Here is a 72,089-nt window from a genome sequence, read left to right as displayed (position 1 = left end):
TTGTGGTTGAGATGATTATGAGCATAAAAGAAATGGGTACAACATGTAAAACCAATCATAGCTTCAAGCTTCAATTTCTAGCATAATCAAAGAAATAAAATAAAAATTTTAAATATAACAGTTAGTTCTATGTTTATGCTAGAATTCATATTTAAGCGTTTTAAGTTTAAACTAGATATTGATTCCACATTTATCATATTTTCCACGTAAACTGTCCTCAAAAACATTGTTGACATTTAAATCCATTATTTATTAGATTTAATAAATGGTTTATTGATTATGTATGACACGATGACATATCACGCTTGTCGCAATAAGCGCCAGCTTTAAGCGTTAAATACCGACAGCAGAATAGTTCATGTCAGACGACGGACACATACATTTCACATGATTATTGCTTGTTGTGTTTCCAAGTATTTAACATGACATTTCAAAGTTGATTTAACAATAAAATTGAAGGTTTTTAAATGGTTTGATAACGTATCAGATATTGTCTCCCTTCGGAGAGCTGAAAGAAGAACGAATTTTCAGTGTAATTAACAAATATTTTAATTTTTAATATAAAAGTTTTTGTCAAATACTAGTTAAAAACAGTAAAGAAAATCTATCTTTTGAAGTCTATCTGTACACAGACTGTGATATCTCAGTGGATTTAATAAGGCACTGAACATCTAATTACGCACAAGAACTATTTTATTTTCGCTTCTTGCGACTTAACTCCTCCGCTATCGATCACGTACTGGTTTGCACCCGTGTGCAAACCCCAAAACTTTACTCCCTCCGCTGTGGCGTGCATTTCGCGGAACCGTCCGTTATACCGCTTACCGCCTTGTATATAAAGGACCCTTTTTTGTCCCGTTTATCCGCAGGTACCGAACGACACACCACAACAGAGAGAAAAAAAAACACAAACAAAAAGAAAAAAAAAACTTCTTCCGATGAAACGGAACATCCTCCCCGCCCGAATATTATTAGGGATCCTGCATGGGAAGAGGCGCTAACTTGTGTATCGGACGTTTAAATACACCGTACTTCGTCTTCACATCTACCACTCGTATCAACCCGTCATCGCCTGGATACACTTTAGAAATTCGTCCTAATTTCCAAAACTGCGGGGGCATGTTGTCTTCCTTCATTAATACCAATGCTCCTTCTTTGATATTATCCTTCACTTTGGTCCACTTATGCCTGGTCTGCAACTCACTCAGATACTCCTTCTGCCATCGTCTCCAAAAATGTTGCCGAAGTTGCTGAAGCCTCTGCCACTTGTCTAAACGGTTCTCTGGCAGGTCCAAATATGACGGTTCCGCAACTCCAATCAATGGACGATCGATCGTAAAATGTGCAGGTGTAAGGCAGTCCAGATCATGTGGATCGTTTGAAAGGGCGTATAATGGTCGCGAGTTTAACATAGCTTCAATTTGACACAGAAGCGTGTAGAAGTCGGTTATAGTTAACGAAGCAGACTTATAAACTCTTTTCAATACGCTTTTGACACTTTTTACGCCAGCTTCCCAAATCCCTCCAAAATGAGGAGCATTAGGTGGGATCATTTTCCACGTAACTTCTTTCTCTTGGCAGAACTGGAAAATGTCTTGTTTCGATGTTTCATCCTTGAACATTTCATATAACTCACGAAGCTCATGTTTTGCTCCAACATAATTAGTAGCATTATCACTGTAGATTTCTTCAGGTATTCCTCGTCTGGATACAAATCGTCTCAAGGCAGCAAGAAAAGCGCCAGTTGAAAGATTCTCTACAGCCTCCAAATGAATCGCCTTTGTGACCATACACACAAATAGACATACGTATCCTTTCGTAGCAGTAACACGTCGGATACCTGATTTCAACATAATTGGCCCAGCGAAATCCAAACCTACACGTTGAAAGGTAGGAGCAGCTGTTACTCGACAGGTAGGTAGATCACCCATTTGTTGATCCATAGTACTTGGACTACTTCTGAAGCAAACAATGCATTCGTGCAGCACCTTTCGAACCGTTGATCTAGCATTCACAATCCAGAATTGCTGACGCAAAATAGAAATCACTCCAGACGGGCCGATGTGTAGATTTTCACGATGAATTGCTGCAATCAAACGCTTAGTTATGATGCTACGATGTGGCAGTAACAGCTGATGTTTATTGTCATACGACAGATCTGACTTGCGTATACGACCTCCAACTCTCAGCAGCTCACCATCCAAGAAGAGATTCAGATTCTGGTATCGTTGCACAGGTTTACCTTGCTTTATTGCCGACACTACATCCGATAACTCATGATGCTGAATAGCTCTTACAATCCAACGCGTTGATTCTCGCAACTCAGCAATTGTAGGCTTTGGGTCATTAATGCGTTCACCCTTACGTCGTTTGGCATTTTGTTTGAATCGTACAACATATGCTACTATTCTTTGTGTCTTTCGAAAAGATTCAAATTTTACCAGGATCGGAAGAATATCAAGCGGTACTGTGACGCTGCAGGTAACCACCTTGCGTAGATCAGGAATCTCTTCATCGCGTAGATCCTCCATGGATTCTGATGGCAAAAAATCACTTCTCAGGAATTCAGGACCATTCCACCACATGTCATTTTCCATCAGAAGTGACGCCGTTTGACCCCTCGAAATTACATCGGCTGGATTATGATTTGTACGTACGTAACGCCAGATGAAGACAGAATTTTCATTGATTTCCGCTACACGGTTCCGAACGAAGACGTTAAGGTGATCCAAAGGTTTCTTCAACCATGCCAAAACTACCTGGCTATCTGACCACATGTTGACACTTTCAAAATGCGAACCATTCAATACCTCGAGTACCATTTTTACCAATCGACAAAGTAACACTGCAGCCAGCAACTCCATTCTCGGGATAGTTACGCCTGATAATGGTGCGACTCGAGATTTACCGACAACTAAACGTAACTGGGCGGTCCCGTTCTCATTCAATGATCGTATATATACACAAGCGCCATAAGCATTTAACGAGGCGTCCGCAAACCCATGTATTTCATTCGAGACTGCATCTGTACTCACTACATGTCGAGGAATTCGAACCTGATTGTCGATTGGCAAGGCCTTCAAAAAGTTGTTCCATTCTACCATCAGTGGCTCATCGATATGATCATCCCAGTTTAGTTTTGCTATCCACAGCCTTTGCATCAGCATTTTTGCTATAACAACCACTGGGGATATGAGACCAAGCGGATCAAATATTCTGGCTATAGTCGAAAGAACCTCTCGCTTCGTAGGAGTTTTATCAATATTTGGAGCCTTTGCTAAAAACATGAACTCATCAGCATTCGGGTTCCACATCAAACCTAACGTTTTTATAAACTCGTTAGCCTCACAGTCATCGAATTTTGTCAATACATCGCAGTCTTCCTTGGGAATAGATTCCAAGAGTCTTTTATCGTTCGCTGTCCATTTATGAAGCTTCATACCTGCGGTTTTGAATATCTCGATGAGTTGAGTTTGAGCTTCAAGAACAGTTCTGATATCATTAGCCCCGAACAAACCATCGTCAACGTAAAAATTTTCCTCGATTATGCGACTTGCCAAAGGAAAACGTTCTCTCTCATCGCTGGCAAGTTGTAGCAGTGTTCGCGTCGCAAGGAATGGTGCTGCTGCAGTTCCGTAAGTAACTGTAGTTAACTCCAATACGCGCAGCGGTTCATTTGATGTTGCTCTCCAGAATATTCTTTGTAGTGGGCTGTCGCAGGGATCCACCTTTATTTGTCGAAACATTTTGGCTATGTCGGCGCTTACCACATAGCGAGGCATTCGAAAACGAAGCATGATGGAAAGTAAGTCGTGCTGTACCTTTGGTCCTGTCATCATAACATTATTTAATGACCTTCCGTTGACCTTCGCTGAAGCATCAAATACCACACGGCATTTTGTGGTGCTTTTTGTCGGGTTGAGGACAGCATGATGTGGGAGATACCACTTCCTTGATGATGGATCGTCCTTACTTTCGTCTACCACTCTGCAGTGACCTAAATCTTCGTATTCACTCATAAATGCTTGATATTGCGATCGCAACTGTGGATTTTTCAACAACTTGGCTTCTAACGCAAAAAATTTTTGTAACGCTACGCGTCGCGAACTGCTCAATTGTTGTACCGATTCCTTCAGGGGCAATTTCACAACATATCTGCCTGTTGATTCGCGATAGTGTGTTTCGAGAAAATGGGTTTCGCACATTTCGTCCTCAGATTTCACAGAACGCTCACTTGTAACGTCTTCTATTTCCCAAAACCTTTGCATTATTGATCCTAAACGATCATTTCTCGATACGTTGGTAAACATTTCACTTTCCTTGTATAAATCAGCAACACGTCCTCCTATTACCCATCCAAGACGGGTTTCGGTGATCATCGGTAGTGTGTTCGCTCTTTTCACGGACCCTGATATTGTTAATTCCGAGAGACAATCCATTCCCAGCAAAATGTCCACACTGCCTGGATCGTTAAAGGTTGGATCGGCCAACAACGCACTATCAGGCAAGTTCCACGAACTAATATCGAATTTAACAGATGACATTTTACCAGTAATTTCGCGATACACAAAACACGTGATACCCATAGAAAAATCGGTGCATCGGGATTTCACAGTAAAGGAACACTTTTGCCTTACAGGCGAATCAATGTTTCCAATTCCTTTTATTGGCACGTTCACATTCACCAAATTTACGCCTAATTTCACCGCAAGCGCTTCCGTAACACAACTGATCTGCGATCCACTATCCAACAGCGCACGGCACAACAACAACTCCTTGTTCGCTGATTCCGCGTAAAGCAGAACAGTTTGCAATAGAACAATACTCCCCGAGTTATCGGCATTATCAGCATGCTGGCTTGCGCTCACTCTTTCGGGTTCACTTGAAACTTGTTCTGACTTCACCGAGTTATTGTCATAATGTAAAATTGTGTTGTGCGCTCCTTCGCACTTACTACACTTCACACGCGATTTGCAACGGTTTCGCCAATGTCCTGGTTTCAAGCAAATCAAACAAAGCCGTTTTGATTTTACGTATTGCGCACGTTGTTTTCCATCTAACAAAACGATTTCCGGACATTTGTTCGTTCCATGTAGTCCCTTGCACAAATCACAAACCTTTTCACTAGACACATTTTCAACGAACGAAGTTGAAGCCGCTTTTCGTTTCATAGGTGAATTTTCGTTGTAATTTTGCCTTTTTTCAACGAAACGACCCTTTTGTCCAACTGCAACATTTGCTTGGCACCTTTCTAACACCGACACTCTTTCTTTTAGGAAGCACAAGGTTTTTTCGTAATTCGGTAGTTCACCTTTAGGGATGCTAGCTTCCCATAACTTCTTGGTCTCGATATCCAACGAATTAGATATTAGATATATCACCATCGTACAAGAAAGCCCGGCAAAATCTTCACCTAAATACTTCAGGTTTTCCACGTGGCTCTCCACTGATTCCACTAAATTACGCAGACCGACATAGTTCTCTTCGCTTAATTTCTTTAAACTAAACAGTCCACTAATATGTAGGTCCACCATACGACGCTTATTCTCATAGCGATCGGATAAGAGTTGCCACGCGCGTTCGTAGTTACCGTCATTTATTGTCTTTTGATCAATTACCTTGGCCGCCTCACCGCTCAAGGCCTTTTCAAGGTGATAAAGTTTTATACGCGGATTGTCACCACTTTTGTCCACAATGTCTCTAAAAATTGTCTTGAATCGCTCCCATTCCTCATACTTGCCACTAAACGTAGGTATGGGGCGAGGCAATGGGGCATGCACAATCACTGGTAGGGCATTGGGACCTGGAACCATTGCTTGAGATGATGCTGATTTTGCCACAAAGGCTTCAGATGCACTCTCTAATTCCAACATCACCTCCTCATGCAATTTACTAGTTTCCTTATACTTGGCGTCATGCACTGCACTATCACCAACAACAAGCTTAATAATTTCAGCATAATGCTTGTTATGCTCTTCCAATGCACTATCTGCCTTTTTCCCGTACACTTTGCACTGTACCGCGGTCAGCGCCTTTCCCTCATTCTTCGCCTGCAAAATATTGTCCATTACACGACCTAACTCCTCACATGCAAGATCACGCATGTGAATGTTTGGCTTCGCTGCAATAATTGCATCCACCCAGCCCGGTTCTCCGACCGATTTCACGGCTGGTGTGCGTGGCGTTCGAGGTGTGCGAGTCATGATGAAGCGATCTCTATTGATATTCAGCTACCTAATATTATCCGGTTCGAAGGACCATGTGATATCTCAGTGGATTTAATAAGGCACTGAACATCTAATTACGCACAAGAACTATTTTATTTTCGCTTCTTGCGACTTAACTCCTCCGCTATCGATCACGTACTGGTTTGCACCCGTGTGCAAACCCCAAAACTTTACTCCCTCCGCTGTGGCGTGCATTTCGCGGTACTTAACTAGATTCACTCAAAATAACCACCATAAGCATCGATCACAGTTTCAATCTTGTTTCGGAACCTTGAAAAAGCTAATGATATCAGTCTCCTTTGAAAAGTGCCTCAATAATGTGCAAATTTTATTCAAAATTTGAGCATTTGTAACATTGGATAATAATTTTTCAACTGCGCTCCGTACAGAATATTCCATCCGGTTAAGGTTTGGGGAATTTGAAGCCCAAACATTCAAACTGATAAAGTCTTAGACACTTTTAGACAATCATTTTTGACTATTTACAAACTTATTGCAAGGTCGGTGTGACAATTCGGAGAGGCAGTTAATCAGACCCAGCAGAATATATTAAATATTTCAATTAAATATAGCCTCTCTGTGCTAAATTCATTACGAAAACTAATGAAAATGAATTCCATAACTTCTACCACTTATTATACTAGCCCCAATTCGTGTTGCTAAAAGCTAAACGTTTTGAATTGTTCCCCATAAATCCTGACAAGTGCGACAAATCTTACACACACACACATACACAAAGAGTGTCTCATAAAAAAAGTAGAAAAGATACACAAAATCCGGTCCTTCGTTAACGACTGTGCTGAACCCACACGCTGAACCATTCAAACGATGGGTCATGAACCAACAAAAAAAATGATGATGTCCTGCAAAAAGCACACACACACATCACTGCTTCCTTCTCCGTGAATAAAGCGTAGGGACGGAAAAAAGGGAAAGTGTCCCGAAATAAAAGTACAGCTTTTGAGCAAACTTTTCCACCGTAAGAGTAAATTATTTGCATGTTAACAGAATGTTATCAGGCCACGTTTTTCCCAGGGATCTGGGGGGAAACCCGGCCAACCATCGCACACGAATAGCAAATGACGTGCGCTACGAGCAAGACAAATGGTTCCGGGTTAGTGAGCAACGTCGTCCACTTTACCACGACCGTCCTGCTGCCCCTCCAATCCTCCTGCTCGTTCTCCGCCGGCCATTCCTATCATTTGCCGAAGAGTACGCCAGCAGGGCAAAAAGTTTTTCGTCCTCCGATGCCCGGAAAAAGGACAAATTGACGCGAACGAACGAACATTCCGGGGCCGGGTTTGGTCGGTCGGTTCGGTTGGGTTGGTTAAGTTCGTGCAGCGTGTAGCGTATTCTGATTCTAAGGCCTAGTTTTTCCCTTGATTCTCGTTCGTTCTATGCCAATCCCCCTCCCCTTTGTTGGTGGATGGTTTTGGTTGCTTCTTATCAAAAGCCCCACTTTGGGTCGTTTTTCTTGCTCCCGGTCGCTTTTGGTACACATTTCTTCTCGGATACTTTTTGCCTGGGTGCCTTATAGTCACCCTTAGCGCAAAAAAAAAACCCGTACGATGGCATGTGATGACCGAAATTAATTGCGCGCTGAAAACTTCTCCGTGGTCGCAAATTTTCCTCAAGCGTGTATTTTCTTTCCCTTTACGCTTTTTTTTTTTTGCTTGGTCCGGACTAACTTCGACGGAAAAAAAATGTTAACCATCCGGACGATGAGTAGAGGCGTGTGAGCTGATCTTTTCCTTTTTCACTTAAGCGACTTTCACACCACAATGGTATCAGTGCGTGTGTGTGTGTTTGTGTGCGTATATTTTGTCTGGATTGGTGCCGAGTTTAAAGATTCAACTTTTCGGACACAAAAAATTAGCATAAATTTTTCGAAGCAGGTAGGAAAGGAAATCTTCCCATTAGCGCGAAAGAAGGTTCCAATATTACAACGGAACCAAAAAGCACTGAAAAAGCGACACAAAAGAATCGGGTCGCGTTTTTTTTTGTTATGTTCACCTTAACAATGGCGTTATTAAATTTTATTCAATGGAACTGGCTTTTTCACTTGCGCCGGATCAAAGGGATGTACCGATGAGAGTACCGAGTCAGGAGGCACAGGCTAGCTTGCGGCCACTCGAATTCCGACTCGACTGTGCTTTTGCTGTTTGCGAAAGTTTGTACGCTGATTACGGCTTCGGTCGATGCTGTCCCATTTTTAGGTATGGGCGATTTGGCTTTTGCCTGCCGGTCATGGAACGGAAGATAATCTGTGCTCTGGTTGTATTACTTTCCGCTGTTGCTAGCTGCTAACAGAAACAAATTCTTCGGCGGTGGTAGTTTTTTGGTGTCAGCCGAAAGATTCACCCTGGTGAAGCACTTCTATTGATGCAGAGAATTATTGAGACTGAAACGTAATGTAATTATTTGGACAACGGTTATTCACCGTGCTTCGATTACAATGGCTTTGAAGTATGGCCGGCTAATTAGAGCATCGCTGTTTATCAGTGAAAGCGACAAACGAAATAAAGTGTTTAGAGCTTATTAAATTGCACCTTCAATCAGTACGGAAATTTAAAACCATTTCTTTTTATCTCGTGCTTGTACTATTGGTTTTTAATTTTTATTTGATTTATATTTCTTTATTGTAATTACTTTTATAAGAAAAAACAATTAACAAACACATTAATAACAAAAAGTTGCAGCATATTTTGATGAATTGTGTTATGTTGAACTGTTTTAAATTTAACAATTTAGCTTTAGTTTTATTTGTAAAGAATTTCCTTATCATGATTAGAATTCAGTGAAGAATCATGTAAATGACTTTGAAAGGAAAAAATCATAAAACACACCAATAACACATAAAACATATTCATAATTTAAACACAATCGTCCACATGCACGAAACATACCAAAACGAACATTTTAATGGAACCATTATAAATGAACGATTGCACAAGTTTTCCACAGAAATTACCCCTTCGGTTCCGTTCCGCAAAAAAGGCACGCGTGACACACAAATATGATTGATAAAACTTTGACCATCTATCACGTTGCCCAATGGGAAACCATTTTGCTTCCTATGTATTTCCCATTGCCTGCTATCGTTAGCCCATTTGCCAGCCCTCACCATTACATATCGCCTGTGTACCATTGTTTAACTTGTCCCTTATCCACGTTCCATTTTATTCATTCATTTTCGTCACATCATTTATGGCTAGTTTTGTGCGAGAATACGGGAGGTGTTTTGCTATAAAAAAAGAAACTTTTACACCCTGTTGCATGATAGCTGCGAGCTGCTGCGGGTGATAATAATTTCCCGCCATTCCCCAGCCAACCTAAGGCGTGCTGATAAATTGTGCGCGCGCGAGAAAACTTTTCCACTCGCACGGGCAATCGTTTGGCCAAAGTGTGTCGTTCGTTGGCTGAGCGTCTCTTTGGCAAACAAGCAAAAGTGCGTCTTGTGAGAAAGATGAAACAAAAAACAACAACAAAAAACCATACAATATAATGCAAAAAGGCACGTGCCACCATCATGAAAGCTGGCCTGATGTTGCTGATGCAAGTAAAGATTTTCATTACTTTCAAGGACTGCCATAAAATGTCGTTGGTGATTGTTTTGGTTGGGGAAGAAGTAAAACAGTTACTGCACTAGTTATCTAGGATGGCTTCATCTTGTTTTTTTCGCTCGTCTTTTCTTTACAAGCAGTTATCTCTTTTGTTTCTCTCGTTTTTTTAATGCTTTTGTAACATATTTTCCCTGTCATTACTCATTCCATCTTAAATGGTCCCGAAGGAAAGAAGAAACGACATGAAGCGACGAAAACGATCCGTGAAAATCTCAGCTTTTAAATCCTCTTCCTCCAAAAACGCACACAATGAAAGAGAACGGAAAAAGGTGAGGACGATGGAAAACGGTCGCGGTGGTCCATTAAAGGCAAACTTTCTTCACTCTGCACGGGACAGTGTAAGTGATGGAAAAGTCGTCATTGTTAGTGAAGATGCAGTGAAACGTAGAAAAAGGGAAAAAGTAGCAACTACAAAAAGAGGAATAAACCACATCGTTCTCGGATCCGTTCCCACAACGTGCAGACCCTTTTCCACCGGCAGGGCCAAAATTATCGGTTTGCATTGCAGAGCGTCTTTCGGTGGCCATGTTGAGCCGAATGTCTTCATGTACATCACAACAGTGCGAACGTAACCGGCGTACCAGCGACGGCAGGTCCGGCACGTCGCTGTAAATTTGTCACTTCAGTGTGGATTCGAAAAGGATGGTGCGGCACCGTAGCACATTCAGAATGTGGCTGTGATTCTTCGAAGACTGTTTCCGCTCGTCGGGTAACGATTTGTGACTGGTTGCGAGTCGCTAAGATGTCGCGGCCAGGCACGGCAGTGTTGCTTCATTCTCCCTTCCCGTCTCTCGCACCCTTTCCTCTTATCCCACCACCTAATGCTTCGATGAATCTTGAAGTACAATGCGCCTCCATTGCGAATGGAGGCGCGCAAACATACTCTCTGATCTTTCGGTTTTGGTACAAAAAAAATCCCCCGGACTTAGGACGAGCGTGCCAAGCTTCATCCGTATGGATAAACGTGATACAGCACGGTAGACGAAGATGCGATGGGATGGTATGCGGACGCCCTGTTACTGGGGGCCGTGTGAATAACCCAACGGCATACGGCGACGAACCCGGTCGTTTGCGATGGTGTCGTAATGTAATAAAATTAAGTAAATTTATGCAAATTGTATTTTGTGTAGCGTTTTCAAGCAACACCAACCATTACTCGGACCCATCTGGCTGTTAGGAAGAGAACGAGACAAGAGTGGAGAGGAATAAACCATTGCCAGTAGCAGCGTTGTAAATGGTGTCGCATTTGTGTATGTGTTATTTTTTTTCGTTTTCTCTCTTGTTAAATTGTGCGTCCTTTCGTTATCTGTTGGCTTTTTTTGTGTTGGATCTCTACGGTGTGAATGTAAAACCATTCCACAACCGTATAGATTTAAAGGATTTCGATACGGAGCTTATCGCACTGATCGCTGTGTATGAGTGTGAATGTACAGGATCCCACATGAGACTATCATTCCCATGTGTAGCAAGGGTATCCTGCCTCATTCTCTCTTTTTCTCCGTGTTCGCGTGTGTGTGTGTATGCCGGTGGCAGATAAATGGATTTCCCATTTTACGGGTTGTTCCAGCAATAGCGATGGCAGCATCAAACTCCCAACAGCTGAAGGACCTTCTGATCTTCTCGGTACGATACATTTACCACACGATTATCCTCCCGGATCGTTGAACTTCCGTACAGCTTTCTGGGAGTTTTTTTGTTGTATGTACGGCTCGGTACAAAATGCCACCATAATCCGGTCGCGAAGTATGCTCCTTACGTATGGAAGTAGAGTCTTTCCCTTGCTCAGGTTTTGCAGCCTTTTGTGCGAAATAAAATATGCATTCCATGTGTCTGCTTGTACGAGGAGTGTGTTTTTTACTTTGTTCATTTCATGTTTTTTTTTTTGCTGTTAGTGTAAACTGATCGCTAGTGCTGTTTTGCTGATTGCTGGCCATTTATCGGTCAAGTTGAATGGACTCGGCCCCCTGTATCGGTGGTTTCCAGTAGGAGACTCTTTGCTGGTACCTATTTGGTAAGTAATAGCCCAGTGCTGTGTTTAAGTGTTTATGGACCAATCGTCTGAATGAAATTGAACGTCTAAAGAACATTGTCGATTGAATATTTGATATCGAAACGGTACATAGTTTTGTTTTCGCTATTTTTGAAAAAGCTTGAAATATCTTTATAATGTAAATTTTATATTTCTTGGAAAAATAAACACAAAAATATAAAAAAAATTAACTTGCTTGAATGATTATGTGTAATATTGTTGAAATATGTAGTTTCGACAGAAACTTTCTTTCTCTCTTTTTCTCTCTCTATTGCTCAACAAATCTTCTAACAAATTGATTAATCACTGTAAAGCGAATGCTGTAAATTTCTGGCAAGCCAGATTCGACTAGTAATCACAAACATTTGAGCAAATCATTCTGCCAATTCATTGAGTGGTATCGACCCAAAAAACCCAGCGACAAATATGAAGAACAACCAATTAGCAACGGTAACAGTAAGGCACTCCACAACCGTTCAAAGGAAAATGAAACGCTCCATAGAAAATCATCATGAAAAGGCAAAAAGCTCAGCACGAAAAGAAAAAAAAAACAAACTGATACGTAGACACAATTATGTGTCGTACGCGTGACTGTTGGAAAAGAGTCGTAGCCATCAAAAAGATCGGCAGCTAATCGGTCTTCCTTTCTTGCTTCAAGCGGCTATCGTTTTATCGTGCACCGCGCGATGAAAGTGTCACAGTTCGCACAACGGGGTGGAAAAACTAGTTCAAACGTTATTGAATCGAGTGTTTCCACAAAACCGGGTTTCCTTCACCATTCAGGCCCTGGTGCACATCATCGCCGTCTCGGTAATCAGCATCCCGGCATTGATCAGGGCGTCGTTTCTCTTCATCATCGGTATTTGCTCATCCGTAATGCCTGGTAGCCTTATGGCTGGCATGAAGGCACACAAAGCTAACGATTTGCTTTGAATGTCTACCATGGGGTGGAGTGCCCGAAGCGATGGTGGGAGGCGGGTTGGGGAAGCAAGGGGAGCATTTTCTTTGCGTTGCGATTTACATAGGTACAAAAACACAACCACTCAAAAACCGAACTTCGCACTGTTACCCATCCCCATCTTCGGAGGGGTTTGCGATGGTGTGAAAACAGTGAAAATTGCCAGCCACTCCAAACGAACCTACCACTCAATTTCCCGCTCGCTTCGGGCGTTCCTTTTTTTCCGCCATCTGCGCCGACAACATCCTCCTTTCCCGCTCGGAAGTGGTCTTGTTGTAATAGACTGAAGGCGGCATTTTCCAAATCATAAATTATGAAAATATCACGACATTTTCATTTCACCCCTTAGGAAAAGCCTGGCCAAATGAAGGTGGTTTGCGAAAGCAACGGGAGAAGGGCAAGTGAAAATCGAAGGAAAATATGAGCCTCGAGTTTTCCTTCTCTTTCTGTGTTGTTCTTCTTCCCGGTGTAGCATGGTAACGGTGACGCAAACGACGAACGTTGATGCTGATAATGAAAGACTTCGACCGTATAAAGTGGCCACTTCTTGCAAAAAGCGCACGGAAAGCGTACGTAACGACGGTAAAACGTAAAATTATGGACGATCACAATCCATCCCTTTTGTCCATCGTCCAACTGCCGCTAGGAAAAGGACACAGACACACACACACACTGAAAGAGGGAAAATCTACTGAAACGAAAAATGGCGCTACAACATGGTTGAAAAAAAAAACGAACGCCTTCCCACAAGAAGGATAGTCCCTTCGATGGAGGGAAAATTGGTGGAAAAGAAAAAAAAGATAGAAAAGTAGGTCGTCTAGAGTAGCTACAGGGAAAGTGGACAGTTTGCTATCCGCGCTTTTGGAGTAATCATAAACTTTAAATGACATTTGGAGGAAATTTTTCCAAGATTCATGATTCGTGTAAAAATGAAAAGAAACCCTCGATCGAATCCATTAAGATACTCACAAGAACACACACACACACACATTGTAAGCGGTAAGACGGGAAAGGAACGAATTTCCACGATCAGACATTTATTGGACATCGGAGCGTAAGGTGGAGGTGCATTATTTTTATTTTTCTACCCCATCTAAAGACACCGACAGTTCCCCAATGTTGCGGCTGGGGTGTAAAATTCAATTGCAAAGTTTGAGTTTTGATCAACCAAAAAAAAACAAAATGAAACGGAAAAAGGGCTGAAGGGAAAACCGATTTTCCACCAATCGTGAAAATCATATTTTGTGAAACATGTTATACCATCTTCCCAGTCCATTTGCTAAGTGGAAATGGATAAATGGACCTTGTGAAAGGGAAAGCTAAGAAAAACGACCGACAACCGTTAACCATTGAACTAAAGGTTCGTTGTGTACGTTGTAAACGTGAAAAAAGGAAAACTTTAAGACGAATTTTTCTTTTTTTTATTTTGTGTTAAATGCGAGAAAATCAACAAGAAAAAGCGGGTTGAACAAAAGTAAAAAAACGGAAGTCTAATAATAATTAATTAATGCTACAAAGGAATGCCGTTCTGCAGCTGCTTGACGCTTGGGACAATTGCTTTTTTGTTTGCTTTCCGTATTTTCGCTTCTGTAACGGGGGACAGAACACACCAAATCAGCTGTCATCAGTTTGAGATGGGTTTTTGGTGTTTCATCGCGTAGAGATTGATTGCCCACAACAGCAGGACAACAGTTGTTCGCTTGAATTGTAATAAACCACCAGCGTCGGTGCGTTTCTGTGCCGTAGTTTTCCCAAAAATCATCTAAAAGAACGTCACTTCATAGAAAGTGGTTCATGTTGTAAAACTTTTAAGTGAAACCCTTTTTTTCCGGGTTCTAACATGAACACCAGTTTGCTGTACATAGAGAGATGAAAAGGATCTTAACTCATCAAAATTTTAAACCCGGTTCGATTTGAACCAATATTTTAGTTCCGCAAAAAGTTTCCAAATACACATCAAACAACAAACGTCAAAGCTGTTAAAATTGAAGCATTCAAATAGAAATTTAAAATAAAACGAAGGAGAAAAAATCAGTCCTCACACCGCAACCATGTACGAAGTAAAAAAAAATATTTCCCAACTAAGAAAAAAAGGTTCCCAAGGATTGAAACATAAAAAAGAGAAAGTTGAAAAGGATGTATTGTGAAAAACAAAAAAAATAGGACGGCTACCTGATTTTGTGACTACCTTCATTCCACAATCATTCCCAATCTCGATGTTCCTTGGCTTGGCCTCTTCGTCGCTGATCCTGTGTAAACAAATATTTTCAAATATTTTATGCGTGCCGGTTTCTTCCTCCTACTTCGCTTTTTCGCTCTTCTCTGCCAAACCCATCCACCCTTGGAATCATGGAAAATACGGTCCAAAAAAAAAGACATGAAAATCGGAAACTTCCTCCTTGAAACTTTGTGCCCATAAACAACGCAAGGTGGAAGAATGAGGCTGCCGAGATGGGAAAATATTTACGGAATTGATTTTCCTCGTAATTTGTGATATATTCCTATTCCTATCCCAAAAACCCCTACTAGCGACCCCCGCTAGTATCTGGGCCACTGCAACAGTGGGTGTTTCTACTTTGGATCACACGATTTCCTTTGACCGGTACCCGCATAAGTCCGCTGCTTTTGGGGGGGAGATTTCCATCGAGGGTTGTGGCCCAAGTCTTCCTTAGAAGCATTCCACACTGGTTCGAAAATTCTCCAACTCCATTCGATCTACACACCCACCGTCTCTGATCGAAGAAAAGGCTAGCGGGAAAGTTTCCTTTCGATGGGAATGCGATGGGTTTCGTCGGATTGCAGATTGCCAAAAGTTTGTGGCACCCCGGGCCGGTAGGAAGTGAATTCCTTCGCTTTTCCGGGAAGTGAAACAAGCGCTCAGGAAAAATACTGAGGGAAAGCTAAAGGGGCGTCTGTTCAAGCATCAATTTTTCATCGTCATCTAAGGAGAGACAAAGCAAATGTGCTCGTGTGCGAATCTAGACGAAAGTCCACAACGCATCGATACTCTAATTTCGTTAACAGTGTTGTCCAAATCAAGTCACCAGGCCAGTTTGGATCATGTCGAGGCGCAACAATCACAACGAAATGTAATAACCCGCTACACGAAGATAAATTGCAGCTACTTCTCACCAAGCACGTGGAAAAAAGCCTGATTCCTTTTACTCACCCAAGGACTTTCCCTGGAAGTGAGTCTCTTCCAACAGAAAATTCACTTCGTGAAATTTTCCACCAAACGCGTCGAGTAGTAGTGGATGTTCTGTTTCCCGCGATTTCTCATCGAAACTAAACGTAAAAAAAAGAGAAGCACACGCAACTTTCACCCTTGGCAAATGAAGATTTATGGTGAACTTTATTGCATCTTTGCGCCACCCGACGAGGAAGGGGATGACGAAAAAGATCGTTTTTTTATTCTGTTTCTTTACGTTTGCATTTACGTGCCAAAATTGTCACATACTTTCCCGGACACCAAGCGGGGTGCAAATTTAAATTTTCTTACCTTTTTGATTTATTTTTGCTTCTGTGGGGAAAATTTCAGTATGCTTTAAAATATGTTTTACCAGCGCGTGAATCGTTTGTAAGCAAAATCTGCGCCATTGGAAAGGAAAAGGAAAACCAACCCGTTCTCTCCTTTTCGTATGATTCATGGCGATATTTTCATATCAATTTTTCCTCGCAGTCAAATAAATGGTTCCAAATTTGCCTTCATTGCTTGCTGTCCTCAATCAACGACACTTCATTCACACCACACTGGCTGACTGTATGTGCACGTGGCTAAATTATACGACACGCTGCTTACGGGAAGGCCTGTAACCCTCTTGCTCTCTTGAGCGCAAATTAACGGCAAGTACCATCATCAGTGCGATTGATACACCAAGGCATCGTCCTTCAAGGATGTTGTGCCCCTCGTCACAGTGAGGTATACATTAATTTTTCGTCTTAGCGTTGTGTTAGGATTTGGAATTGTTCGCCTTTGAACTCACTATTTGTCCCGATTGGTGTCATTTTTGTTCGAGTTTTTTACAGAGCGTTTGTTCTCTCGCTCTCTCTTTCTCTCTCTCTCTCTCTTTCTCTTTGTTTCACCTGTCACGTAACTGTATAGAACTCAGCGGTGAAAAACTGAAGTGTCCACTTCAAAATTGTGAAACCCCTTCGTGCAAAAGCATTGGAAAGCGTGTTTGGTTAACCGATAAGAGGCGGTATGTTTGCGGTACGCCATTTGCATACGCCAAAATGAATACAAAGGAACATTGAAGAAATGACATCTGAAGAACACTGTAATCCAACAATGTAAATGAATTTGGTTGATGCAATTCTTGTCGAAGGAATTTCTGAACAGTGAAGCATTTTATGAAATTATAATGAATTTTCAAAATAAATTCTGTTCGCTTTACTGGAAATTTATCCAAAAAATTATACAAACTTGAAGACAAATTATAAATAAGTTTATTTTTAATATATCTATTGCCAACATTTCCTGCACTGACGAAAATATAAGCAAGAATAGTAAGTAAATTTCACGCGTAAACCATCCTGAAACAAAACTTACTCAACAAATAACACATCAGCACAGGATCCCCATAGTTCCAGAAACATCAATTTGAACGATCCCCAAAAGTACATTAGACAAATTTTGTTTGACAAATTAGACACCTTGCCCAAAAACCGTTAGGTATCGCATTGAGCAAAGGAGCAGGGTGAAAACTGGTAAACTCAACTAAGACACGTCCTAAAACACATCCCGATCGACAACGTATCGAGACAACGTCCGAATGAGCGAGTCAGTGTATGTGGCTTCCATTATCGCTAATAAACTATTTTCCTAATGGAATCGATCGAAAACTCCCTACACCCCCGGTTTTGTAGCAAAGGCACGAACCGCGCGTTAAGGCGTCTCGACTACAGGCCGAGGTATGTCGATCCCGGGGCGACCTAATAAATTTTCCTCCAAAATAAATTACACTTTATGACGAGTGGTTCCGGCGCACCGGCAAAAGCGCGGCTACCAGCAACCGGAGCCGTAGCACAATTTTCCCGTGGACGTATGAAAACGCGGGCGACGTTTCATGTCCAACGGAACCAATAACTCTGGCACGTGTGTAGGCGACTAACGTTGTGGGATCGTTCGTGTTTATGTGTACGGGTTTGCCCTCGACCCCTTCGCGCAGTTCCATCGCAAAACCCTTTTCCAAGGCAGTTCCCTCATTTCTCGACTTATCTCCTTATACCTTAGCGAAGTCGTTGTCCGTGTTGCTGTTGTGCAAGCGGCCATAAGGGTGTGAATATTTTATAAACCCCACAACCGAGATGCCTGGCCCTGTTTCTGAATGCTTCGTCTTGAGTGCAAAAGTTCTTGAGGCGTGCTCTGGCTCAAGTTTCATCAGTGCGAACATTCTCGGAGCAGGTTCTGAAGATGCTGGGCCGGGAAGTCTTTGCCCATCCAAACCGAAACATGGAAACGGGAGCGCCCATCAAAGATGTATACAATTTATGTATGAATATCCACAACTCCTGCAGCCAAGTATGTAAGTTGCCAGTATGTTTTTTTGTGGGGACCAGCACCTGACAACGATTAGCACCCCGAGGATCATTCGGCACGCTTCGTCCACAAATCGACCGCCTTTGCACGTATCTCCCAGCAGGGGTTACACTGTGTACCCTCTACCCGGGTGAATAGGTCATCAAGTGGTAGAGGGTAAACGCTATAAATAGAATTAAAATTTTACAACCTTCATAATTCAATGGTTCGGGGTTTTGTGGAGATCATCGGTCCCATCGCGGTTCCGGTCACGGACTTACCCTTTACGGTTAGGGGGTTCAACGGAAACTATCCCCACACCCATAAAACACACACACACATACAAAAGTTGACCTCCTCCAAAATGGCCACACAGTTTGAGCATATTTATGGGCTGGAGATATATTTGTGACAGTTTAATACCGACATACCAGCCAGCTAGGCATCCACCAATCGAATGAAAGCCGCTTGGCCCTTACCCGTTCGTGATGGATGTGTCAGGCTGGCTGTCCTATGGTGACAATTTTCACATCTCACTTGTACACCTTGTTCCCTTTCCCACTACTTAAACTTGCTGCTGCTGCTGCTGCTGCTGCTAATGTGACAATGAACGTCCGGTACAGCACCTCAACGAGAGGCACCTCCAAAACGGTACAGAACTCCCGATACATGAACACTGTCAGAGATATGGTATATGCCCTTTTGTGTCCTGTATTAATAAATCGTACCCCTACCGTTCGTCTAACCCTCCCCCTCGGTTTAACCCCTGTAGGGTGGAAGGTCTTTCGAGTTCAAATGTCCAGCAGGCCGCTACCAAAGCCACACCGAACTCGAAATCGGCACAGAAAGAATCTACTATTTGTGGCAAACATACCACCCGAGAGATGAGACGACCGAGATTGCCTGTTTTTGGTGTCGGTGACCCCTTCGCTACTAACGATCATCATCCCTAGCAGCATCCGTATCACGGCACCAAACACTAACCAGAAGTACGAAGTTTGGTAACTCCTGCATAGCTTTCTCTCTCTCTCACTCTATCTCTGTCCTTTTCCCTGTTTCTGGTGGAACTGGAGTGGCCCACTTTGGCAAAGAGCAATTATTAAATAATGAAAACAGATTCCGACTAGCCAACGGTGGCTTGGCACTGGGCTTTTTCCTCTTTCTCGTATCTCCTTCCACCTCTGTACCGGGAGATACTGACATCCCAACCAACGAACTCAGGTCCCAAAACCGCTTTACCCGAATAGTTTTGGAAAAGGTCCCAGCACTTGATGAATAAACAAAATTTCGTTTAATCTGAAAACTAGTGGTGGTGATGTTGGTTTTTTTGTTTTGTTTTTCATTCTTTCCTGTCTGCTTCTAAGGGGAAGGGGAGGTGGGGGGGAGAGATAGGACAACATCCAAAGTCGGTCAGCTGGTTGAGTTTTTATGTTTGGCGAGAGCTTCAGCAGTGCGGCAAAGGAAAAGCTTTAATCGATTCGTGTTGGTTTTGTTAGTGGCCAGCTCTCGGGAGTGCGATTTCGTGGAAAAGTGGACACATTTTGGTTTGGCAAACTGAAGGATATACACACATTCCACATCCACACAAAAAGGCAGGAAACAACCATTTCGTTCCTACGCTTTCGTTGTCACGAGCACGAGCACGAGATGATGATGATGATGATGGTGATGATCGTACCCACTCACTTGGAAATGGGTTCTTGGGTTAATTAATTCGAGCTTTATTAGTTGACCGTGACCGGAAGAGGAGGGGTGGGTGTAGAGAAAAACACTGGAAGCTGTTTGACTTTTACCACATCCAAAGGGTAGAGGGAGAGCTACGCAAAGACATATCCACTTAGGCGAAAGTTTACGTTGCATAAGATCGGTTTAGAGCGCGAAATGAAAGGCACAGATCATCGTGCCGTGGGCGGCTATAAGATTGTGATTTCCAAAAACGGAGCATTATGGAGTGGTTAAAAGAAAATTTTAATTAATTTTCTTCTGCCTGAAACACGCTTTATTACAGAATTGCAAAAAAAAATCCCATCGCCGCACCCCGTTCATAAATTTGAAAATCTTAATCAAAATTCTAGTTGAAAAACATTTTCTTCCTGCATCATTATCCACTGTTGGAGATTAAATATTCGTAGCCACGCCATATCCCAAGATGAGTTTCCTTATTCCCTGAAGGAATTCTTCAATCCACAAAAAACATAAAATACGCACACATACACACACAAATCTTCTAAATCATTTCCCATTTATGTGCATTCTGGCAGCAGTGTGACGGTAAAATTTGTGCATTTTGCAGTTCACAGCTTCACGGTCCATAAAGGATTTGGTCGTGTGTTTTTTTTTTGTTTTCGTTACGATTTTCCCGCTTTTGCTCCAACGAAAGCCAAAAGGGTGTGCTATTCGCTTCTCTTCTTCATATTTCAACCCAGCGATCTCTCTCTCCCACTCCCTTCTGTGTTGACACATTCACACACCCACCTTAGGGGTTGGATGATAACGATTTGCAAGTTGCAAATAAAAATTGTCGCTTAATTAAAATTATCTTACCAGAAGGCAAATACCGCGTACTGGGCACCTCCATCACTTCGTCCGGGTTAGATCGTTGCAGGTTTTTTTTTTTGCTGGCTTCTTTTCTAGAGACGCTCTAGAGTCGTGTTTGTAAAGAGCGCAGTGGATGGTAGCAAAGTAAAAAAATAAAACTACTAATGCAATCCTCCATTTCTCGCCCATGAAGGATGTGTGTATGCAAACGAGCAGCAGCATTAATGTGACCGCCATTGCATAGCGTAAACGGGTCGGGACGGTTTTGGATAAGGAGCTGTTGAAGGTGTGCGCGTCCGCCTGTACGAGGATTTTTTTTTACACAAAAACCGGGCTTTTCCCCCTCCACACCCTAAAGCTAGTCCACCACCCGAGGGGGGAGAGGTCCCTTAATTTCCTACTGCTGGAAGGAACTAAAGAAACAAAAAAAGCCACCCCATCCGTTCCACCGGAACTGGGACGAAAAACGGAACTTGAAAGTGGAACAGCGGCAAACTAGGAGATCAGGACGGGAGGAGGTGCTGAATCCCTTTTGCCTTTGGTTCTGCCGATGCATGGAAATGCAAGAAACATCAGGCAAACCGGGCAACTGCATCATTGCGAGCCCATTCGAGCAGTGAGCGTCGACGTTTGCCTGTAACGAGGCGCGCTAAAGTGATGATGAGTGGAATGCGATTCGCAAAAGGATTATGTACACACTCGAACACACTTCGAAACACTCACTCACATACACACACACACACCTGTTCACATTCGTCCTTGTGCAGGGTGCATATCCTTTGAGGTTGGCAGAGTTCAGACGCTTTTGCCAGTTGGATGAGCAGCGGGCGCTGGGTGCTGTTAGGTGCTAGAACAAAAGCACGACCCGCGACTCAACGTGCAAACAAACCACCACCACACTTCGCATATACGTTTGCGGGGCACGATTATGCGAGTTGCAACGGTAGTAGTAGTGCCACCACCGTTTGCCCGTACCATTGCATTGAACGTACAAAAGAAATGTAAATACGCCATCATGCCCCAAAGAGTCGAACTGGATGCTGGCGGCAGCAGCAGCAGCAACAGCATCAGAGTGAACGGATTTTCCGGCCATTTTTTTTGTATGTGTGTGCCTGGGTGCTGTTTTCATGACGTACGGAATATGGGATACAGGGCGGAAGTAGCAGCATTTCCCCACCCCTGGAACTCACATCGCTCCATCTGCAGTACGCGAATGGTTGGTGAAATCTACTTAATAGCATTTCACTTCATGATATTTAATGAGGCAAATTTGCAATCCAAGAGGAACTTGGCTAGAGCCTAGCTGGCAGACGGTGTGAAGTGTGAATGAGGGTGATGACGTGATCGTACCAATGTTTGCGACAGGGAGCGGGTTTTTTTTTCGTGCTCGGGAGAATAGAACGTAAACGAAGGGGGAAGGCGGGGAGTTATTTAGTAATTATTTAGATTTTTAACAGCTTCACAATGTACGGGGTGTGAAGTAATTTAATATTAACGAAGCGCGAAGCATGCCGGCAGCACTCCACCGTACGCAAACTATGTGGCAACGGTTTTGATGCGATACATTGTACACTGCCGAGCATTTTGCTGCTTTTTTCGTACATATTACGGTAGCCGTTGATCAACGGGGTAAAGTTTTGAATGGTACAATCAAGGATCTGACGAGCAAATATGTGACTGGATGGATCGTATTTAAACATTCATGTGTTGAGGAGTATTTATGTACTGGTTCTCTGTATATGATTTTATCAAGTTTACTGAACATGTACTGAAGATATGAATAAGCTGATAGTAAAAAAAAAATGTGTAGAAAAGAGTTACATATAATATTGAAACAAAAAATGAATCAAAAGCGAACAATGAAATAAAATATTACAATGTAAACAACTTAACAACATAACAACGTACTTACTACTTGGAAGGGTCTCTCAGTAGCATTTTGCTAGTGTAGTCTATGATAGTTTGGTTGTCAGTAGTATATTTAAACTCTTATTTGTAATACGTTCTAATTCCAAAAACATATTCTTTAATAATTCATCTTTACTAATCTACTAGGTATTGCATATTTGCAAGGCGCAAACACTACTCACTAATATGAAGTAAGCAATAGGACTGAGTTTATTAGCATTAATTTAAAAAAATATGATAATGCTGTTTATTTTGAACTTATTTTTTGCATAAATTGAACAGATTCACTTTCTTTTGTTTAAGGGATTTTGACGCCAATAATTTTTATTACATTTTGTAGCTTTGTTTAATTTGCATCAATTATCGATGTTTGTGGAATATAATTGATATAAAAGTAAGAATAACACGAATCGTTACCAAACAAAGTAAGCAAAGAGAAAGGATAATGATATGGTTAATGAAAAAGGCATTTATCAGTTATGTTAAGGTTCCAAATTTATACTGATACACAGTTCAATTTTAAAATGATTTCAAAAATAATCATTCTACAGATATTTCATTCATGAAAGTTGAATAAATAGGTACGAAAGGTTCAACAAAAATGTATTTAAATTTTAAGCGTATTTTACTTACTTTCAAATCCACTCAATGAACAGTTCTCCCTTTGAAAAAAGAATCAATTATTTAAGCATTCAACCAATGTTTCTGTTTTTTTGCAATTTTCTTTCCATTTCCTCACTTAATTTCCTCTCGTTTGCGTCGTGCCGCGAAGGGATGGTCTAGCTTCTTGACGTCAAACATTCTGCGCTAGAAACACATGTCGTTAACAACTGTATATTGGTGCAGGCCGAAAAAAAAATCTCAAATCAAAACCAAACGATAGTGCTTGAAAGTCCTGGTAAGAATCCTGTAGCCTTCCATTTTTTGTTTTGTTGCTGTTCCATCTTCCCACCTTAACAAACAACTCAACTTCTGCTGACATTTCGCTGACAAACTACACACGGTACACGCACGATTCGATTATCGGTACCATGCCTCCCGGTCCGAAACAGATTGCCCGGTTTCGCGCGTATAATGCACAGTTCCGGGACACAGTTTTGTCCCAGTTTGTTTGTTTATTTTCGCTCCGAGTTTTTGCACCTTTTGCAGCTTGTTTCGAACCGTCCACCGAGCACGGTCCAGCTCGGTTGACGTTGCGTTGCGCCGAGAGCAGCGGCATTTGCGGTGGAAGTTTTTCGCGAAAAACTCTCCACACCCCCAAAAACACGGCCACAAGGTTTTGCACCATACGGACACGAAACGGTGACCGAACCGCATGTTTGTCAATCGATGGAATTAAGAATTTATAAGCGAACGTGATGGGAATCTAATTTCGGTGCTTCCAACACTACCCGTAACGGGTCGATCGTTCGATTGTGGACGTTTGCTGACGGTTGCTTAAAACATGGGCCTGGTTTTGTCGAATCCTGGTGCGACTGCTTGACTGCTGGAAGCGATCCAAAAGTGAACAACCGTCCGTCCTATCATGTTCCAAACGAGTCGATGGATGGATGGATGGATGAGATCCATGGATGAAACGCTTGAACCACAAAACTCCAGAAATCCTGATCCACAGTCCTGCGTCCTACAGAAGGGAACTTTATGTACCGATTAATAAGCCCCCTTGCGGGTGGATGGATCCTATGGATAGCACCCGAAGGAGGCAAGGAAAATGATGGCGTAATAATTAAAATTGATTCCCAGCCAATCGCTCAGCGGAAGCACCGGCCCAGGCACCTTCTCGTTGGCCTGCTGTGAGTTGTTAGCTTTTGCCAAACATGTCACTGATGTATTTTTGTGCACTTTCCTATCTTGTACGAAACATCCCAAAAAATTAGTAAAACACCACATTGCACAAAAGCAATGTTAGATTTGGCACCGAATACGATAAATGCTTTTAAATTTCCATTTTAATTCCAACCGGTTGTTATTCTTGGACGACTGTTTTGTCACTCTTATGCCTGTATGTGGGGCTCTCTTTTTTATCTTGATTGAAGATAACTCACCACCGCACAACGCAAACACACCGATAACGATCCATTTTCGCACACATGATCCAGAAGTGTGAACATGTTTAAACATTAGTGCCGCAGTTTGCCGAGATGAATTTCGTTGCGTAACAAACCCCGGTCGGTTGGAAACATATTTGTTAACGCTGCGCCGGGGAGCTAGCTGAGCCACATACCTGCAGCCCAGGCTACAGGAAATGCTCCACAAACTGGTTCGCTTTGTAAGGGACCGCTTCAGCTTTTCCCCCTGGTTTTTGTGAGGTTTTGATTACTGTTTTTTCGCTACTGGACGCGATACACAGCCATCACCATCATTCCGTGGTCGAGCGAGAGGAAACAGCTGTGTTAAATGGTAATATATTTTCGTTTGCTGCCGCTGTCAAGCGGCGCGATCTCAGTTTGACAACCGACCATTGGCAGTGATGTGGCCGCGCTACCACGTGGCCCTGTACGTGTGTGTGTTTGCACCCACGTATATGACGGTGCAATTATGGACCGGAATCCGGATTGTCGGAACGGGATTTCGTGGTGGGAAACACACGCAACCAAACACAAACGTCGGCGGCGTGTTTCGCCTCGGTGCCATAAATTCGTAATTCATTTAAGGATATCCCATTCACTCATTAACGCGATGCCAAATTAACGTCGACGAAATGAAATGTTACGTTCGGCGCTTTGCGTGCCACACCGCCACCTTTTCCCTGGCCGTTCAATACAGCCGGATGTGGGGTATGGAGAATTGTGCGTAATTTTACCTACGCACCAACGTTGCGTTGGGTGATAGGAAAGGGGCGAGATTTTCATCTCCTTTTCCGGAATTCTTTCCACGGAGTTCGGGGAAGAAAAAATCACACGAAACAACATTCAGTCCGTGTGTGTGTGGTTGGGGAGGGAGAAAAAGTTTTTCCAAACTCTAAAAAGCTGTCTCTGTACGTCCTTCGAAGGACACGCGTAGGAAATACGGGGAAATTATTGCCTTCCTTCTAGTTCGTGCCAAGTTTTCCTGTACATCTTTGAGCTAACATGAGATTTGGTAAAACTTTTAATCTAAGTCAGGAATGTACAACATCTTGGCAGAAGCAGCAGTCGATCTAATACATCGGAAAATGAAGATCTATTTGGATGTAGTACGACCGGTTTTATGGCATCCGGATTTCTAAAAAACTAAATTAAATATAAATAATACAAAATAAAACTTATGCTACTCAAATTACATTAAAACTTATAGTAGTAATGAGCATGCATTGAAATCTTTCGCTTGTAGATAAAGTCAACGAAAGCTTTAAACGTCAGCTATTCTAGTGCCATAAAAAAGAAAATTAACAAAAATTAGAGAATAAAAAGAAAGAATGATAATCGAATTTTTGTTCTTCGTTGTTACCATTTAGCAGTTGCTTCCTCTAAATAGAGTAATTTTACATTACTATTTTTTACAACATTATTATATTACAACAAATTTATGCTCTGCAACAGTAATATTTCTGCAATTGTAATATTTTTTGTGATGAAACCTGTTTTATTAGAAATTGTTTACAAAGGTATGATAAATAATTTGCAATTGTATTTTAACAATCTTAGTTCAGCTAAACATAACCAAATAATATAATATGTTATTCGCAATGCATGCTTATGTTCTGAAACCTCTTTGTGTTTGACACACCTGCCGTACAAGTGAAAACCAACGTGCCGTATCTTGCTGATCGAGAGGCGATAAAGTGTACTGATAAGCTGTGAACGTACGAACAACTTTCTCCTGTGTGTGTCACAGGAGTTTTTTCTACCATACGGAAAGAGGAAGAATGTGTGTTGTCGTATCAGTTTGATTTGATTTCAACCGTGTCTAATTTGTGGTATAATAAAAAAGGCAAAGTTATCGTTTGTTATCGAGTGTCAAATCTGGGTTGATGTAAAGATCCTTACTGGGAGATTGTTATTCAAAATGGTTGATACCGACGAAAAGTTAGCTTGGCACAATGTGCTCTGGTTACTTTGCAATGATGGTATTATAAAGCATTTATTGTAAAGTATTTTAAACACACATTTGCCATACGTGTGTTTACAGTGAAAGAGCTTAACAGCTTGTTAAACAATCTTTAAACACTCTTGTTTGCTTGAAACCATTCGATCAACAGCTTCTGTCCAAGTAGCAATTGTTACAAAGTTTAGCAAATTCTCAAAATCCCCCATATCGAAAGGAAACAATTAAATGCTCTTAAATATGGCAACAAAATCCAGCATCCTGGGGAAGCCCAGCGCCAAACCCGGGTCGATAATTAGTGCATTTACTTTGCGAAAACTCAAAAACCGATTAACGCCTCGCCTGCTGGCCTCGCTGGTCTACTCGAGGCAAGAGGCACCATCGTCAGCGTCTGGTCCATCAGCTCTCGGTGGGATCGATGACCAGATCCTGCGTCTCTACTGCGACCTCCGTACCCCCCCTGTGCCATTCGTTCGCCACCGACTGGTCACTGACGGAACAGGAATACCAGCCGCTTGTTTGCATGAGTGAAAGGTTAGATAGACATCAAACCGAGCATGCGCCTACGAGGAAGGGAATCGCCTGTTCCCCTCGACGAACTCGAGAAGTGTCAAAGCGTGTGCGTTCGGGTTTTTTTTTTTCAGAGTCGCCAGGGCACCGAGGAGTCGCCCCGTTCGACTGCAATTCCCATCCTGCCATGCGTTCTTCCGCGCTCTCTGCAACACATGCACACACTGAAGCGTCTAACGTTTGACGTTTGATAGATATTCGTACGAAGGCTGTACTACTGGTGTTAGTAGTAAAAGAGCGACTATACGGTGTACTCTGTATTTTGTACGAAGCGGTTGTAAGTGATGCATGCTACTATACTGCTCACAGGAAACGCGAACCGGTGGACCACGTGGAAACTGAAACGAGAAGGCAACAAAAAAACGACTCTCCAATTGAATAACCGACGAGACTACCTCACTTTTTGTGTAGTTTGTGCTTATCATCATCATTCTAGCTGGTGCGATGCGGACCAAGAAACACCGGAAGAATCCAATCGAGTCAGCAAGTTTAACTTGCATCCCGATGAAGACATGGAAGGAAACCGGCCAGTGTGTGTGGAGTGCCACATGGTGCTCCCCATTTTATGCGCTGGTCGTTTCTGCGTGGTTGTGATCAATCTCGTGTCTCGCACCGCGGAATGATAGGGAATGGCAGCGCAATGTTTCGCTTGCACTGGCGGGAATGGCGCGCTTGTATTCCGTCTCGCTTGCGATACGCGACTTGAGTACGCACTTCGTGCCGGATGTATGGCGATGTGTTGTGGTTGTGTTTGTGGAGGTTCTGTGCGTTCCACGGGGATTCGGGCAGTCAGCATCGTCGTCGTATTTGTCGTGTGGTACACATCGTTCATCATCGGTTTGGAGGCCACCAATAATACCCGCTGTAACTGGAGCCGTACCGTATGGTGGTCGAAACAGTAAACTCCACTGCACGTCGACGCCAACCGTTATCAGTTGTTCCGTTGACGTTTGTGCGGTAAGCCACGATCGTGCTTCCTCCGGGTTCTGGCCAGTGTACACGTGAAATCGTATACCTCCGTTCGTGATCGATAGTGACATCCCGTTGGGGATGTGTGCTGTGGGAAAACGCGTTTTCTGCCACTGGCAAAGTGCACCCTGGGAAGAGATTTTATCAAATCGCGATACAAGATGTCGTCGTAGTGATTTCGGGAACAATGTGTGAAAACCCGTTGCGGATGGGTTTAACAGTGTACGATCCAAGCCCAAGTGATCCATTACGGCTATGCTTTCCGCTACTGGCCAAGAAGGACGCAACATATGCTAGCGGATTCGCGATGCACAACCAACATCAAAGTGCAGCGGCCAGCTGCAGCAGAATAGATCAAATGACGGCCATTGTGAAGAAGCGCTTGTGTACGTGAGCCGCATGTGTGTATGTGTGGTTGAGCGTGTGTGTGCCTTAAGGAAATGGGGACACTTGATGTGTGGAATGTTCTGTTGGTGGATGCCTGTTAGGTGCAACACAGCTGGAAGCACTGCATGGAGCTGCATTTTGCGCTGCTATAGCAAAGACGCATGGACAATCTGTCGGCCCTTTGGCAGTACACGGACACATGGAAGATGTTATGTGGGTGGCAATTGTACAGCAACGTTCTTTGTGTAGGTTTTGTTAATTTTTTTCGTAAGTGATGCGTGCCATAGCACCGCAAAGTTTCCTCCCCGGGGCCCATCGGAAGTATCAGTAAGTTCCACAGAGCATAGAGCTCTCACAAACACCCGGTCAGCTGAGCCAAACTAATGTACGTTTTGCATACGAACCAAAGAAATGTGTCGAAAAACACTTTCCAGTCTAATCCTTCTTAGAAGCCGTGGTTTGGTTTTTGCATACTCCTTCACAAGGGAAAACAAAAGCCGTGGTTTTGTCTGTTGGTTTATAGAAATTTAAATAAACATAATTCCGAACTGTCTGCAATCTCCGTACGTCGAATCTTGAGAACATGTTCGGAAATAAAAAAAAACACCCACTTTATGAGCTTTGTGGTTATTTTGCAATAACAATTCAGCTCGGAAGCCGATTTTATGCGCTGTCGCTTGAAGATTTCCATTTTAAGTCTTTTTTTACCCCCCCCCCCCCCCCCCCCCCCTACCCAAGAACTCGGCTTGGAGTGACATTTTGCAGCACATGGTGTGAGTGTGGACATAAAGAAAAATGAATAAATAAAATAAATATCACCTTAATAGGATGTTCCATTTGTTTTGTTTTATGAGCTTTCCTCTCATCATATGTCTTTCCGTTTTGCCGTACGTCTATAAGAGGAACCCGGAACTTGGTACCGATCTCTTATCGGTACGGCACGAAACCATTATCAATATATCATTCTCTATCGTCCCGGGCACAGTTTCATACAGCAGAAAGCCAACTCTCAATCGTTTAGAACATCGGAAAATTGGTCCACAAACGATAGGCAAAATGGAAGGAACATAACATCCCCAAACCAAACGCACGCACTCACGCATGACAAATAAATGCGTATGGCTTCCGGAGAAGGACAAATGAGGCAAAACAACCGAAACAAACTAAACAAAAAAATCCGCACCTTCCAACATTTAGAGTGTGCGCTAAGGATGTGTGGCCCCAAACTACCTCCCCCATTCCCCACCACCATCCGGGCCCGAAGAACTCTGCTGACGATGGTTGATTCGATGATTCGTTTCAATGATTCACGAGCGGTTTTACGACCGTGACTCGTACCGGGTTCCGCTCAAATTACTTTATCATCATAATCCGGCTTCTAATGGGTTGCCTTTTGTTTAAGCATTCCTTTAGCATACACCGACCCTGTACCCCGCATTTTCCCGAACGCCGGCAATCGTTTTAGTTCTTTTGGAGTGCCACTTCACGCCTTCCAGACACTTAAAAGGTTTATTTTAATGCGATGAATGCGTTGTTAGGCCGCGGTACGGTGGCCCCAGTGAAAACAAAAAGTATGTGTGTTTTTGTTTTTGGTTGGTTGGTATTCGTGGCTCAAACTGGCGGAGACGGATCATCATCCGATACCAGCAGCATGAAATGTGAGCTACACCCTCACCACAACACCAACCGTGGCAGTATGTGAACGTACACAACTGTAATTTGATGATGATAAAGCGAAACTGTTTATTAAGCAATATTCCGTCAACAGTGTTTTCTTTTCACACTTAAATAGACCAGATGTGTGTGTGTGTGAGTGTGCTTTCAAAGGCAAATCCTAAGAATCATGTTTTAATTCTCATTTTTTTTCTTTCTTGTTTAATTTTCACTTGCAGACTTTTAACGTGCCAGACACGCGCACTCCTTTTACACCCGAAGAGCAAGAGGGTATGTACGGTTTACATCGGAAGAATTCATTTTCAGTTTGATAATTTAACCCACGCAAGCATCCACTTACTTCGCTTCCTTTCCCATCCGCACCCGGCGAATCCACTTAAGACTAATGAGTATCCAACCCGAACTACCCCCCTTGGGGTAGGAGGATGGATGCGAAGGTGGGGGGAGATGATTTAAATTCCGTCGTGCATGTCTGCAGTTGATGGTCAGCAGACGCGATAAATTTTCTTGCCTTTTCTTGGAGCTTGGAACCTTCGCTTACGGTCATTTAAAAGTCGGCTAAATGACTTAGTGGACAGGGGCGTTACATGGATACGTCTCAACGATCGGAACTCCCTTGCGGTAAGAAACTCCTGAAGCATGAAACTTGGATCTGCCATTTTGTGTGGCACGGACGATGTTGCATTCAGGCGTGTAGCTGTACATGGAAGCGGAACACCCATGGTTGGCTCGAATTTTGACCAATAATCAAGGGATTGCGTGTGGAACTATAATATTGAAGTTGACGTTACGCTCCCTATGTGGAGTTGAGGATATAAAAAGGACACTCACATCGCATTAACGTTTCTGGGCGGAGCATTTTTTTGCTAGTTAACAACTCCCTTAAAACCCAACAACCTGAATAACCAACTCCACACGAGCTCCAATGAAAATGCTTCAGGTATTTGTTGTGCAACTAACCGCCTAGCTCTGTTGCTAAGTAACAACATTTTATTGGTGTTGCGCCGTGTCTGGTCCTTTTGCATAAAACTATACACAAGCACGCCAATCTCCATGACAAAACTGACGAACAAACAATTACCATCATTCGTGATCGGGGCGTGATGATATTTGGTTCGTGCGGAACTCTACACCCGTTCAAGTCACTTCGCCTTCGTGGGCAAAACACATAAGGAGACACAAATGGAAATTAGTCTCATTTGAAAACGCATGTTCCCTCCCGATGGTGGCAGATCGTTTGATGTGCTCTTCCGAGCGTACGAGAACCGAAAAAAAAGGATAACATAGGTGACGAGTTCGCATAATCGGGTCGGTCCCGATCTTTAAACGCTGTCAAATGGCAGCTGGAAGCATATGGAAGCGACTTTTGAATGGAGTCGAAATGGATTTCTTTTCTTACGTCTGTGTGACCCGTTCCCCACCACTCCCCATCCAGCCATTGCTTCCTAAATCGATGATAACCTTACGGGGTGACACAACACAACTACTCGTTAGTCGTTTGCTTTTTTTTGCCATTCTTTTTAAGCTCTTGTCCCATTGAGGCGTACGTCGATGAGATAGTCCGTCACAAAACAGGGGCGCGCATAGGCACGCGGTACACACGTACCACCGTATGGTGTGTGTTTTTCCTTCTGTCTTTCTTCCCTTCTTCCCTTAACAAAAACCCGAGTCTTCCGCCTTCTAATCGGGTATCCTCCCGGTCTTCCCGGACTGGGGTTGGCCCCAGTCACCGAAGGAAGTTACCGGCATTTACATGCAAATGAATGTAAAGTCATGCTTATCGCTCTACAAACAGTTGAGCGGCCCATACCGGTCCCGTGGAAGCTGCCATTTGACCTCTTCACCGGTTTCCATACGTTCTCCGGGGTTGTTTTTTCTTCTTCTTTCGTGTATGTGTTTCGTTCGTTTGCTTTAGCTTTTTTTTCCCCCCCACTTCTCTCATCTACATTGCCCTCGCATGCTCCTTCACTTTCATTCTACCCGTGCGCTGTGGAATTCCTGCACGGCTGTAGCATAGTTATACATATACATTGGGCTCTGAACAAACAAAACCTAGTTTCGATGGCCGCGAGTCAAATTACGGGTGCAAGAGGCACGGAAGTTAAAAAAAAAGGCAAAAAAGACGACAAAACACAAATGTTGTCGCTATCAAATTTTAGAACCATTGAACGAAACCCAAGCACTAGCAGTGGAAAGAGAACGAAAAAAAACACAAAGAATAACGAGACTATTCCAAAAGTTTGCTAATGCGCCAGGAAAAACATGCATGCAATCGGATGCTTTTGGGGGTTTGGATTTTGTTTTTTTGGAGGTTAGTTGATGGAGAACGAAGGGTTATGGGTGACGAGGGGTGGACAGAGTGGAGGGGGTAACCAAATGAATATTAAACGTGTGTCGAGCGTTCATTTGGGACCTGAAGAACCTAAACGAAATAAAACGACTTTTGCGCTTGGGGATACAGGAAGCGCGCAGAAGCGAAAAAAAAATAAACAAAAATTAAACAAACATAAGAATCAAAAGCTTTAACCCTTCGAGTGGATGCCGAGAAGTTGAAGGTACACTTTATAACCCTCCGAACCACAAGACGCAATGGTCAGAAAGTTAAGTGAAAAGTGACATGGAAAAGGGTGAAGTGAGGTGAATTCACTTTAATAATCAATTTCCAGAAGTTGGTTTTGATGTCATTTTTGCTTTCCTTTCAAAAGCAACACGTTTTCGCTTAAGATGGTTAGCAAAAGGGATTAGTTAAGGGAACCGTAATAGTGACGAAACATCTTCTAAAGTGTTTTTAAACATTGCTTCACTGCAACGTACAAATTGTACACTTTGTTTGCACACCCGTCCCATCGAAATACGAAGTTCGTTCTTCGGCTTCATTTATGCATTAATTTTCTCATTATGCACTCAGTAATTTAATTACCTTTTCCCTCCGTACCGTGCGGTACGTACCATGCGACCGTGATTGACGCACTTCCGTTTCATTTCGATTCATAACGAACGTTTAATTTCCTCTCTGTGGCCCCTCTGGTAGAAGTGTCGTGCAGTGGGTTTTTGTGATGCATCTCGGTGTTGTGCAGTTGCATCGGAGTTTATTAAAATATAAACGCCTCAAAGCTCATAGCTGTGTGGTGCCGTATGTGTTCCAAAGTGATGCAATATTCAGGTGAAGGTATTTAATATTCTGTGAAAAATGTTTCGGAAAATGGGTTTTAAAAATATGTGTGCAACAAATAGTTTTCTTTTGCATAGCACAATGTATGGTGCAAAAGGAGTTGCATTTTTTTTAAATTCATTAAAAAAAATTTGCATTTGTTTTAAATAAACATTCTTTTAATTTTCTTGTAGTATATAAAAAAATCAATTTAACAATTAATCTATTTTCTGTCATTTTTATTCTACTCGCAAAAAAATAAGTCTAAAATGATTTTAAATGTTTTCAAAGTTTAAATAAACAAGCTCAACACTTAACTATTGTGAGTAACATTTAACAAAATAGAAAAATAAGTTAAAATAAAATTTCTTTACAAACTACTCATGCTTCGCAAATCCAATGTCAGCGTGGGTTAGGGTTTTGAAGGACAATTTTCCGGCATTGCTCAGTTTGAATAGAAAATGTTCCTTCCATCGAAAGAAACGCCTCCCGTACCTGTCCGTACAGTTTGGCTTCCTCTTGCGTTTTTTTTTAATTCCTCTTAGCGTTCGTCCATTTTTCATTCTTTTTTTTGTTTGTTTGCTCTAACTGCAACACCACCGGTAGGACGAACGGTTCGAGAGGACGGAACCAGTTTGCCCTAATTAAAAAGTAAGCATCGAGTGCAAAGGACCCGAAGGCGTTTGTTTGTTTGTGTGTGTATGTGTGGTGGGTGGGTTTTTCCTTTTTTTCCCACCAACTCGCACCCTTAGCCAAATCGTCCCACTCCGTTGCAAAGCCGGTAAAAAGAGTAATAATGAAAAGCGCTTCGATCGTGGAATGCATCCAAAGCGACGTGGAAAACTGTCATGACAAAGGCAGTGCCTAACTGGGAGAGAAGGAGGAAAATGAGTGTAACCGTCAGTAAGGATGTTGACGATGGCGACGAAGACGACAGTAACAATGGATGTGGCACGGGTTAAAAGAGGAAAATAATAAAAACCTCGTTTTTTCCATCCCATCTAAGCCTGAGCTCAGGAAAAACAACTGCCATTCAGGGTGGAACACTGCGCCTCCTCTTCCTCTCTCTTCCTTCTTCCCCTCTTCCCCGCCCCACCAACACAAAACTCTGTAAAGGCACGACACCAACGGATAAAATGCAAGAACCCGCAACAAACAGCAAACAAGCGTTGGGAGAAGTGCAGAAAAAAAACAGAAAGTCAACTCCATCTTCCTGGTACATCCACTACCGGAGCTTAGGGGCGAGCCTCAAAATTACACTCACTACTTTGAACTTCATTAAAATTGAATCCCAGCAATTACGGTCCGAATTAAAAGCGGCTCCAAAAAAACCCATCACGTCGAGCTGAATTCGCGTCGAAAGAGAGGAAGCGAAAAGAAAGAAACATACCCAAAATCCCTCGCTGCTGAAATCGAGCTTCCTTCGATGTGGCCACTACCACCAGAGCAAACCGCGTTTTGCAGTTGATGTTTTGAATTTCCCCATTTCGCACTTGGAATTTTTGATCTTTTCTCGATGGCGTTAAATTGAAGCCTGGTGGATACGGACGCAACGCGGTAAAGGTGTGTATGTGTGTGTGTGTGTGTTTTTTGTTTCGATTTTTCCCTTTTTTCGAAGGGCTCGAAACCGACCCCGGTGGTGGGTTTTTGAGTGTTCAAATTTCAGTGGCCTTTTTCACCGTTTGCCACTAATTGGGAAACAGTTTTCGATGTACTTTGGTCGGATGCATTTGCAAACGGATTCTTTACTACCGGTTGGTACTATTGGGCCAACCAAATCTAGTTTTGCTCATTTTGCTGGAGGTTTGAGCAATATAATTGCAAGGATGCAAATTGTAAGCATATGTTGCTGCAAAGAGAATATTATGATGAAGTCCAACATTTATGTTTAGTTTTAAGCGAGATCGACAAAAAAATTGAGAATTTTTTCCTCTAAAAAGTAATAAATATCCTTTAAGAAACAATTTATAAATAAAAAAGTTACAACTGTGAAGAGAATTTGAAGAGATTTCCAAGTAGTAACGAGTTTGTGAAAGCTTAACAACGCTTAAAGACTTCATAATAGAATCTCTAACTTTACATTGCTTCTAAAAGTCCTTATTTAAACTTGATAAGATCTTCAGCAAGCACCTCAGCTTCATTTAGCGCTACACAATCACCAACATCAACATCCACTCCCGTCATTCGCCCAAAAATGAAAGCATCTGGATCATGTACTAGGGTTTTGCAACAAATAACATAAAATGGCACATCATCAAGGCACGACGTGCCCCGGCGACAAAACACACCGATAATCTTTCCACAACTCATCAGTCACACCGAAAGGCTAGGGTTTCTCGGGAAAAAAGGGCAGCACGAGCAACGAGCAAAAAAAAAGGCCCTGGACATCCACAAGCGGACGGAAACGTTGATGTCGAAAAACGCACACCGAAGCACAATATTTGCTTGGCCGTTGTCTGTACTTCTTCTTCAATATTGTCTAGCTCATCCCGAATCCGTTTGATGCCGCAGCATCTTTCCCACAGCACTTCGGTGAAGGGGAGATGGCGGGAATTTAATTAACCCGAACATTGTTTGAATACTGACGCCTTGTCAATTATTTACAGTATCGATCCGTTGAAATACGGGACCCGTGTGGCCACAGTTTGACGCAAGGGGTGATAAAATTAGACGACCACGGTGACGATACGGCCAGGACGTGTACCGTTGGGCAGGTGCTGTGGACGGATGGTTCGAAAAATCGTTGTCCCTTAAGTGTGACATCACCATTTGACAGCCGAGCGAGGGAACGATTATCTTCACCCGGGGAACCCAATGGTTTGGGGTTCGCTTGTGCGAACATCCGTAAGTACCTTGGGGTGGGTTGCAGTGGAGGGAAGGACGGCCCCGGGGGAAGGAGTCCCGTTTTACAGATCGTACCCGTGTGTCCCGCTGCTAAAGTGGAGCTCATTTTTCTTCATCCCTTATTTTTACCGGGGCGGTAGATATACATCGTTCACTGTAAAGAAACGGACAAAACGACCATGTCTGGAGCAAATGAAACGTAACCGAACGGCTATTTGTACTTGCCTTGGTTGCGACACCCTCAAACCTGGTAGAAGTCCTTGTATATCCTTCCAATGTTCGTTAGCCAGCTCAGGACACCGTAGTGTGTCACCTTTTTCCGCTTCTCAACAGCTTCTCCATACGGGGAGGGTGTTTTGGAAGGTTTTATATCTTAATTGAATTTTACCTCCAAAAGTCCTTCCCATTGGGCTGAACATTTAAGAAACCGATGGTCCTTTGGCAAGCTGCCATGGACAAAATCTTCCCAAGAGATAAAGACTTACCACCGGCGGGGTAAAGAAAAGTATGTTAACTCACCTACAGCACACACAGAGAAACAGTTGCCACGTCTTACAAACACATCCGATAACGGGTGGTCCGCGACTCTTTCCCACCGGTTGGGTAATAGTTGTGGACGAGTTGGACGATTTATGTTCTTGTTTTTCCCCCACACGGAAAATACATCTTCGGGGAACAGTATTGGACAGTTCAAGGTGCAACAGGGACTTTCCCTCACGTGTGGGAACTCGATGATAGGCTTCTTGGTCGAGTTCTCGGGAGGTTTTTTTTTGTTGCACGAAGTGCTGCAAAGAAGTGACGACAGTAACTGCTTGATTAGTAGCATACAACAACCTAACAACTTTCGGAGTAATTTCTTGTGTGATATCTCGAGAGGGGAGAACTCCCCAGTGTCCATACCTTCTTGCGGGTAATGGCCGATAGGTGTACCGTGTTGTAACCGAACGAAAGGACACTCTTTCTACTTATCGACCAAATTTACGGTTGCGATTGTTTCGCTGATTGTCCGTGTGAAGACCCGGCAGGTAGGTAGACCAGGTGGTCTATCGTAGCGAAAAGTCATGTCCATTTGCCCCGAAGGTATCCGAACAATTGACCTGTCGTACTGCCGACGTTACCTGTCAGTGCCATTGCTCTTTGCTATCATTTCAACTGCTCCGTGTGGGATCTCCATTACTTCTTCACCATTCTAAAGACGGCCACCATAAAATAGGGCGCTTCTTTTCTACTTCGACTGTTCCACCAGGATGGATCGATTTTTTTTCCTTATAACCCTCTTGTGTGTTGCGTATATTTCTAGCATCAAACCTCTCCTTATCGATACACCCTGGTAGTAGTCAGGACGTCGAATAGAATCGATAAGGTTTATACACACAAACGCGACATCGAACCCATTTACGATAATGGTGCGAACATGGGTTCCCCAAACCAACAGCGAACCCTGCCGTTGCGATAAGAAATGGACGGTGAAAGTGAAAACCATCCCAAAGCACATCTCACTGAAATGCGCGTGAATAAAACCATTTGCCAGCAAACGATTGTGCAAAAGGATACGGTTACGTTTCGTGATGGTCCTTTCGAGTACTACTTGCTCAAGCGCGCTGTACAGTGTACGGTGGAAACGTGATGGAAAGTCTCGCCCGATGGTGGAACCATTTAAAAGCCCCCCCCCCGACACACACTGATGGAAGGTAAATTGACTTTTCGACGGATTAAGTCATGTGTGAGGTTGAGGTGATGAAGGTTGATTCCGGCTGGGTATTGTCGGAATTTGGACTTTGGGTTTTCTCGGAACAAAAAGATACCAACAATTGGTCGAGATATCATAGTGTCTCATGGGAAGGAGTTTTTATCCTTCATTCAGTGTTTTGTTGAACGGATTGCGTGTTAATTGCATTAGTTTGCTTATATGAATCTATCCCAACGTTTATATCCCTTTTTTAAACAAGTTAGAACTCTATTATTTATTTTTATTTACATATGCTACCATATAAATTAGTAAAGAACGGCATTCATTATTATTAACAATTAAATAAAATATTTAAAACAAGCTAATCCTTAGTATATTTCAGTGATTTATAATACATTTAGCGATTATTTTTTGTTAAATATAATTACTCCTCAACTTGTAACCGGTGACTCCTTTCGATCATAAACTGCACCAAGTGCTTGTCACTCACGTGGAACACCGAATGCCCAAACAGACACCGAGCACACTAACAGTGATTGCTAATAACACCGCAAACGAAATAAAAAACACCCTCCAACTCATCATTTTCACATCTAATATATTTTGCTGTCCAGCTGCATTCACTATCCTTTTACTTTGCTTGTTGCTTGTCCTAGTAATTCACCACAATCCACTTGACCCGGTGGTGTTTCCAGTTGTGCTGGCTGCAACTAGCAACAGATGATCAGCTCGAACACCGTACGCTCGTGTGTATGGCAGAGAAAAACGGGATACTAAAATTTTACGACAAACTCAAACACTTTTATGATACGCCATCGAGCGCACTAAACGACAACTTTGGTCTTTTTTGGGGGGGTAGGGTGTAGTAGTAGTGAGCCAAATTGTGTCTTTCGCTCTCCTACTGAAGTTGATGAAATTTTCATTTTGTATCACTTCTGTAACAAAAAAACGAAAAAAATAAACCATATCGAACAAAAACTGGGAAGAAAAAAAGGAGAAAATGTTGCCCCATCGCAATCGACACGTAAAACGATTTGAACGCAATTTGAGGCCCAACCTTCTATGTATCTTTAAATCATTTCCATTTGCCATTATAAAGGGTCTTCTGGCCCAATGGAAGATGAGGATGGTTTTACTTTTCTTTGATCACTTTATTCCTCTCGGAGGGGGCGATGGGCTGTTAGATTAAATGTGATTAAAGTAAATTTTATTTACACACCGGTTTTTGGGAGCTGTTTGTTTACATCACGCAACGACGCGGAAGCATAATAATTTGCGGTAAATTTCCTATTTATCTGTTACGCATTAGAAAACAACCGAACGTATTTCGAGTATTTTCGGCATGATTAACTGATCGATAGAGTTCGCTACAATACGATGTACCAAGAGTCGTTAATGTCAAGCAGATACTTGAAGTAACACAGATGCAAACGAGAGAGAGAAGAAAAAAGTTAACCAACTGAAAGTATTAAACCATGACCGGATTCAGCAGTGTTGCGCTAGTGGCCCTGAAATGATTTTCCTTTTTTTTTTATTATCCAACAAACCATTCCCTCACCATCTTTTCAACCGCACAAGCATACACGCACATGCATCCCGTATCGTAAAAGTATAAATTATTATTTTAATGTAAAATAAACAGCGCAAACGAGAACGCGGCCAGACAAATCGTGCTGCTTACGCTGCTTGCAGGCTCAACGTGATGCCGCGATTCTGACACAGTGCTATAGCATTCTGGAGGTTACGAGGTTTCGAGCACCTCCACCGGGAGTTATGGTGCTTTATGAGATTTTTCTTTTCTCGTGTGTTTATTTTTTTGTTTTTTTTTTGTTTCTCTACTCACCACAATCCGCCGGAATTCGGAAAAGCTCGGGAATTGCGTTCGCAAACCGGCACGGATTTATCATTACACGTCGGTCATTCGGAAGGGCAGCAAGAAGCAAGGATAACGTGGCACTAGATTGGGAGAAGCGAGGGAATGAGCTTCCGCGGGGCCAGAAGCGAAAGCATAAATGCCAATGTAAACATGGCCGGTTAAGTGTGTGGTATGTAGGCGAGTGGAGTGTGGAGGTTAAGGAAATAAAAGAGGTAAAGTAATGACGTCGACGTGCGGAGGGTTTCATCATTTCCCATCAACAAGATGGAAACCGCACGCGCAACCGCTCGCTCTCTCTCTGTCCTTCTCTTTATCTCCCATTCTTTTCTACACCCTTTACCTCCAATTCCAGAACAGCAATCATGCAAACGGGTTGGAGCATTGGAGCACTTCAGCCCTGCAGCAGGAACCGTATCAAATAACGAAATTGCAGATGATAACTTTCATACCATACCATTTGGAAGACCATGGCCTGTAGGATATTTTTCCCGACTGTCTGTATGCGTGTTTGGTTTTAGGTTGGAATGGGGTTTTTTTTACCACATTTTTTTGTTTTCTCCGTTGGTTTAGTTTGCTTTTTTATCCCCGCGTTTCTGGACGTACTCTCAACATATTCCAACAAACTGCAAAATGTGATTGCGTTTACACAATTCAGCTTTCCCGGCGTTTGAGCGCCGTTGTTAAAGTTGTAAAGTTTGTCTGTTTACTTCACCCCTATTACTGCGCTTCGTAAAAGCTTACGTGGTGGGAAGTGTCAGAGATCGGATGAACTCGGCGAGTTTTATGGCTGCATTACTTTACGCTTTTGCTGATGAGTTTTTGCTGGTGTTATATTTTCTTTCATTCTGGTCAGCTACCAGGATTAGGCGAGTAATGCCATTCCTGTAACGCATGGTTATTGACTTAACCTATTATAAATTTGTACCTTTGCTGTATTGCTTACAATTGCTAATTAATTAGCAATATTGTTTATTCAAATGCATTTGTCTCATTAAACTCAGTTTTTCATTATTAAAGATCAATTTATGTTTTGAAAAGGATCGTCTAATATCATTTTCATGACGTGACCATACTACTTGAGCATACTAAGTCTTTTGTTTATTGTCAATTTTGGACAAAATACGAATTATTACATATATCACTAAGCACTATATGTGTATTACAACTTCAACTATGTACAAAAGAGACCTCGTCTTGCATGGCTTTAAAGACACTTCAAAACATTAAAATTTGTTGAAAAAATCCTTCACGTATTTACTCCACCGGCGTTTACCTCAATCTGGATTGACTCAAAGAAGATGTTCCTGAAAAACCATCCGCTCCGGATGGATCTCCCAAGGTCCAATATTAAAGAAGGACACAGGAGTTAGTAAAGGGTCTTCAGATATCATCCTTTTTCGTGAAGTAGGGCATAAATCTTGATTTTGACCGAAAAAATAAGATAGACCAGAATTTTCCAAAGAAGATTTATATTACCAGATGTACTTTTACAACCTCTTCTAGACTTAACTACCGAGTAGAATGTATTTGATGATTTATCGACTTACTTGATAGTAGTGCTTGATAAATTTGAAATGGGTAAAGATCCGTTTCAATCCAAGATCTTGGAAGTATTACACCAAATTCTTAGTCACAAGTCCATTGTACCATTAACTCTAAAATAGTACTGGTCTCATTTATCAATATAAAAGTGCATTAAAAATATATTTATAACAGTTATAAAAGTTTTCTTCGCAGCTGTTCATGATTAAAAGTACATATTGAACATTTCAAAAAAATTTTTGATTTCAATGAGGACATTGCAAAACATATTAATTTCTCACAAAAAAAATCCAATTTGGTATTACATTTTAAAGCATTCCCAGCAGTGAGTATTTTTCCTAATCATCTGTTTCCGTTTTTAAAAACTGATCGAGATATATCGGAAGAAATGTGGGTTTTTATTCTTCCCCTATACCATACCCTAGATTCCGATTTCGATTGCACACGATTGCGCTCTCGAATTTGCTTGAAAAAAGAAACTACGAACAACCGCGAATGTAAAATCCCATTTTACGTACTCGCGCTTTTGCCATGCTTCCGGAACCGGATAATGGCGCTTGACATTCGGTTTGATCATCCGGAACGATACTGCTGTCCAGCCGCCCGATTCCGAAACCGATGCCAGCGGTGACGGAAGCTCCTCATTACATCGACAACCATCGCACGGTTTGCACATCTCGTCCATCAACGTTTGTGATCCAAACAAATGGAGAATTAAGAGTGGACAAAAACCCGAAAACAAAACAAAAAATAAAAAGAGCAAAAATTAATACCCTCAACCCTCCACGTTTAAGCAGCGGGACACAAAAGCAGTTGGCCAGTTGCTGCATGAGTTCAGCTGATGATGTGAGGCATTTTCCCTTCCTTCTTGCTGGTTTTTTTTTTGCGTGGTTGGATCGTCGGGTTTAATCATAGGCCACCAAACACGAACGAAAATGCGTCCGATGGTATGGAGGAGTGAGCAAACAAAAAAAAGCTTCAATAAAAACAAATAAACTGATATATATCCACACACACACACAGAGTTTGTGAGCACAGACACACAAATATACATGGAGCAACCACACACAGCATGGCGTGCCGTATCGCGCGGACATGCTGCGAGCGAAACGAGAATTTTATTTATATTGTTTTAATCAACATCAATTTACTCTGTCGCTGAAGTATTCATTCAGTGATTGAATCCAGGGCCGCACACCCGATCCATTCCTTTCATTGTGTCTACCCACCGGTATGATTGGCCCCTTCTCCCGTATTCATCCGGAGTATCGCCGCCGTCGCCATCATCATCGGACGGAACACATTTGTTTCTGGATGCTGCTGGCGATGACGACAACAAGTTGCAACCTCATGTTCCCAAACCTTCTTCCCATTGCGAGGGTTTGTTCACCGAAGGGAAAAAAAGAACCAGATACACTACACTCACACGCAAAGTTTGCCACTTTAGTAGATAAAAAAAACGCAAGAAATTGGTACCCATCGACAACTAGTGTACCACCATCGTTTGGCGAAATAAAAAAGGGACGGGAATTCATTGTAACAATAAAACTAAAAAAGAAACAAATAAAACATTAAACCTATCCATCCTCGCACCATGAACAAAACCATACTATCTGCATCCGACCATATGGACGGACAACCAACACACACACACACACACACAGACACCCAAAATATGCTCCATTGTGTTGTACGCTTGTGGTGCACATATTTTCGGCCCCCGTTATATTTTTGTTTCATTGCACTTTTATAGAGCAAAAAAAAACGATCCGGGAAAGTTGGTTTCGGTGTTTCATAAAATTCATTCCCGGCAGTCATTTTGACTCCACTTGATCCACTGCCACTGCTCCAGATGTGGCAAGGGGACGTAACAAGGGTACGCAGCCCGTAAGGGCAGTGAATGAGTTTTGAAATGTAAATAATGCACGCAGTACTTGCAGGTTTTGGGCTGTTGCAGTCGTGAGCATGAGGATGCTGCATCCTTTTGCTACTGTCGGATTAAAAATGCATATTCTTTACCCGTTGTTCATGTGAAATGATACAGTACGATGCAGGGTTTTGTGCCATGAAACAAAATGCGAAACGGTAGATTTATGTTTTGCTCCTATTGGCCACACACGGTACGGTACAACGTTTGACACCTCTGCATCCGAGACTCCCATCTTCCCAACAAGATGCAGTAAGGTTATTTGAATTGATTAATTTCATAAAGTAAAGCTTCTGTCATATACGTTGAGGGATTTTCTGTGTTAGTGAAAAATGAGACGTATTTCATACCGTAGGACAAGCGAAGTATTAATGTCAGAAGAAATTTGCATTCGAGGAAAAAAAATTATTTAAAATGTTTCTTCCACCACTCAGGGCTGAAAAAACTTTTTTTTTCACAGAAACAATATTGTAATTTGCGTACTAAAAATCAAGTGCCAAAGGGCAATTAATGCCATTTCTTATTCGGTTTGCAAAAAGTTTTGCCTGTTCCAAAATAAAAAAACCCCAACTGCTGAAGCCTCGGACTTTTGCGCTAAAAGTGAAAGTTATACACAAATTAGTTTGGCTAATTTCGAGCTAATTGAATTCTGTCCTGTCCGTTCGTCATCCAGCACGATCCGAAAGCGGTAACATGGTGATTGGCCTCGGTGGTCATAAAGTGCATAACTTTTTCGACTCTGTACGAGAGAGAGTCGAACAAGACAACGATTCATTGTGACTAACACGGTGGTCAACCGCAAGCAACAAGGTAGATGTTAGCGTGGAAATGCATTTGCTTGTCGACTCAGGAAAAGCCGGAGCTTCAAACGCCTGGATTGCTGCAACGGAACATAATCGCATCTCACTATATGTCCAACCCAATGTCCGTGTGCTAATGCCAAGGGTTATCATTCTTCGTCCTTCTCGCGCCTTCAGAACTCCCCCTTGCTGGACAACACTATAAACAATCCACAGAAAACAGGGCATAATTTTGTGCGACATAAATAAAATGTTGCCAGCAGAACGACTTTCGCTGTATGACGAAACCGAGAGCTCAGTGAAGAAACTGATGGCTTAGAACTGGACACTACAGACGCCGCGACTGTGGAGGGTTTCATTTTTATGCTACCCGAAGCATAAAACACACGCACACTTATCCGTCCATCGTTGCAATCGTTGCTAATGCTACCCGTTAATGCTACCCTGCTGCTATGGGCCCGCATTTTTCGATTGCAGCGTGGCTCATGGGTTTGGATTTAGTTTCTTTTTTTTCTCTCTCTGTTTGGACCTTCCGTGGACGATTTTGCCTTTCTTCTGTACCATCGCTGTACGCCGATGTACTGGGCCGATGATTGTTAACATATGCTGCCCACATTTCGACAAAACCGCCAGAAGCTGGATGAGCAAGCAACATGCCGTCCGCTTTTTTGCCGTATCGCGCACACTGGCCACTGCCTTTTCCGTCAATGATCCATCCCATGCGCTATGCTGGTCTGGTCGTGGGTGTACCTCGAGACACCAGAACACACATATATCTGTATGTATTACTCATATTGCCTCTCGTTCCTCGGGAAATCCCCACCGAATTCCTCCCCCCCCCCTGGGCTGCGTGCGTGCGTGTGTGTGTATAAGTGTAGCAGCTGTATGTCTGATTTCATCCGGCCTCTTTACTATAGTGGCCAGGCCTTCGCCATCTTCGCCAGCACTTTTATGTTGAGTGGGCTTTATGTTCTGTGCGCGTACTGTTCACATTTCTCTCTGTATGTGTTCATATGGTTTGAGTTCTTGACGCAAAAAAAAATATATAGAAATGTTACTCACCCGCGACCAATAACTGTACAACATGGGCTCGGTAGTGTTGGGTTGGGATTTTATTTCGCCTCAGTACCCGTCACTTCACGCTGGTCCCATTTCGTCCCACCCGTTTATTGGCAGTGTGTGTCCCTCATCTGGTGTGCACATTTTTGTGTATAAAAGTTTCCTACCGTTTCCTTGCATTTGTTGCTTCCTTTCTTTGCCTTACACTTCGGTTACCAGCTGGAAAGGAATGATAAAACGCATTCCAGTGCAATATGGATTTTTTTTTCGGGGGTTTTTTGCAACCTTTTTTTTTGGTTCTCTGAATGCGCTCGATGGAAACATTTCCGACCGGTATGGTGGTTTGCATGGTATGCATATTGGGAAGTTTTCTATCAGTGCTATGATGGAGAACGCTGCTGTTGGCGCATTCGTGAAGCAAATATTAGATTTTACAAATGATAAAAAATGATTTTTCTTATCGCTCTTTTAAACATGAGCTGTTCGGTTCGTGAGTTTATGTGTGATGTTTAGTAAAATTTAGATTCGTTTTTGTACACAGAGTGAATTTTTAAGTAAGTCAAAAATGTTGTAATACCAATATTTTTTAGTTTTTTGAAATTGATACTTCTGGAATAACTAATAACTCAAATTAAATTTAGCATCGTGGACATTCAATGTGTTGTGATAAAGTACCGATGTATGATAAAAAACATCAACAAATGATTGGGGAATATCTTTTTAAATTTTAGCTCTATATCTTATTTTGTGATAAAAATTGAAAAATTTTGGAAAAAAATATTAAAGTACTTCATGAAAATCCACCAGGTTGGGGTTGAAAACCGCATTCAGCCTCCGGACAATATTGCACAAGTTCAACTTTCATCGTACACAGATGATCAACGCAGCCATGCAGACGTATATGTCCCTTTACCACAATCTCACCCAAAACGAAAAAAAATGGAGAAAAGGTGGAAAACACGTGAGCACCCTTCTGAATGTATATATGTCCCGAGAAATCTATGGCTGAACTGTTTTCAATTTCCAAATATGCAAATAACGTCTGACAACATAAAAACACACGAAGTCACACCTAAGCAGCAGTCGTGAGATGTGATGCAGCCGATGGTGACTGGCTGGATGGGTCGGGAACAAACTGTGCCGGAGGAATCTAAAATCAATAACGTATATTTACTGTACTTCTAAAACTGTCTGAAACCCCACCCACCCCACGTGGCGCTGTTCTTGCTGGACCTTTCTTCTGCTTCAACTACTTCTACCCTTTCCGATAGATATCACGATAGACAAATACACTAGGAAAAAGTAAGGGACAGGAATCGATAGCAGTAGTAGCAGCAGCGGGCAAAAATAAAACACTCACAGCGGCACACAGACACGTCAAGCAAAACCAAAAACAAAAAAAGCAAAACTGATTGCATATCACGTGGGCACACCGAGGAACAACTCTGGGTTGTAGAACGAGATGCATACGATGAGTTCCTTCTTGCCGTGCGCGATAAATGGCACTGAAATTGGTCTGCATCGTCTGCATCTCACGGCCGCAGGAAATGAAATGGTTTGGAACGACTGTGTCCTTCGCTGCGTCATGTGTAATGTGAACGAGCAGTGTACCTTGTGCACTAAAATGTGGGGAAAATACATATTGAACTCAACGCTCCTCCAATGTGGTCCAATTGCATTTAGGATGTAAGCGAAGAAATTGAAGGTTTCGATGCTATGTTTCAGGTGCTGCTTTTTACAGCATTGCCTGGCCACAACTACATTGTCCTTCACGCGGCAGCACAACATCGAGCAATGACATCAAATCGGAGATGTAAAAAACACACAACTTTTACCCAATTCCGACACACCTTACCGTGGCCTTTATCGGAACTCGGGAACGTTACCGGATATCTCAAACGGCACCCTGTAATCAAACGCCCATTTAACCTCTGCGTCACTTTTTGCTAAATGAATAGTATCATTACATAGTAATAGCTTCATGATCCACTTAGTACGAGCCAGCTAAAAAGGTTCGGTTCCGTTTCACACAATTACCGGTTTGAGATGAGTGTGCGGTGGTTTCACATGGTCGAGTCGAAATGCGTCTAATTAAATCCATCAAACTAATTGATGCGCACCGTACAGAGTTGTTCGTTGTTGCCGGGTGTGATATCGTTAAGTGAAGTCTGAATTGAAGGGCACATAGAACAGGGATTGGGAATTTTTCACTGTTTTGCGAGCGTCTTATCAACAAACAGAATGTGGAAGAAACGCAAAACGAAGTTTTTAAAAAAAGCAGAAAGAACAAAAAAAACTAGGGAGTCAATGAAAAGCAGTGTTGTTCGATGTAAGGAGGTGAAGTCATGAACCGAATTGATAAGATGATTGCTTAAAGAGATTGATAGTGAACGAACTATGAATCTATGCTCAGGGTATTCCAATGTTTAGTAAAAATTAAAGGGGATCTACTTTTCAAATTGATTCGTACTTCAAATCATACGATATGACAGGTGATAAGGGATGATATTTATTTTTAATTACACATCCAATATTTATTAACTCCTCAGAAGTATAGACCTAAGCTCCAAGAATTTACTTCTGTAAACATATAAGTTGAATAAATTTTATAAAAAAATCCCAAATATCGTTATCATAATTGATAATCACACCTCATTCCCCCTTGTGCTACTACTTGCAAAACAATCTAATGACCGGTTCAGCTTACAACTCATTTAATAAAGCGGAATTCTACACCATCTCCGCTTTTGGAGAACTTTGGTAAATTCCTTCACCCGAAAAAGGATAAAAATTAAACACTCCAAAAGCTGGAAATTATCGACTCGACCATTTGTGTGTGTGCTCGGTCAGTACTGCAATCAAAAGATAATCTAAATTAGCCCCCAAAGCACCCCCAACACACATGCACACGTTACAAGTTCAAGCTCCCTACCAAACAACCAGGCGGTCGCTTTTATTTGCCAAATGACCCACAATCTCATCGTAACCATTACCCGTGGACGTGGGTGAAACTGAGCTACGGTGTGAAAAAAGGAATTATCAAATGTTCCTATCTCCCAGGAAAAAGCTCGTCCCTTTTGCATACCATCCCACTGGTGGGATTCCACGTTTTGTAATTGCAGATCTTCTTGCACTGCGTTAGTTTGGTCACTTTTTGGTTACTCAAACTGGTTACTCTCTACACGGCGCGGCAAATCGAGTGGGTGCTAAATATAAGGCTCTGGGCGTGCAAGAACCAAGAACACAAAAAGAATCATCATGGAATTATACACTGTACTCCGTGTGGACACGGTATATCCCGTGTATATAGTGGGCAGAAATGTGAGACTCCTCGTAAATGTCCACCGTAACCACATTCGGCAGTGGGTTGCTTTTGCCGTAGAGCAAATCAAGACTGAAAAGCATACAACAGCAAAAAAAAAAGTGGACAACCGACGAGAGGATTCGTTTCCGGAAAATCTCTACGGCACTCACCCGGCAGCCCAGCAGTTGATCTTCCGGTGTACCGTCGTCTCCGTTCACTGCAGTCGGCACGAAATGGAATGTTTAATTTTCAAATTTGCTCACCTCAACTTGGGTGATCTGGGAACCTTTTTGCAACCGTTTTCCGGCGTACGATTGCTTAGCGAGCCTACATTTCGACACGTTGTACCGTAGGGCTCTAAAGGGATTTTCTCGTTCTCGTTCTCCGGTGTTCGGATATTCGGAGGAAAATGACCAGCAAAAAAAACAAAAAGGAAGGGAAAGGAACGGCTTCTCATTTCAGATTTTGTTTCTACCAGCCCCGGTTGTGGTTTGGCGCCTGCGAAACGAAGATAATCTGTGGGACGCTTTCGGTGAAGAGCAAACACGAACGAAAAGGGAAAAATCGGTGTTGATTTCCCTAATCAAGGGACGTCAACGGGCCTGGGAAATGTACATTGTGCAGTAAAGTTGCCGTGCGTTGGGTCGGTATAGGGAATTTGAAAATGATTTATTTTGAAACAAGATTTATTGCAAAACCCTTCTGTACTGTAGAAGCTAGTCAACCAAATACAAGCGAAGAAATAATATTTAAAATATTTTTAAAATTTTAAATTAAAAAAAAGCATTAAAACCTTTCGCTGAATTCCTTCAAACCCACTGTTTTGCTGTCATAAAAATTTGAAAGCCTTTTTGAAGCTTTGAACGCCAACAAAAAAAACCTTCTGCGCTAGTCATACGCTCGGTTTATATCAAATTCTCACAATTCGTAACTGATGGCTTAGTTAGTATTCAGAACCAGTGAATTATGGCGCCACAAAACGTCACCACTATAGCCGCAACGCTTCGTGCCGCTTTCTGTTCTGGCGGCATTAATTGCGCTCTCCCTAATGAGCTAATTAATTCGTTTTAATTTGTCCTCATTCACTGACAAAGTTCTCCATACGACCACTCACCAACCAAAAAAAAAAAAAAGAAAAAGCTAGGCCGCTTTTCACTAACGTCGAATGAGAAAAATGATTCATTTAAAATATTCTTATGTTCGGTTTTGGACTTGAGATGTGGGTCCTGTGGAATACGAATACTTTTTCCAGTTTTCCAAAAGCGACTTTAAATTTTCGTAGAATTTTTCTGATTTTTGTACAGTTAGGTAGTATTTTTCATTTTTCGTTCCAAATCCGTGCAAATTTAAAAGTGAGTGATTTGATTTTAGCAAAACATTGGTTCCTCACACCGACTCACAAAAATCTTCACCTCGTGGCTTTACAGCAATTAATCGACCCTTGGGGTATCCAGTGAAGTGACACTCCCATCCGGGCAATGGAGCTCAGCAATCCAATCCGGCTATCGAAAATCTGCCGGCGAAACGAAACATCTGCCCGACCGGTACGCCCTTGCACAGGCAAAGTTTTCCAAAGCCATAAGACTTTGCTACATTCCGAATGTCTCCGGTTTCGTTTCTCCCGGTCCGAACTTTGCTGCATCGGTTCAAAGTTTCTGTGAATGTCCACTTGTACATTCAGAGACACTTTCGAGGTGGTACCGTGGCATGAACTTGGTGCTTCAAAACTTGTGGAAGTGAGCTTGTTTTTGTTTGCCGAGTCTTCAGGCCATGGTCTACCGGTCCGATACGAATCGCCCATACTACACACGCACACGCTGATTGCGATACTACCCTTTGGCTTTCGTTATTCGTACACAAATTTCCAATTCTAATTTTCCCATCGCACTCGCTGTCTGACCTTTCGGATTTTGCGTTGCTTGCCTTGCCAGGCAAGTGATGGTGATGCTCCCTAAACTGGCTTCTGGTTGGCGTACTCCAGAAGTTTTGGAGTAACTTCTAAATAATCACCAAGTCTTCCTTACAATGCGACACACACACCCGCCCACATGGGCAACCAGCATGGCAGAATTCCTTCCTGTCGTAGGCTTACGAAGTTCGTTTTCTCATGCATTACAATTTCCATCCCGTACCATGGACACTCCCTGGGCAGCTCGGCATTGCTCCAGTAATGTTTGATTGTTGCAATGTTGCAAAACCGTCCGCTTTGCTCGTTTGGTTTGGTAAACAAATTAATTGTGTCCTACCAAAACCATCTTCCGATGGCAGGTACATGCTTTGGGAGGAGGAAACACTTCACATTTCGGAACAGTTTCAATAGCCGGGATGTTGCAGGGTATGGACACAACTCAACCTCAGAATCAGCAGCAACAGCAGCAGCAGTAAACACTAAGTGATACATCACCAAATGATGCTCCCTGCAGTGTGTGTGTGTGCCTGTTCTGGGAAGTTTCCCCTCATTTGCACACTACGGCACTAAGAATGGTCATGCTGCAGTGGTGTCATTTGGGGTCGGCAAGCTTGCAAACCGTGCAGCCAAGGCTCTACTTACATAACCTCTGGTTCGGTTTCGGTGTGGAGTAATTTCGCTGACCCGGACCCGTCGGCCCGCTGTGCTGTTCCGTTGCTTGGCTGGGTTCGTTGGTTATTTTGTTTATGCAAATTAATTCCCGTTTTCCGCAGAATGGGCGAAAGTTTTCCACCATCTAGGCGGAGGGAATGCAGCGGGTTGGTCCAAAATTATCTGTGTCGCAAAAATTGAGTACACTTTTTCACCACCGTGCGCGCGACTTCCGCACAAGCGGTGTAAAACTTTCACCCATATACTACTATCCCCATCAATGGGAAAAGGGTAAAAGTGGGAGTTTTTTTGGAGTTTTCCATCGAATCTCTACAGCAGCAGGGCCGTACTATGCCCGTTCGTAACGGACGGACACGAAGATCGAGTGGATGACGGTGAGCGAAAGGTGATGGTAAACTGTTTATCAATTTTATTTATCACGCCATACCACCTCGCAAGAGTGTTCAGCACACAAGATTGGGGAGCATTTTTTTTTTAATTTCCCTCTTCTTTCCCGCGAAGTCGATAGTTTTGGTGGGAGAAGATTGTGTACTAAGCAATAGAAAAAGAAATATGATCATATGGTTTGTTCTTGAGTGGAAAATGTTGGCCAAAGGAACATCATAAGGGCGAAATATATAATAATTAAAGGAGAGTCAAATATGAGAAAAATTATAGCAAAAAGTAATAGGAATATTTATAATTGGAAAATAAAGAATTTATTCTTAAATATGACAAGGATGAAGTAGTAATTCCTCGCTTTTTTAAAACATTTACAATTTGACAGATTAATTCTCGAAGCATAATATTTTGAACAAAATTAAAATTATGGCAGCTAAAAATCTTTTTAATTGTGTACTGTAATTCTTATTCTGGTTCATTAAAATTAAAATGATACAATAAGTTTAAAGCAAAATGTTCCAACGCCAGTGACTTTAAAGTGAAGCACATTCTTAGCCAAGGACAAATCATTCCAAAAATTATGCATGGTGACGTTCCGAGATTCTCGTTTCTATCTTCACTCACTGTACACTGTCCACTGAAGGATTTTCGCAGCTTATGCCATATCCTTCACCAAACACTTGGTACCTCAATATTGTAGAAAAGCCATTTTCGGGCCGGATTAACGGTTCGAACTTTACTGTGAGCTGCTTTTAACGATCGCTTCCATCAACATGCGCCCCCCCGAACGGAAGCAAGCAAGATTCACAATTTCGTTGCAAAGTAAGCCCACCAATATCCGCTCCATCTTATTGACGCTTTCCCTCCAACTCATTTTCTGTGGCTCTTTTTATTCTACGAAAATCCTAATCCTAATGGTCAAAAACAGGAAATGGTTTACTAAAATCAGTCGTCCAACGGTTTTTCAGTCGATTCGGCCGAACTTTAAGGCACGTTTCGTGATGAAATCTTAAGCAGTCTGGTAGTAGTGGTAGTAGTAATATCAAGACATTCGCCATGTTCGCTTCCCAACTTCCGAATCGAACGAGCAGCAGCATGATGGACGATAAATTATGCAAGCAAGCAGAATGCTCGTTATGCGAAACAAATAGCAATTGATTTGCATTTTCATCGTTGTTTTGCAGGAAGAAACACCTTCGTACCTGTGGAGGCTGCACCGGAAGGTGGCCGACGGCGCGTACCGAAGTGTTTGGCAAACGTGAAGTAGAACGACCGGCTGAAGGATGATGGAACACTCGGATAGAGGCGTGGAGCAAAAAATTAAACATACATCACGCCCATAACCACTTTCAAGGTAGCATCGCAATGTGTGCCCATACCAAGCGCCACTACAGGTAAGTACTGAGCCGTGGTAGAATGCATAACCAAGCTAAATGCGTCATCTATCCTGTTGCATTTGTTTAAAGGCGAGGCAAAAATATTCTGATTTGAAAACACATCCAAAACGTAACATCCGGTTTTTCGACACTCCCCCCGATCACGAACGATGAGACGAACATTCGATTGACATTAATGAAAATGTGATTACCTCGAATTGTAATCGAATGAGACGCGACATGGCAACAGCACTTAAATTTCCATTCAATGTGATTTTCATTCAATTGAATGTGATTTTTTTTTCGTTGTGATTATCACATTTTTTCATAATTCAATAATAAATTCCATCGCACCAGTCTTCCAAGTTTTATAAAGTAAAGTTATAAAAATCATTTAAAGCTATACAAGATTTAACTCCTCGCCTCACACATTTCTAATGTGCCCCGGGGAAGCATACGTGACCCGGTACGCTTTTGCATGATAAATGAGACACATCATCAGCAGCAGGGTACACCGTCACCGATTACACAGCATGCATCGATGCGATGTTTGTACGTCCCGGCCGGATGGTACGGTTAACGCATGTCGGGAAAGATGTTGCATCTTTGATAGACCGCTGTCGCGCGAATCTTTACCCCGAAAATCGAGTGAGCCACATCAAGAATGACCGTTTAGTGACAAGATCCAATGATAAATTGGTTTAGAAATTCGCTTGGTGGATGGATGGATGGCTGCTTCATTACCAAAGCCATCCTTCGTACAAGCATATAATGAGTAGTGGAGGGCAAAGGTTCGGATCTCATTTTTTTTCTCCCCCATCCAATACTCAGACAAAATGATGAATGATGCTAAGCTTATACGAAACGAGCGCCGAAATCCCAACCAAGCGCATAATACTTTTCCGCAAAACATAATTCACACCGTAAGGTGGCCGGAGTAGTGGCCGCTTAATTTGGTGCCCCACTCGGTCTCGGTACCTGACGCAGTACGATCATGGTTGTACCGCTAGCAATAGTCTTCCGATTTGAGTTCCCCAAACAGTTCTTATCATTAACAGACGCTCCAACAGCAAATCGGTAGCCCTCACCCTTTGGGGCAACGGACTAAATCCGGTCAACCCTACCGCACCGGTGGACACAAATTGAACTTATTTATTTCGAAATGCAGTAGCCATCGCACGGGCAAAACGATTTAATGCTCTCCCTTGCAAAAGCTTTCCACCTCCGCCCCCAATTCGGTTGCATTTGCACAATTCCAATTCAGTGTGAAGCTAATTGTAGTGGAATGGAAACCCCGGATACCGGGGTACTTCGTTCCAGTTGCTGGATCAAGATTTAATAACAAACGCTTGGCGGACTGCCAAATTGGTTCGAGCTTTCTCCCAAGTGTCATATCCGAACGGGGCACAGAGAACCTTTTCGGTAAGTCCAACCGCTGCAGTCTAAAGTTGGTAGGAAGTGGGTCCCCCAGACAATCCCAGGGCCATGGATCTTGAGGTCCGGAGTACGGTACGTGTGCTTTTCCCATAAGCCAATTCGGTACTGTTTGGCGGAACCAAAAAAGGGGGAAGACTGAGAAGTTTTTAGGACACACACTGGGAAAAACCAAACCTTACCTTAAACCATTTTTGGCCCGGTTCGTAAATCGGGGCTCCATTTCTTTCCGGTGCTTTTTGTTCTTCTTGCTGCTTCGTTCGGTGGTTAATTCTTGTGCTGCTATCCCTCTTCAAAACACCCCCAACACGACCTTCTACTTGTTTGAGGGAGGGAACTGAACTAAAGCCGAACCCCACCCCCAAAAAAAAGCTCCCATGAGGTAGCAAGCAGTAAACGCTGGTAGCGGCTAGAACGATAAGCGAACGAAGAAGGGACATTTGTGAAAAGCGTTTTGGTTTCCTTTTTTTCTGCTGACCAGGAAAAAAGGGACCATCCCTATCGTAAACGCTGGCGCTTTTCCGACACTGGCAAAACGGCAGAAATTAATCGTATTTGTGTGAATGAATTGTCCATGACCATGCAGCCGTGCACTACCGTTGTTGGAAAATGGTGATGTAGGAGGAATGGGGGAGAATGAAGGAGATGAAGGAGCTTATTTTTTACCCCCCATTTCGAAAAACCCATCGGTAAAGGTTCCGAAGGTGGTGGAAAAACGATGGTAAAGAAAATGTCCACTCCACACACACACACACAGAAACTAAAAAACACATACATACTGTCGATTGTGCTTTCCGAACGGACAGCAAAATCCGTCCATTTCGGTCGTTTAGCAATTGCTATCCGGGAAAACGATAAATGAAAATTTGAATTCACCACAAACGAGGGATGAGAAAAACCCATCATAACCTTAGATAAACAATAAACAAAAATACTGTACGGTTGATCACCATTTTCCTCCATCCTGGGAAAGCTTCGTTCAGAAAGCGCAACGAGACACATGTCTCATTTTTTTTTTGCTATTTTTGGGAGCCTTTTGCTTGATGGCAAACTCTTATGCAATCTCGCACTGTACCCGTGAGAAGAAGATGTTTAACTAACTTTTCCGACCGTCTTTTTGAAAATGTGTTTCCACCCGTGGAAACGCCAACATCCGGACACGTTTTACCATACTAGAGTGCTCGACAGAAGAAGATCGACATGTAAGGAAAATGAGTGCACGACATGATGATGATGTTTTGTTTATGCCTTCCCATACTGTAGATTTTCCTTCTACGCCACACGACTATAAGCTTCTAAGAGGAGTTACTGTTTTTTTTCTCTTTTGGGGTAAGAAATGAAGCATCCCAATGTCGTTTGCCGTTCGGTATGTGGAAGTGGTCTTGGAATGGGGTAAGTTTTCTCTCTTATGGTGGAATGGCTACAGAATTACGTGAGCAGCACGAGCTTTTCTTGGGAGTATCGAACCGAGCGAAAATGATGCCTAATCTACCGTTTGTGACAATCGAGGATGAGGCATGATGGTGGTACAACGACGTTGCCGACCATCATAAATCACTTCACTTTTGCCACGAAAGTTGTTTGACAATACACTTCGAAACTGCCAGCCATTTTTGGGTATATTATTCTTCCTTTCACACTCAATCGGTTTTCTGGGTGAAAGGAACGTACATTTTCGCGTGGAGAATATGCCTCTTTGGCTTAGCGACAAATAACATGAGCAGACAAAATTAAAAATAGTCTACCTTAATACACCGATTGATGTTGATTGTAAAAAATGTATATTATCTGTATAAATCCATTCATCCTTTACATCTCACCCATAGCAATCTTGCACACCGAAAGCTCGACAAATAATTCATTCACCATTTTGTAGGTGCGGGAAACCCGAAGCACACCAGTGAACAATACCATGACAATTTTACCTATCTTCCGTTTGCAGCATGATTTAATATTTCATGCAGTGTCTGGTGGTTTGGAAAATAGTTCAACATACACCCCCCTATCCTAGCCAAACCCGTCACACCTGAGCATGTGAGTGACTTCCTGACGGAACTGGTGGCAACCGTGATTGCTATAGCTTCTAACCGACGGTCGGTACGTACTTCATCGCACAACAAAAGACTAGCCACCCCTCATCTCGGGGAAAAACTCCTGACTGAGAGACTTTTCCGACAGATTTAACCTGAAACATGCATGTTACTTACCCTTCTGTGGTGCCGGTGACCTTTCGCTGGTGACCAAACGGGGGAAAAGTCTGAATATCCCCGAAAAAGGGGATTACTGGGAACAATAAAGCATAAACCCATCGTTTGAAGAACGAATCACAAAAAGCACAAAACCGTGACCAAGTGTCCACATGGTTTGAGATTTCTGTTTTTTTTTTGTTGTCTTCAAACTGATTTGATTGAAAAAAAAAATCATAAATATTTTGAAAATCAGCTTAACCATCGTTTTTTTCATATCTGGACACTTCATTCCAATTGCGACGAATCTTATCAACCGCGTGTGTGTTTGTGCACCAACTTCAATATCCTCCAAACGGAGGACATGGAGATGATATGAAATGGTTTTAGTCGTTCGCTGGTTCAACTTTTCGGTTTCACTTAAGTGTTCCCCAAGGTTTGACGATTGTTCGCGGCGCCGTATCCAACGGTTATTCTGGTCGGGATAAGTCCGGATAAGGATAATGATTGCGTCCCAGCTTTGTGTGTGTGTGTATGGAGATGAATGAGAGAACATTAGCTAGCGATGAAAAGGGTAGGTCGTGTGCGGGTTGGATGAGATGAAACCCGTGCACAAAATAATTCATTAGTAGGAAGGAAATTATGCTGGCAAAGTTATTTTCTATTGTTCCCCAATGGTATACCAGTCGGCATACACGCCCAAGACGACTAGCAGAAGGTTCCCATCCACTACGGGAAGGATGAACACAGTGTGTTCTGTCTGTTGACGCTTAGTTAATTTCAAGATTTCGACAAAAACCACAGCATTCGCTAACATTACAGCGCTAGCGTATTCGAATGGCACCGGAAGTACGGTGTCTTCTCGCTTTGATTAGAAATAATTTGCTTAGAAGTAGGGAATTTGCTCACTTGTGGTGTACAAATCTTTTAATGGGGCGTCTATTCCTTTCCCCACTATTGCCGGGATGGGAATTTGGGTATGAAGTTGGGAAAATGTTCTTCAAGCAAATGGTGCAAAGTGTGTGTGTGTGTGTGTGCGCGCGCGCTTTTTTTAAACCATTCCAACTCGTTAGGATCGTTAGCGAAATGGCTAGGAAAGTTGAATTTCGAGTTGAAGGGTAAATGACAGAGGTATTGTCAAGCGAATCAGTGTCGCCGCTTACCGAGCGTTTCGGTGGAACATTGAAAATCCGCTGTAATTACTTTATTATGCTCTAATACAATATTCATGCACCTCGAATCGAAGCTTAATCTTTCACTTTTCATCTACACATTCCCTTTTTTTGGGGGAATGAGCTTTAAGAATGGTTTCCCAATAGCGTGAGGGTTTTCTACAAACCGCTTCATGGAGGTGTCTATAATCTGTGGCTGTTACTCGTGACCCTCGGTAAAGGAAAAGGTAGCTTCACATGGTAATGACGTTGCTTTTGGAGCTGTAAAATTATCAAGATTACCGCTACGCCCTCTAGCATCCGTCTACATCAACTCAGTAAAGACAGTATCTTGAATTCTAAGGTTCTCGAACGCGCTATGCTATGTGCGGCTCGCACGTGTTCCGATGCTAGGTAGACGTGTTAAAAATGGAAGAAAGAAAAAAAACGAAATCTCTTACCACATGCAAACGATCCTTTTGTGTGCTTGTGTCCTTTTGCACCGCGGATGAACAGCATCAAAACGGAGCGACGCTTTTTTTTCTCCTTGTTCGTCTTCTTTTGATCACACTGAAAGGATTCGAAAGCAAACATATATCGTGAGAAAAACGAACACCAAGACTTATGAGGTGTGAGAACAGACGGGTTACCTTTCATGCTATATGATCCACAACTGGTGAAGAAATCCTGGAGGGATTTCTTGCTTCGCATGAAGCATCGTCGAATGAGTTGACTCAATGCGGTGCCGCATAAATATGCAAAGAAATATAAACGTACTACGAACAGGACAGAAAGAAGCACGCTGAGGCCCGCGTGGAAGGGTGGACGATACCGGCTGCAGCATAAGCAATGCGATGAGTACCAGGCAGAGCGAGCAAGCATGAAAAGGGATTTAAATTAATGGAAACAATCCATAATTGAGCGGAATTTTCTATCCGTTTGTGTACGCATTTATCCAATTCTTCGTCGGTCCGTCATGCGTCGACATTCTGCGTTCTTTTATGCTGCTGCGAGTGCCATCTGTATTATTGGTGGGGTTCCCGAAACATCCGGAGTTCCGTCCACCTACACGCATACACACACACACACACACGCATGGTGGCGGACGGTTTACATACGTGGCCAGCCATACCGTAACAACGGCGCGTGATGTTGTAACGTGAGTGATGAATACAGTCGAAGGATGAGTAGTAGCTGTCTTTATGCTGTCCGTCCCTTCTGTTCATCGACCTCACGGGATGCGATGCCTTCGCCTTGGAGGGGGGGGGGGGGGGGGGGGGGGGGGGTAGAAGGTGGTCCGTAATTATGTATTTATGCCGGCAGTGATTAAGGGTTTTAGCCGGGGAACAAATCAGATGTATCGTTGAGTTTTCTAGAACAAAAAGAAACACATCGGGTAAGTAAGGTTTGATCAGTTTAATGGTGAATAGTAAATTGGGTACGTTTACCTGCATCACTATTAAAGATCCTTTCGGTACAGTTACAAAGTATCTTACCGATGCACGGAATGTCCTTGCTGGGATTTAAAGTAGCAAAACACACAAGACCGAAATTCCAAAGCCTGCTTGTTTAAGGGCTTAAATTCCACTGTAACCGCAATACAACAGCAGAACGACAAACAGAATAAGAAACCCCACAACAATGGATCAAAGTTGCTTGAATTTTGGCCCCCCTCATTTGACACTCTCGCACATTGGGTAAAGGATTGTTTTGACGTGATTTTTCCTCTCCGCCCAACAGGACACAAACACGTTGTTTCAATTTGACAAAACGAAATGGAACATCAACAGCAACAACAAAAAAAACTCATGTTCTTTTAAAAGTGTTCACGGTAGGAACGCTACCGTGTAAAGGAACAAGGGGGACAAAGTTCAAGCGAGGGCACGTGGTGTAGATGATGAGTAAAAACGGGAACAAACGTGTTTTACCGTTTGTTGATCCTTGCGTCGGGTTGTACGGGAGAAGGGCGCGCATGCAGCCGGATCCGACGTGGTTGAATCTGGAGCGAACGTGCAAACTATGGAAGAAATGCCGATAATCTTTCTCTCTCCTTCCAACGAACACGCGCGCAAACATAGTACGCTGCACACATACACGCACACACTCGCTAATGCATCGTTTCCTTTCCGTCATACATACACTCACACACCGCAGGATCGCAGGAGAAGATTTGCAAGGACAAAAAATCACCAACACATAGCCCTGCACGCGGTAGAAAAAGAATCCTTTTGAAGCAGCGTGTGTGAGAGAGAGTGTGCATATGCTTGCATTTGGTGTCTCTTTTTCTCCTGCAAACAAACGCATACGCACAGGATGCTGCTAACATTCTCTCTCTCGCATTCTATCGAGCGCTCTCAGCCCGAAATCGTGTGCGTGTTCGTCGTGCCCTTATCGCTCTCTTTTGCGCTTGAATCTGGTACGTATGGGTTAATTTCATTTCATTCTCCCATTTTGTCATCAAACTCGCTAGCGAACGGACGTGCTTATCCCGTGGTTCCGCGATTGTTGAAAGTGTTCCATTTTCGAAGTGTCTCGTGCGTTTCTAACCACACCGTGGTCGGTTTGCTGTACGTAATTCGAACCGAAAGCGTTGTTTTAATCTTTGTGCAGTGAAAAATTAAGAAATATCTCTCAGTGCATGCATTTCTTGCGTTACACAGTGTGGAAAGAACGCTTGTTAGAAGAAGGAACCGAACACACATGCTTCCTGTTGCTTTCAGAGATGTGTGTACGAGGTTAGCTACACAACCACTTCACATAGCGCACGTGCGTTTGTTCCGCCGAAATTGCGTTCCCTCACCATATATCCTGCGCTAAGTGCGTCACGGCAACGGTAGTGTGTGCGTGTCTGTAATGAGAAAAAAAATGCAAACACTAATTCAGTGCATTGTGCAGGATGGAAGATTTGCCAAGTACGTCTTAGAAGGAAGTGAAACCACCTTCCTGAAGGGAACTTTACGAAGAATGCTACATTCACTCTACAAGCAAATGGAGCAAGCAGGCTGACGGAAGCTGTTACCGGCTCGTGGCTTACTTGGATGGCCGGAAGAGGGCGCTCGCGTGGTGGTGCTGCTGCTGCTGCATTTTATCCTGTCTGGCTTCTGTGACCGTTGGGAAAAAAAGGGTGTGAGGACATTTTTTACATGTATGTGTTCTTGTGTGATTGTATGTGCGAAAAGGGCATGGATCCGGTTAGCAACGTACGCAGCACACGGTACACGTCAGGAAGTGTCCAGAAGAAGTCGTCTGGGTTGTATGATGATGGTGTTGGTAATGTACGACGGTGCAAATTTTTGGCAGGAATTTTGAACTATTCATCGCTGTCTCCGACGTGACGATGATGATGATGATGCTGTTGCGCTCGCCATCAAGATGATGGCACTCGACCTGTACGTCATCGCCATATTTTTTCCCCATTTCTTGAGACTGCTGTAAGTCTCTTATTTTTCGCGTGAGATTGAATGATTTTTTTCTTTCGTACGGTTTGAAACCGAATCTTTACTGGCGATATTTCTCCCATAATAGGTAATGAAGTATTTTTTTATCGTTTCCATATGGAACCATGTCCCAGCTAATCCAGCTTCTCGATATGTATCGAAGCATGCTGTTTGAATGGCGCTGCTCACATTACAGGAAATACTGTTTCACAGGAAAAAACGGTTGTTTTTGTAGAACTTCCCTCGAATAAACTGTACACAGTTTGACATGTCGTGACAAGTTTAATTCTGCACGGGAAATGATTGACTGTTAGTTCTACGGAACGGGCTAAATGCAAATTGTGTTTGATGAATGTAAAAATTCCCTATAAAATTGTTGGAAACCATTCGTTTGACACTTGGCAATGAAAACTACGAATGGTTGCTATGATGTCAATTAATTGGAAAACTGATTGGAACAGTTTGTCATATTTCATTCAAGACATTGGTCAAAAAGTTTGACTTGTTTCTTGTTTGTTTTCTGGAGAATTTTCGAAATTCTCCATTAAATCTTTTCTTTTAAATTGTATTAGTCATTCGGCCGTTTATCTAGGTTACCGGAAAATTCAATTACAAACAATAAACTGAACTTCATTCCATGATTCATCTTCAGTTTCGAAGCAACTATTGATTCAAACATGGAAGTTACTTGCCTGAGAGGATCCCAAAAAGGGGAAGGAAACAAAACGAATGGTGGGTGATGCTGGTGGTGGCGTCTGCTGCACGAACAGGGAACTGTGTAATTGATTTAAATGATTTACTCTGGGGAGTTTCGGTGTGCTCCTACATTTCCCTTGGCAACCTTTCTAGAGGGAATTAAACCATTCGGGTTTTCTCATCAAGTCACACCCTTGGAACGTCTTCTACAGTACACAACAAAGCAAAAGATATGGTGCGATCCACACACAAACAAAAAACGGACGAGGACGGCGTTGGTTATGTTTGACGATTTATGGGATAAAGTTCGAACCACTCCGGCAAGTGTTGTTTCTCATACTTGCGAACCACGCACAATCCCATTAAACGAAGGTTGTGGTTGATATCGATGACTTTTACAACATCCTTCAATTATTGCCAACCTCGCCCACCTTCCCACCATTCTTCATCGACCCTTTCCCCGAGTTTTGACCCTTCCTTTTAGGACAGAGTGCGGCTAGTTGCTATGCCGTAGACATGCTGTAAGGGTGGTTTCTGTCCCGCTGCGACCCGGTGGGGAAATTCATAGTGAACGCAAACCGAAGTGGGGAATGTTTGGCAATGAAGCGAATATAATAAAAGAACGTCGTCCGCCCATCGTCCGATGATGTTCCGCCAGAGAAGAATCCGATGCCGAAAGCGAATTCGATACCGCGCCAACGACGATGCCTGGGGTGTGGTGGACGATTGTGAGGTTATCAACATCCGGCTGCCGGAAGCGGAAATTAGTGTGCCATCGACCGCATGTTGCCCACGGTCAGGCTGTGTTTCCGCTTAAAGCCGCGCAAATAAATCCACGAACACATCTGGAACGTCTTCTCACACACATACACACACACATGTGTGCGCATACAAATTTAAGCCACCCCGAAGCCGAAGAAGAAGGGTAAGATATGGCATATTACTTTTTTCTTTCCTGTCCACATTTGGTGTATTTTATTTAGGGAATCCTGTGGCGAATTCTCTGCATGCCCACCCATGGCACCCCGGCGTTGAATATATTGGGAAGAAGTTTTTGCCACACTCTGGAAGCGCAGGAAATGGCATTCCAGAAGAGAGAAAGTGGTCAAGAATTGTGGAAGACAAAAATGCGTTCGGTTGAACACAGAGAATGCGGAATATGAAACCCAAAAAGGAACCGGAAATTCGATATTCTCAACAGATAAAACGTTCACAAATTGTTGCGGGTTACTTACCAAAAAATGACGTAAAAGATTACTTTTCTCCATTTTAGCATATCACGAGGTGATTAATAATGTACGTACCTGTTTGTTTTATTTCTTCTTTGCTAGCCATTGGACACATTTCGGTTAAATAGCACCTTTTTTGCTGTACGAAGAATAATTTCCCACCCGGAAAAAGGTCGCACAAATATTGGTACGAAAACCCTGCGCGCCATAATTGCATGGGAAGAATTACCGTCGCTGGGTAAACAGTCGGCCCATCTTTCTCCGTCCGTCCCATCACCTGGGATGGTATTAGCTAGAATAATCTCAGAATCGTATCAGCAGCAACGGAAGACTCAGCAGCCAGCGATGAACTGCAAAACGAGAGAGGGACCAAGATTACGTGCTGATGGGAAGCTCACACGCGTGGCACAGGAGTTTACTTTTGGCGGGGAGGTCGTCGTACATCCCCTTAAGGGGTCCACGACATCGCACGGATGTTTAAGGTTACGGGTAAAGCATTTGCCTCCCATGTCCGCTTCGAGTTTTGGCTGGAGCCGTTGCCTGTTGGCGGTTTTCCGCGCTCCTGTTGACGGTGTGTATGTACGTGTGTGTGCCCTTTCTGTGTGTCTATCCCGTGCGTATATGGATGGTGTTTGCTGCCGTCAAATATTTAATCAGTTGATTAGATAAAACATAAATAAATTGTTATGATGTTGGAAAACGACGCAACGAGCAGAGAGGTAAGCGAAATCACCGCGAAGCGAATGGTCGCGATGATAACGACCGAACGCGCGCCCAAGACCCATCGCGTCGAACTCTGGTTAGGACCGTGTCAGTGGAGACGGCCTCACCAAAAAAGCCGCAAACTGCTTGTATTTTTCATTCTGTTTTCGAATCACCAAACCCCAAAAAATGGCACATTTCGTTGAAGGTGGAAGTAAAATGGCACAAATGCGTGTGGGTAGGAACTTCGCCCGCACTTCGTTTCCCATTTTTGGTTGGCCGCGAGTTTGTGTGGTAACATCTTTAAGAACCGCACAAACATTGCCTCCCCCTTCAACATTACCCTCTCCTTTTCATCGGGTACGGAAAGCAGCTGCTCTAGATTTTGTTCCCCTTAAAATTATGCCCCATAAAATCTCCGCACGCTGCCATTTGGCTGGTGCGTTTAAACCTCGCCCCCCATACTAAGCCGCCCAGAAAATGCCGTTCACCAAGAATCGAGGTTAAACGCGGACCCGGGTTAGAGATTATTCGACGACGTTGGTGTGATGACGGCTCCGGGGACGGAGAAAAGTGGCAGCAGCTTTTTCGGAGGGTGATTTCAGCTGTGAGATAACACGCGGGAACGATGTCTATGTGTGCACCATCGGTAGATAGGCACACACTTACGATCGTGCGGGGGACAGCCACTTCTACCTATGCAAATGTTTACGCCAAAGGCCAAAACATTGCTCGTCTGGGAGTAACATTCCCGTACTGTTTGGGGAGGGGAGAGCTGCGATCTGTGATTCTTTTTTCATAGCGCTCCGGAATGCACTGTTTACGCTTATGTTGTACGCTCGAATTGTAAGTGTGGCGCGCCTGACTGAAGAATTGGCTGATAGCTAAACAAAAGGAAGAAAGGGGATGTGAGAAATGGCGAAGGGGAAGACACACAAGTGTTGTTCACTTTTTGATACTCTCCAAATGCTTTCCATTCATGACGACAGAAGTGGAAAACCAAGAACAAACAAAAAATGGAGGGAAAACCGATCGTGTTTCGTCTAGCGCAAATTTTCTTCTCACCCCCTAGGCCTTTTCGGCTTTATGGAGTAACAAAACGGGAAAGAGCAACCAAAAAGAGCATTGAGTAACATGTGGATTTGTCATTTAAATCCCATGAGTCGGTGTGTGGACTTTTAGGAAAGCGGGAGCGCAGAAATGCGATCCAGAATCCAAACCAGCAAAACGGGTTCGGTACTACGTCTACAAGCGTCTGTTTCTAATTTCATGTGATTATGGTGAAATCTCGTGTTATCAGGCTTGTTTGTGTATGTACACATTGCCCTGCCTTTTTTGGGGGGGGGGGGGGGGGGGGGGGGGCAATGTTTGTATGCTACTCGGGGAGCAAAAGATTATTACTGTGCCTGGCTGTGGCTGGGCAGCTGGGGTAATCTGATCGTTCAACTATGTCGCTTCACTCCGCGGGTGTCTTTGTGTCTGGTCTGTCCAACCCATAAATGATCAAAAACTCGCTTTTACACAAACTCTCGTCGTCCCCGTTCGGTCACGAAAATAAACTGTCCATGCCTAGGGTCATCTAAAATCGAGTCGGTTTGTACTTGATCGTTGAACAGAGAGGCACACACACACACCAGCAACATGTTTTTGGAGCATAATTTATAGCAGTCTCTGTTGCTGATGTTGCCATGTTGTCGTGTTCGGGCGGTTCTGTACCGTAGAGCAGTGTGGATAACGAGAAACCACCCGAAACAGACACACACACACACGTTGGGTCCGGTGGGAGAACTTGACATGAAAAGCTCCCCACGGGGTGTTGAATCGCCTCTTTGCTTCTGGTCTCGCGTCGTACGCATATGGTGCACTGATTTGAAGGATGCTCCCTCCCCCATTAGCACGGAACGATCGTATCACATGCAGGTTCATTGTGTGTCGTCCATTTGGGATTTTGGGGTGTTTTGCAACTCTTTTGCAGCATTTTCCCCCGTCCCCGAAACCAGCCACCAGGCGTCTCCATTTCAATGCAGCAGCGCCGCAACCAGCGATCGATTTACGTGCGCGCCTGATATGAACCTGATAAACCCACCACAAATGGGAAAGGTAAAATTACAAAAAGCGTCACCAGCACAACCACCACCATCGGCTTCTAAAATGAAGTCAAATTCACTCAACACTCTAGGGTGAATTCCGCTTAACTCCATCGGCACCCATCGCCCGCACAGGATATGCGAGAATGAGTTTATGGCTTTTACCAATTTTCACCCGATAATGTGGTGCAATAGGAAAATAAATGGCATGTTAAGCGATTTGTGTGTGTGTTTGTGTGTGCAGGTTCAAGTGATCAAAATCACCGAAATGCGCTTGATGTACGCACGCACGCACGCAAAACAACATCCCCTTTCCGGTTTCATTTCCGGTTGTTTTTTTTGTTGTTTTTGCTCTGAGTGGGTTATTTCTAAAACTTGGGGCACATTTTGGTGCGCGTCGGTGTCCCACAGACACACACACGCCCACCGGTGACCAGTTGTCAACGTGTGTAAAATTTAGTGTACGCTTACGATGGTGGTGAGAATAATAGAGCACATGCTTCTTGCACAGGAACCCTCCCGGGGACCGGAAACGCTATTCGTTTGTAAACAGCTAGTGGCGGCAACGGTTTTACAAATTGCCATCAATTTATGCTCATCGCCTGCTCTATCCTGCTTAGCGTGCTGTCATTGCTTCCGCCACTTCCGACCGACACACTCGTTGATAATCGAGTTGTTTGACCGTGTCCGTCTGCTTCTCGTGTGTGTCATACTATATAAAGTATGAAAAATTCACAGCCAAACCGAGCACTACCAATGGAATGGGGGATTTTTTTATTTTTATTATTATTGTTTCATCCCCTTTTTGCTTTTCATAATCTTGTATCAAGTCAAAAGCATGACTTTATTGTGTAATGCTTCCAACACATGTCTTCTAGTTGTGTGTGTTTTTTGTAGTAAGTGAGCGCAAGAAAGAAAAGTCGATTGTACACCATTTGTGCGATTCACGCTAAAAGCATCTTTTTCTTTTATGTCTCTCTTTCCGTGTGATACACTACTCTTGCCTCGGCGTACGATGAGATCTTACAAGTGTTTTCCACGGTTGGCTAAAGGTCCGTGAAGGCTCAATCTGCTCTACTACTTCGTTACTTCAATTTGGAGTCAGATAACGCTTTGAAATGGTGGTGGAGTTACGTTACAAGGCTGAATGAATTTATCGTTGCCGGCGGGGTAGAAGATCGATAAAGCGCTCATGTTACCGACCAGTCAATTGTAACGATTTGTAACATAACTATAAGATAAGACTATTTCTTTTAATGCAAGACAATGTTGAGTAAATGAAGAGGATTTTTTGCATAAAATTAAAGAGTATTAGTTTTAATGAGTTTTTGATAGTTTTAGTCACATGATTGAAAATATTTTTTCCCCAAGTCGAACATTGCTCAATATAAGATTATTAAAAGACCGCACTGGCTATTGTTTTTCCATTCGTAGAATTATTTTAAAAACAGTTTAACGCTTTAAAGAACACCAAATACTGTAAAACTATTTTAATTTTTCTTTTATGTTTGAAGACTTCAGCAAAGCAATTAATAGAGTTCACAAACCAGGAATAAAATATCAAATGTTGTGTGATTTGAATTTTTTCTTTCCTTTTTGTTCGTCCTTCTTTTTTCTTTGTTTCTTTTTTATTGTTATGCTGTGTTAGGAATGTATAAAAATATTTATACGAACCATATCTGAAGGAATATAATCATTGTTGGTCCTACTCGCGATGTAATTCAATTTTTAAGCATCGTACCAAATGTAAGGAAATTTTGTCCAGAAGCGAAATATGGATTAAAGGAAACTTATATTTTTTTTTTGCAGATTTTTTCGATAGTTCTGTGATTGCAGAAGATGTTATCTTAGTTGTTTAAGCAATTTAACGTTTTTGTTATAATATTCCGCATTAACAATTCAATGCATAAACTATGTTAAACATGTTTATCTTCCAAACGCTATTTAAAGCATAATCCCCTAATCTGTTTCGTTCTATGCCTTCTCGTTTCTTGCCAAAAATTCTTCACGTGTAGAGAAAGTGCTTCTTTCAGTGTGTAATGGCACTTCAGAAACACACACACACCCACTCACTCTAATCGACGCAGGACCTAAAAAGAGGTGGTCGTGAAAAGATACTTTTATCTATTACTTTTTCACCCGGTTTGAGGCGCTGGCGGTTTTGGGGGAAAAGAAGACACACGAATACATCTCAATTAGCGTGTGCACAAGCACATAATACACCCATCCACCCACGCGAACGCGGCCACATCGTTATCAGACCCAGGTTCCGAAGGGAGAAGAAAACAACTTTTTCTTATCGCGTTTTTTTTTTCTCTGTGTGCGGCTCCATCGTTATGGCCCTCGCGTCCGTGTGACAGTGCGAAACTGTTGCCAACCATGGTTCCGATGCGTTTTTTTTTTTGGGGTGGTTTCAGTCGGGCCAAAAAGTGGGTTAGCGTTTGGTGGTGGTGGTGGCTTCCGTAAGTCGTCGTGGAAAAGAACATGAACTTTCCATTTGTCTGCTTTTCTCTGTCTCACATCGTTCTCGGTCTCTGTTTTCATCTTGCGTGGTGTGAAAGTCATCAGTACGAGGATTTTCGATCGATCTGTCCCGGGTTTATTCGGCGGTGGGCGAGACATGCTGCAGCAATTCGAACAAACCGGTTTCCCATCGTTTGCTTGATCCTGAGCCAAATCTGTCAAACCATCGTCTCTCGCTTTTCACGGTGTGATTGACCAATTTTCCACCTCCCCTGCGGGGGGAGCCTTTTTGTGCTCCGTACTCAAACACAAATACACTCGCACCAACGGTCGGAAAAGGCGATCCGATCGATTGGGAATGATTGCCCAATTCCCACCGCGTTGTGTCGGGTTGTGTTATCAATCAATCGCATGTGTTCCAGTAAATTCGCCAGATTGTTGTGCGTTTATCGTGTTTTCTCTCTCTCTCTCTTTCTCTTCTCGCTTGAAGGCTTCTTGTACGTGTGTACAAAGTAATGATTTTAATTTAATCTTCTCATGTCTGTATCTACAATATGTTTTTCTTTGTTTTTTTTTGTTGCTTTCTATTTACATTTACAGCGATTCTGGAGATTCTTTCCTGCTGTAGCTGTTCCTCCTCACATGGATTTATTACACGATCTCGGATGACGTTGAAATATTTCGACATCGGTATTTCTGCACAATTGGCTGACGATAACTCGATTTAATTGAATGTTTGGTTGGAAGATGGTCGTGTCTCGTGTTACTGATACGATGAACAAATCGCTAATAAATGATGTTTTTCTTTCTGTTTCTATTTCTCTCTCCCTCTCTGTGTTAGGAGCAGCGTCTTACCAACATCAGTGTAAAGTTACGCTATTTTCATTAAACAACTGTAAAACAACCAGCACTTACTCGTTGATGGTTAAGGCGACTCAGTGGTAAAGTTTCGTATCATTCCGTTGAAGAATTTTCAAACAACCTCATGCTGATATCGCAAACCATGCGACACGTGTCTATCGATCGGTGGGATTTGTGAAGAAATAGTTGAAATATTTCAAATTGTGAACATTCTTTCGCGGCTCGTCATACGACCGTGTGTAAGTGTGTAAGAAACTAACCGGTGGATATACTACTACAATCGGGCATGAGTCATGTGTCTGTGTCTGTCGGAAATGAGTCGTCGGTGTGCTCTCTTTCTGTGTACTTTGCAGTTCTGTCGAAGCGGTGTGTTTCCTGATAATGAATAGCACAGCAAAAAACCTCAACACATCCACAATCCCGTAGAATAATTTGATTTATTTAAAAAAAACTCCCTTCCGTCCATTTGCCGTGATCATCCCCTAGAATCCGGTTGGTGGTTTATCCCGTCGTTGAATTCTATTGAGAAGACACGCGGAAAAAGACCAGAAAAAACCTTAATCACCAAATCATTGCTTAATCATCCTAAGTGTGTTTGTGTTTTGTGATATTGATTTTCATCTTCCTGATGTAGATTTGTAATTATTTCCCTTATAGCATTAGACACCTGTTTTTCACCATCGTAGTGTGTAGTATGTGTGTCCCTTTAGTGTCGTTGTACGTGTAGTGTCCCGCTAGTGTTTCATCAGCCTTCCGATTCCTTACGTTCAATCGACAATATCAAACAGCTGCTGCTTATGCTGTTGAACGCGTTGAACCGAACCTATTACCTACCCACCTTACCTGTGTCCCTGCTTAAACACCACACAAAAACCACCCATCCAACACCACCATGTGCCCACGCGCTGTGGTCGATCGGTGTGTTGGTGTTCATTTATCGGAAATGCACCGGTGCACTCGAACCCTTATCATTCTTTCGCCCCGTGTGCTTTCTAACAACTGGACGGAGAACTGATAAGGGCCCGGGTCACCTTTACCCACCGTGGGATAATCGGCCGTGAGAGGCATTATTTGTGCCGATTCGTCGGATGGCAGTGAGAAAACCCTACTACAACGCGACAACAAATGGTAAACGCAAGAAAACGGTGTGCAATTCGATCCCGTGCGAGATCTTCAGTGAAAACATTCGTGTAATATTGTGTAATTTTATGTTTTTTGCTGTGTTGTTTTTAAATGTTTTCTTCATGTGTTGCCTTGCTCGCTGAATAATTCCACTCCAAGAGTGCGTGACAGAGAGAAGAAAAAAAAAGCGAGTGGTTCGATTCGTTATGCTGATAAGATAAGCAGAACAGCAACGAACTCTAATGTCTGATGTGTGTGTTTCGGGAAACGACAGCCAGTTATGTCACTTGTAAGCATTATGAATTTTAAATGAAATTTTATACTCAAAATGTGAATAATGTTTAAGTTTAAGCATATATCGACTCTTTTAATAGAATATTGACTAAAAAATACCTTAACAAATAATTGGTACGAAAGCATATCGAGTTACCTCATAAGAAACATTTATTCACAAGGGAATGGAACGCTACAGCCTTACAGATGACGTAAAAACGGTTTAAAATGTTATCTCACTCCTGTTCTGTGCCCAGTATCAAACCGTCCGAACTAACACGATAAGGCGGTTTGTTAAGTGGCAACCAAAACCACCCCTATCGCTGCTGTCCCAATCGTTTAAACAGGCCACTTTCGTACATTGCGCTGCTGCTTGTTGCGTTCGCAGGCGATGTATTTCCTACCGATGGCAATACTTTGTCACTTCTCGGTTATGTTCTGGTTTATAGTTTATGCTTCCGAGGCGACAAACACATACAGAGACACCCTTCTCGAAACGATCCGGAGTGAGATCTCACTCAACGGAAAGTTCTTTACCACGTTTTATAGTGTGGACACAAAGCGCTCGACAATATTTGATCCCGCGTAACCCGGCTGGCCCCCGGGAGTGTCCCAATTGATGGTGCAGTTGCGACAATTTTAACGAGTTTTCCAAAAAATCAACACACGGAGTGATGGACCATCAAACCGAGGGTGGTAGAAGGAGCATATAAAGAGCAGTTTCGATTGACGGGAATGTATTCCCGATTGAGGGAATTATTATGATACAAAATGTTAATGTACTCGCACACACACACTCCTTCTGTCGCAACCTGGCTTTCCCCAATCTTTCCCCGTTGGTTTGTACGGGTAGAATGCGGATCAGCTCAATTATGTTGCTCCCTCGGAATACTCTTTATGCGGTAGTCGGGGGCATCGTGTACAGGTAGGATGGAATTAAAAATCCGAAGCACTTCTCCGCAATGCACTTAATTGATTTTATCTGCAGATTATCATTTCATATCCCTGTATTTTTTTGTTCTGTTTTATTTTCCTTAACCCAGCGAATGCTTAATAAACCTCCCCATTCGACTGGCGAAACCCCTTTTCAGGTCCTTGGTTTGCATTTCCCTTGTTTGTGTGTCAGTTTGTGTTGATTGAAATTGATCATAATTTTTGTGGTACCATTTTCCGTGCGTGTCGGAATTTTGAAAAAGGGGGAACAACAGTCCGCGGATGATGTGCTCCCGGGTGTGATCGGTGAAGTACATTATTTTTACTGTCACGAGCAAATTGTTTAACATACTTTCGAATTCGGTTTGTTCGTTTCGGCTTCGGCCGGGGGTTTCGGTTCATTTAATTTGACAAATTCCGCTGCTCGCGCACGGTTGAGTGGCAGTTAATTAGGTAAATATACGCTTATGGAGTGGAAAATGAAGTGCGCGAATTGAGCGTGTGCGGTGTGCGGATGCGATGAGAAATTATCTTTATTTGAATAAATCATTTCCGAT

At 42.8% G+C, this 72,089-nt stretch overlaps 1 long non-coding RNA gene across 2 annotated transcripts; it reads left to right on the top strand.

The window, feature by feature from the left end:
- Nucleotides 1-26,966: 26,966 nt before the first annotated feature.
- LOC125761371 (uncharacterized) lies at nucleotides 26,967-70,699 on the top strand. 2 transcript variants are annotated; one of them, XR_007418099.1, is made up of 4 exons: nucleotides 26,967-29,080; nucleotides 30,646-30,697; nucleotides 52,767-52,976; nucleotides 68,944-70,699. It is a non-coding gene; the product is annotated as an uncharacterized LOC125761371 (long non-coding RNA). The 2 variants fall into 2 exon arrangements; XR_007418098.1 differs by lacking the exon at nucleotides 68,944-70,699 and having other exon boundaries at nucleotides 26,971-29,080; nucleotides 52,767-57,604.
- The last annotated feature ends 1,390 nt before the right edge of the window (nucleotides 70,700-72,089 follow it).

The sequence above is a fragment of the Anopheles funestus genome, chromosome 2RL (genome assembly GCF_943734845.2).
Source record: "Anopheles funestus chromosome 2RL, idAnoFuneDA-416_04, whole genome shotgun sequence".
Classification (NCBI taxonomy): domain Eukaryota; kingdom Metazoa; phylum Arthropoda; class Insecta; order Diptera; family Culicidae; genus Anopheles; species Anopheles funestus.
Note: the sequence above shows the minus strand (reverse complement) of the source record. Positions and strands in the feature narration are given on the sequence as shown.